General features: G+C 35.4%; 1 protein-coding gene across 1 annotated transcript; it reads left to right on the forward strand.

Annotated features, from left to right (window-relative positions):
* The first annotated feature begins 5148 nt into the window (after positions 1-5148).
* Positions 5149-29751, forward strand: LOC145674639 (uncharacterized). The gene is made up of 2 exons (XM_081744857.1): positions 5149-5657; positions 21452-29751. Exons 1-2 carry the CDS (start codon positions 5296-5298, stop codon positions 22890-22892), a joined length of 1803 nt encoding a protein of 600 aa, XP_081600983.1. The 5' UTR covers positions 5149-5295; the 3' UTR covers positions 22893-29751.
* The last annotated feature ends 35670 nt before the right edge of the window (positions 29752-65421 follow it).

Raw genomic sequence — 65421 nt, forward strand, 5'->3', positions numbered from 1 at the left:
ATTATTGGTGAATTTATTAGGCCAAAGAAGACAAGATATTATTATGATCAAGCTTGAACTGGATTCGAACTCGTAACAGATAGGCATTCTCTGAGTACTTCAACTATGACACGAAACCTACAATTTACTTTAATCGTAACTGCTACTAGCATTTCCCTGAGGAGCAATTCCAGCTAAATTATAATACGAGACTGTTACGTAATAAGCAAAGCAGCTAGGTATTTATTTGGCTGTGTATAAGGGACTAGAGCAGAGATGCAAATAAGAAACAACATTTAACTAGCCCATGCAAAAAGCTTCTAGCACTCATCCCAAAATAGAAATCATTTACTTACCTTCGGTATGATATTAGATGATATCTACTAGATGTTTGTTTTTAAATTCCAGGCTTTCTCTAGGTATATTTGTATTAATTTCCAGTTTTTTTTAAACAAAGAAGTTATATCCCCTCCACAAGGCCAATTGAGAAAAATGTGCTGTAACTGAAAAATAGCAACTAGAGTTCTCACCTTTAACTAACGTGTCATTCATATATCTTAATTATATCCCTCTCGTGTTTCAGTTATCGGGTTTTCTTAACAAATAGGCAAAACCTAAAAGAATGTTTCACTTCCTGAGTAAAACTCCATAATTTTCCTTGATTTCTAGTTTAAGTACCATTTTCCCTGATTTGTCCCTTACTTTTTCATAAAATTTCGTAAAGGAGAAGTTTCCAATATTTCCCTGATTACTAGATTTGTTAATGTAGCAAGGAAGTTTTCGAACTGCCACAAAATATGGTTAAAAATTCCACGTAAATACTTTCAAGAGGTCTATGGAAACTCAGCCACAGGAAGCGTACAAAAAGATCTGTTACAAGCATGGAGAAGCATTGACAGAACTCAGATCAGATATTTCCCTGGTTGCTATTTTTATTAGGACTATTCTATTATATTAGGATTTTTCTATTATATGCTGTGCAAATGTATAATTAAGAAAAATCCAGGTTTGTTGTTAACTTCCAGGCTTTTTCCAGGTACAAAAAGAAATTCCAAGTTTTCCAGGTCAATAGACACCCTGTGTTAAATACTCGCCGGTACATATGAACCACTCGTCCCAGGCGAGTGGTGGACTAGAGTATTAAAGTAGTATAGGACTCACCGAAAGTAGATCTATAAATAAATTGCAAAACCTTTTAGGTTCACTCGAGCAGACGGTTCTACCAAGTAGCATATTTATCGGTAAAATACGATGTGAAACATTTTTCGTGAAGAAATGAGAGTGTGAATATAAGTGTTATACGTGTGCTCCCTACGGACGCAGCCCTCGCCGCCGCTCAGGTCTTCCTGCTGCTCTCCAGATCTGACTCAGTTAGATAGCATTCGTGCTTTTTAGTGGCCACCTAGCATAAGTTGATTTGTATTTCATGCACTGTACGCAGTTTTTATGCCATACGTCCACACTATTTATACTGAGCCGTCAATCTGCAACTAGTAATGGAGTATCTTATTTAGCGCATGATCGGCTAAAAGAAATAAAAAGGTCTAACCTAGCCTGAAAATGTAAAAGTGCCAAAATTTAGTAGAACCGTCTGCTAGAGTAATGCCACGATTTTCGTGTGTTTAGTAAGTTTCTTGTGTTTATAAATGACCTTTTTTGTGTGCGGGGGGTACCTCTCTCGGATGTCTGCAGGGACCAGAATTTTTAGCGAATTTGTAATGTGAGACCCGACCCGAAATATGTTTTAACATTTAGGCCCGTGCTGGTGTGGTAACCAAATGAGCCCGAATTACAGAAACTTAATAATTAACGTAAAATTGTATTTTTATTTAAGATTACAGCAATTGGAGGTTCAATTATGCAGTTGTGCTCTGAAAGTTCTCCAGAAAGAATAGTCCAATAAATATCGTTTGAGAGCATATTTACAACGTTAGGCCAGGAAAATATTGTTGTATATTTAAAAATTTACCACTCAGGCCCGATGTGATTTACGCTTTGTAAGCCCGAATCCGGCCCGCGGACTCCGTCTGAGCTCGTGCAGACCTCTACTTCGTCCATCATTTTATATATTAACCAAGGGCGTATCCAGGACCGACCTCTTGGGAGGGGGGGGCGATGGGTTGTCATACTGCTACTTTTAAGGGCTCCAAACTTTGGGATGGGTTTATTTATATATTGCCAACCTGGGTTGCTCTTGATTTAAATTTAATAGAATTTGACTAGGTAGAGCACTCTGAGCTCCTCAGATTGATCTAATTAGCATTAAGCAACTCTGTGTGTACTCGCATTATGTGAGAGGTAAGTTGGGGATTATCCACCACTGGTTGCATTGCTTGAGGGCCAACCAGAGCCCTATTGAAAATGATAACAAAAATGTCTACTTAGAACATGTGTATTTAACAAACTTAATGAACATTTGTGTGTGAAGTGTTGGTTGTGTAATGAGGACTCGAGAGAGAGTGGTTTAGTGTATAAACCATGAATAACGAATTGGATTAGGACAGATTCTGGTTGTGATGCATACCTGCTGTTGGTGATGATGTTGAAACAAAGCACTGAATGTTCGTATCCCAGAGACAGCAGTCAGTTGTACTTAACGTTTATACTTTTTTTAACGATTCTCAGAATAACAACACTAAAGATACTTAATCTCGACGAATAACTGAATGACTGAATGGATGCTCGTAGACTTAATGAATGAATACATCCATGAAGGTCTGCTCTTCGAGAATGAACTAAGACTGAATATCGAAGAAATGATCTCGACGGAATCCTCGTCCAAACATTGAATGAGAGAATGATCTCATTGAATAAAATAAAGGGTTTTTATACAACTCAGACTCCTGGCGTTCCGGTAATACGATTTCAGCACTCGGGCCGATTTTCATTCACGTGCGTCCCAGATCTGAAAAGATATTATTCAACCATTTTCTCATAACCTCAATTCAATCATGATGACACGAAACAATGTCACTTTTCTTGATGTCCTCATTGTCCGAAGAAAGTGTGAATGTTAACAAATTTATTACATAACAAACTCTTGTTGTTGGACTAGAATGCATACAATCTGGAATATACACGTAGTGTTTTACTTGCACATATCTTTTTACAAACAAACAACATTAAATTAGGTTTTCGAAAACTCAAGACAAAATTACAAATTAAACCAAACAAATTAATAAATTATCTATGGTCTTGACAATATATAACATAAGAAAGTTTCATTTTTGGGGGGGGCAATTGCTCCCTGGATCCGCCCCTGATATTAACAAAGAGGGGTTCTAGTTATTATTACTTTTACTTCAATGTTACTTAATTATACACCAAGGCAGACGGTGATGACAGAAATGTCACTGTGTCTCCAATAAAATAAAATAGTAACACTTTACAGCTCTCCTACAATACATATGGTATACTGATATTAATTTATTTTGCAATTTAGAATTTAAGTAAAATATGATATAATTAAGAACATGCTACTCGAAACTATAGGCATAATAATTTTTTCTCTTTTTTTCCCTCTAACGTCTGCGCTGATGACGGATAATTAATTAAAGTAACTGATTGTAAACTTAATTTTTTAGCACTGTTACGTCGGGAATCGAACTCGGGACCACGTGCACCAATGGCACGCGCAAGCAATTTGAACAACGGCGAAGGCTTTATCCACATGCAGAAACTGTCCTATGACGAGAAAAACAAGACTAGTGATGGGTAAATTCCCGGGAAAATATTTTTCGGGAATATTCCCAAAAGTGGGAATTTATGAACAATCACAAAAATGCATTCTATTACTATATTATCATTTCAAAGTTAAATTAGTTTTTATATCACAGTATATGATTACAGTTGTCCCCAGAGGATTCTTTAAAATCTATATTTTGAACGATGTTATGTTATTTTATTAATATTTTATTATATTTAGAGACTACACATAAATGGATATTTATTTACAAAATGTTCTAGAAAAGAAAATATGTTTCAAAAATGGTATAGTAAGTCCACATACTTTTATACCGCTAAAGAGTTTAAATTTACATGTAAGTGGATTTTCTAAGCTTGACTCAACTACTGATATAAAGATAAAACATTTTTACATCTTATAAAAAAAAATAGGTTGTGTAACTACCAGAAGACACATGTCCACCATTTTGTCAAGATTTGGGCATAAAAAAGTATGTTCACAATATTTAAATTCTTATCTTAAAATAAAGTATTTAGTCATATTGTTCTTATAATTTGGAAAATAAAGTAAAGAAATGGAAATAAATTCCCTTTCTGGATTTTATAGGCCAGGGAGAAAACCCGAGAATATTCACATTTTTAAAAATTCTTTCCCACCGAGAATATTCCCACTGCCCATCACTAGACAAGAATCTTCGCTGGTAGTAGACAACGCTTGAAGCAGACGATACAAGCGAGCCAGTTTTGTAGCATTCTGGAAAAAAAAAATAAATTTCCATTGGTTGTATAAGAAGTGGTGCCTCTTATAATAATCACTCTACGAAAGAAAACGCACAATTACCTGCCGTCCGAAATAATTCGTTCTCCATATTGGACTCGCAACATTTAAATTTCATTCACTTTCGCTTCTACTTTTCACTTTCACTATTTGACCAATACAACACTTGTGGCCTATTTAGGCTTCCGCCTGAGGCAACCCCTTATCACTGATAATAGTGTGCAAGAAAGAAAGAAAGGAGTTCGACAGCGGCTGTGATAGTGCGTACCTCGTAGCTCGTGGTGTTCCAAGAGGAAGGAGTTAAGTGGGCCCAGTGATACATCCACACTACACTTACACTTTCTGTTACATTTACACGTACATATATTCCCTTCTTCTTTATACTCTTTCTCTTTTCTATTTTCATTTCACACTTCCCACTTTCCTCTACTTTTTTGCCCTGTTCTCCTTGGCTTTTCGCCCTCTTTCCCTCTCTGAACTCCTTTCCGACTTTGATTTTGCCTTTTTCCAGATTTTGACTTTTTTCCCGACTTATGTCTATTCTTCCTGATTGTGTCCTGTATATTATTCTATTTTGTTTTTCAATCTTAAATCCTCTGTTTGAGGTACACATTTGACCAATTAGGATTAGTAGCACATATGACTAGAAAGCTGTTGCACCTATCTATTTGACTGTTAATAGTCTTATGAAGAGAAGAGAAGAAAGAAAGAAAACGCAACCGCAGAGGAAGAAGATTGTGAAAATAAAGTTACTTTTCTGGAAGTTCTCGTAAATCATTTCATTACTGCTGGAAAAAAAAAAAATAAGGGAAGTATAAGAACAGTGTTAAATTCTTATAATATTTGAATTCACAATGGCTGGTGAGGCGTCTGTTAAGTTGGAATTGATGTGCAAAGAAGAAATTGTGTTTGACCTACCTCAGGCAGATCCACTCGAAGGGAAAGGGTGCACATTAGAACTGATGACTGAAAATAAAGAGTTAATATTATCTACAACCGAAGAAGAACAAACAATGGACAAGGGTACATCTATGTATTCTTTGGATGTGAAACTGACCGTTGATATGTTGAAATCAGAATTTGCAGAATCAGAACCTGCATTAGACAGTAATATAGAAACGCTAAGAAAAATAGTGGTTCAGGAGACTTGCGCGTCGTACTCTAATGACACCCAACAATTAACCACAAAAAATTTAAATTCAGTTCGGCCAAAAAGGTAATGTTCAATTTTCATATACTAATTGGCTCAGATTGATAATACGGTTACATCGGTTCGGAAAATTGTTGGTTAAAAGAAATGCTTCACAAGAAGTATTTAGTTATGGGAGATATCTTCAACGTAAGTTAGTAATCTACAATTTCGAAATGGCGTGGCACACATACACTAGCTGTATACCAAATAATAACAAGGAATCGATTTTTTTGTCAAGATATAAAGGAATCCTTTTTTTTTTTCAAGATATAAATTACTACTCATACAAATCTTATGTAGTTTATATTTTGATAAAAAAAAATTGATTATTTCATTATTGATTACACATTACTCACTAACTGTTGAACATATTTAAAATATAGGTGCTCGACAGTATTGTTTTATTTATATAGAGACTTTTATAAAATAACAAATCACTAGAATGATATTCATCCTAAAATTTTCCAAATTAAACGTGGAATGTATTATATTGAAGAAAAAAAAAACTATGGACGTTTGTAATTCTACTCAGGATTTTGCTCAAATGGTACTAGCATCATTTCTCCGGAGGGCTTGAAAAGACAGCAAAATAGAAGATAAAGAATATTTTTATCAACAATGGATGTCTCCTTAATTGTAGAGGTCCGTACACAAATCCATTTCATATTTGCACTCATTTCTTTCAATGAAGTCGACCTTTTGTATACCCAGCAATCATTTCTAGGGTATGGAACTCCATTTCTCAATATAGGATCACTTTAAGGGCTTAATAAACGTACATGATACATGAATTATTGTTCAAACAACTCTAACGAGCATGCGCTAGATGGCCAGTAAAAAAAGATTGCTATGCAGATTTGACCATTACGCAGAATGTTGGTAAACGAGGATAGTGCAAAATACTTCATTTAGGATAAACTTACATGTCGTGCGTGTTTAATGTGTACTTGAACGTTCCTAAGTACTTTATAGGTAACATTCTGAAATGCTTATTTTGCTTGCGTATTTGTGTTCCGAAGTACCACAATACATTAGGGACGTAATTTCTTAATTATATGGATTCCTTCATTCCCAAATATTTTTCTAGTTCCGTGTCATGATTTGACACATTCAATTTTGATACTCCATTTCGTTTACAGTGGTTACTAGATATCGTAACACAGGGTTACTTGCAGATCGGTCGTTACTTTGCACCAAAATTGAAAAGAGTTTTATAGTCCTCTGTCGGTACAACCATGAACTGTAAACAGGAAGTTTCAACTAAGCTGTAAGATAGAACATGTAACTGTAATTTGGCTATAATTTTGGGGGTTAGAATCAGTTCTAATTACCGGGAAGATTTGTCGTAGTGGTATGGAATGCAGTTACTGTAAAAGCAGCCTAAATTTAAAAGAATTTCCGTCAAAGTTAAGTCAGTTTCGTAGAATACTAGTGTGTATAATTGGACTTTGATGCAATTGTTGAAATTAAAATGTGAATCGTTTCGTAGGTACTTTGCACAACATACAAAAAGTATGTTGACGTACGTTTTTGTGCAATGTTTTAATTCAGTATTTCAACATTCTACACAAAACTGCATGCATTTTAGTAACATTGATATAATGATGGTACCGGTATCAGTACTTAGTTTGAATTATCGATATTTGTAAAGGAAATTATGTATTTTCTGGTACCGACTCTGGAACCACATTCTAATAGTTTAACATATGTTCCACAAAAGTGCCAACTGACAAAAAGAAAAAAATCCTTTTCGTAAACTGATTTGATTTGGTTATTCCCTTTGTCCAAGAATATGATCCGGACACTAATCAGTTCAAGATTTACGGGGTTTGTGACTTTCAGCCTGAAATCTCCGAAAATTGCATGATTTTATTTTTTAACGGCAAGTCTGTAATTAGACTCAGAAACAGTGACTTTAATCCGTTCTTACAGGTTTAGTCACTTCCTGGAACTGTTTCTGCGTGAGTCACTTGTTTGAACTGTTCGTCCCTTTGGTGTGACGTCTCAGGTCAGAGATTGGTGGTAGTTCATATTTTTCTCACTAAGTGTCTCTCTACAGTCATATGGTAGTTTGTTACTGTGACGTCAAATGTTCTGTCTGCTTGTATGTGTGTGCTGTTGCTGGTGGAATGCGGTGGGCGGGTAATTGAAGTTTCGTTTCATGGCGACAGTCGAGTTAGCATGTGCGATTTAGAAACCATAACATGAATTTAATACAAAGAAATTGAACTTGTCGTTGTTCAGTAAGTTTGTATTAGATTCGGATATTAATTCATATCGCTTTGCAGCACTGTGTGGTTTAATTGAGTTAGAGAAAACCTGTGATGATTGTGGTCGAAGGCTGAAGATATTCCCGACGTATGGTAAAAGTGGGCGTTTATTGGTTAGTCTTGTTTGCAATAAAAACAAGTTTGGTTGTTTCAATAAATCGACGTCTGTGCAGAAAGGAACATTTATCAGTAATGTGTAGTTGAGTATTGCACATGTGCTCCTGCTATCTTACTTTTTCGCGAATCAGCAATTATGAGTTCATTATGAGAACTGAACTTCAAAAAAATTGAAACCAGAATCTTAACGAAACGACATAATGATCTTACCTTCCTCCAGAAGCTATTATGTTTGGTCCTTAAATTTACCATGAAACCATTGCCTTCAGGAATCTTAAAAGCACACAAATCTTGAGAGATAAGGTTGGTAACAGTATGCGGTACAGCTTCTACACAATATTCATCTTACCTTCTTCTTGCCCCCCCCCCCCAAAAAAAAAAAAAGAAAACCGCAGCGAAATGATAGCTTTTTCACAATTAGTTACTAGGTTTGGAAACACACCTGATCGAATCACAGGTACCGTAGTGAGTGATCAAAATTCTCAGAAGGCAGTTTTATAACTTTTACGTTTGCATAGAAAATTTCAATCGAATACTTCTGATTCATGCCTACACTTCCAGGACAACAATGCTACCAACTTGAAATGTGCAAAATATAGCTACAGAATCAAATATTTAAACATGTACAAATTTTAGCATAAATTCCAAATTGAAAAGTTGAATATATTATACTTCAAAGATAGAGTAGTCACGTTGATTGTTTTATATCTGAGGGATGAAAGCAGAAAAACGATAATGTGGCATTTCGCTATATTTGACACAAAAGCCGTTGCTTGTAGGGAGCGTAAACCCATGGCCGATAGGTTAGTCCGACGTTTGGTCTACCATCCAGTAACGTAATTAGTCATATTTGATATTTAATCTTCTAGTATAAACATTATAGAAACCATGACCTGTAACAATTTCCATCTTTTCTTTATGTAATTCTCTTTCCCCTTTCCTAATTTTAATAGTCGGAATGTATTATTGTAATATTTCCTTTTATGGTTAATTTTCACCATGTTATGCATTTTCTTTTGATGATCGCGTTAGCTACATTACTAATCGGAATTTTTACAATTATTTCTTAAATATTCACTTATTTCTTTTTAATCCAATTTTTTGTTACTTGTCCTAGTCAGCTAACCACTAACATTTAAGAAGGCTGGCGTTCTAAGAAATAGTAGCTCCTTCATCCAGGTGAATTGTTTCAGTGTATGTCTTATAGCTGGACACCGAACATGACACGCCAGTATATTTCTCCAATTGGAGCAAGAAAGAATGCATATTTCGGCATTACTTAGAGAAGCACTAGATAGATAGGATAAATTACATTCACGTTGAGTTCTAAGAGATGAAAATTAATGCAAACAAAATGAATATAATAATGTGCATCATGCTGAGACAGAGGAAGATGGACAGAACAACAAAATTTTAACTCTTAAGCATGGACAGTCTGCCCATCTTTCTGTTTGGGTTTTTCTCTTCCCTTATGGAATAAATCGCTTTTAGTATCAATAGCGAACATAATTTACAATGCTTAATTCATTGAAAAACAAACTGTAGGCGAATCGAACGGAGAATATTTAGAATGAGTCTCACATGCTATCCAAGTAGGGGCACAATCTAATGCGTATGTTCAAAACAGCCATATAACTGCACACTGCCATATAGTTGCCGCAGGTTCCATCTATTTTTTAAATTTTATTTACGGTTTTTAGATGTCTATGGCTAAACGTGTGGCTCCAGAAAAAAACCTTGGATCTGTAGATCAAGGTCAGGCAAAAGTTAATCCACAATCTTCAAAACTTACTGTTGCGTCTACATGTATGTAGGATTAAACGAAGATTTGCATTAAGAAAAGCTAAAATATCCAAAATAGAAGCACTTCAAATTTGGTATTGGCTCACAATGTTGCGTAGAACATGGACAGAAAAAAGAAATAAACAAGGACTAAGGGACGGTAGTGAAGAACAACAGATTATGAAAATAATACGAAAAAAAAGAAAAAGCATGCTTGGCCATCTTATTCCGCACTCCGATTGTAACACCATGCTGATAGCGGGAAATGCAATAGGAATACCAGGAAAACGGAGACCTGTGGCCGTGAAATCGTGTTTTTCGTCGTTGTTAGAATCTTGTAAATATAATCGTAACGTTCATATTGATTTTCACCTTTTTCCCAAAAGTTTACACATCCCTCTCTCTTCCTGTCACTATTTTATTCCGTTTATCCGAGCTTTGCTACGGCAAATCAATATTTCTTCTCTACCTACGTTTTGTCATAAACCGAAGCTGGGGAGAACGGTAGACAAAGCGTAGATATCGTAAGAATGGAAAAGTGAGCAAGTGATGAAATTGAGCTTAGATATTAAAAAACTAAAATTATCTTCCAGTACAAATCACAAAACCGTGTTAAACTGTATAGAAAATCTAATAATACTAAATGTAATTCATACAAATTAAAAGAACATCAAAAGGTTAGAAATGAACAAGTAGCTTTTACTGTGTATGTTTACGGCCGTTTCGACATCTTTATTTTCACCTTTATCTTTTTTTTTCTTTTAATACAGGTGGCTGTGTCGCACAATTGATAAATTAAGATTTCACTTACTCACAATATTCTTCTACCGGTCAACTCCTTCAGGGGCGTTGCAGTTATAATGATCTCAGACGTTCCATGTCTGATAATCCCATGGGCCCTCCGGAGTCCTCTGCTGATAGTAATAAACGATCGTCCAAGCCGGCACAATTATTCCGTCCTTTTTAATGATTTGGAGCCAAAGTTTGTTACACAAAACTGAAATTACAAACGAATGTTAAGGTGCTAACACATTTCTACTAGTCACTTCACTGCTGATTTCTGCACAATATTAGAAAAAATATTTTACACGAAGGTGTATGCAAATATCGTACAATCGCTGATGATAAACTAAGAAAAATGGCTCTCGCGTATGCAAACGGCGATTTAGCTTGCGAAGCTGAATCCGTACAAGTGGAGCACTCATAAGAGTATAACGTGTGTTTACTTTAGAACAATGCACCCCCATCTCCTTCGTGGGTACCTTTCCGAGCGATGACTAGGCGCTCATGCAAAGCATTGAATGTTCTTTTAGCAAACCAAAGCTTGTATATGGTCAGCCGGGAAAATCCCGATTTTCACTCCTAGCATCGGGAACGGAATTATCGTCCTATTGTCTTTTAGTTATTACAGTGCGTAGGTGCAGGGTGATTGTCCCGAAATTCAGATACTAGGAAACAGTCACCAGAAATGCAGCACTCACGTGATCAGTGTCCCTGTTTCTTGAGCATATATGACCGTAATACCGGAGCTGGGCTTACTAACACAAGTGTAGAAAATACCAAACTAATGAAAAATGTTTCAAGATTGCTCCTCCAAATACGAGGCTTGGTTAATAAAGTTTAAACTTAACATTATCCTATTTCTTTTAAATTCCAAAGAATGAGCCTCATGTGATAGCCGAAACGTTATCTTTATGGTGTTATGCTATGTATAGTACTAAATTTTTGTACGAAACAATTTACATCTTGATTTAGTTTTGTATTTTTGCACAGTAAATAAAACGGACAAACCAAAACTTCCTAGGTTGATTCAGTGGTCAGATGGTTAACGCGTTGCTGTCTGGAATAAATGGTCGTGAGTTCAAGTCACGGAAGTTGAAACATTTTCATTCTAAATATGTCTATGTTCACATATATTATTAATATTTCTTTTCTTGCACTTCGCATACGTTATCTTAGACCATGTGTTCATGGATTAAGTAGTGTAAACCAGGTTTCGTTATATATACTTATAGTTTCCTATCTTTACTTCAATATGGATTTCTATATGTTCACATATGTTAATATTTATTTAATAAGTTAACAAGTTAATAATTATTTAACAAGTAAGGATATATTAGCAGAAAATATAGAACGATACCAAAGCACATTTTTTTTTTGACAGCAATGCAGTATTTTTTCTTTATTCCGAAAGTTACTGCCAGTGTGATCTATGCAGACAAACCTTCTACTCACTGTTAGTGCGGTGGCATAAGCTTTCTGCACGTACACGCATTGTCAAATCAGTTTTCCTCTTCAAAAATGACCTATGGATTATTATTCTGATAAAATATAGAAAGTATCAGTGTTAAAACTGTAATCGTTTTATTTAGACACGAACACATTTCAACACTATTTTAGAACAAGCATTTCAAAACTGGTGTCGAATCTGGCGTAATATCACTGCTATTTTTTTTAACTGTATACATACCAAATACGGAAGTAGTTCAAATTCACTATTATATCCAATTTCACTACTTATTTTCTTAGAGGAAGAGTGCTAAAAATCTATCACGTTGCAGTTTCTTCTAATCGATTCTGCATTCAAATAGTATGTTCATTTTTTCCGTTGAAATTCAATTCAAACTGGACGTGGTTAAAATTATCCGTCTCCGGTTTCAACATTTATCGCTATAAAACGAAAATGGTAACAGCAGCTGTTGTTTTGTAACTAATTAGTAATCCTGTTATCTGATTTTCATACAGAGAAACTGAATAAGCTGGCGAGCAGCTCTTCTGCGATCGGGTCAGCATCCGAACAATACGTTCTGTCTTTTTCCTTAACTTTCTATTGAAATTAGAAGTGCTTCAAATTAACAAGTTTTTTCAACATTTATCTTTATAGAAGTGAAAGATTAACGGATAACTAGTAATAGATATTTGAGATAGATCCAGCGTCCAAGGAACAGATTGCTTCTTCGATCTTGTTAATATATGGGAAAAAATTGTTACAGATGTACTACCTCATGTTTGAATATTGAATTTGCATATTTTGGAAGTCGACTGTGAAGCGATATTCACTTGTTATTTGGGTATTGTATAAAGTGTTTAATAAACCCCACCAGGTTGATACTTTTAGCCATGCATTAAAAAGTTGTATCTATGTAACAGGTATTTGGCAGAAGTTATGTGAATGGTTAATAAAAAATGTGCCGCCATGACTGCCATGAATTTTTACTTCCATATCTTTTTTACTGCCATCAATTTTAACCTTTATCCTGATTTGAAATATTATTTTAGTACTAGGCAATGCTGTTATTTGTTCGTTTTCTAGCGAATGATGTATGTTTTAACCACTACAAGATTTTACCGTTCCGACATTTACGTTGGCTATTTCACACATTCCGCTAACACCGCATCATTTGTTCATAAACGCAGATATTTTACGAATTATGTAACTTTTTGAACTTATTCATTATACTTACCTTAGTGTAAACACAATGTTCGGCCGGTATTGTGTATGTTGGTGATTCTACCTACCTACCTGCACAATTGTGTAGGTCAGGGCTGAAAGGGTTACAGATTGTTATTAAAAACCAGGAAAAAGACGTTAAATTTTGAATAACTTAATTAGCGTGAGATGAACGAAAAGAAATTTTACGTGCTATATATTTAGTTTACATTTACAATAAGAAGACATCACATTTTTACACAAATAATGAAATCGATATGTCTACGATAGGCGGGTCACGCCACTTGCGTCACTATGCTTGTGAACTGTAAAACTTTTGTGACATTTTGGTGTGTCAAAAACAAAAAGATAATATTATAGGATACGATACTCTAAGAGTGGGCTATAATGATCCAAGTTCGCAAGGTTTATTGTAGGATGATACCCAGTCGAGAAGTTAAATTTATGAGGTGTGGGACTTCGAGTTTGGTTAATCACTGGGCTAACGAGTTTCGTATATTCTTGAATGTATACTAAAATTTAGAGTGAAATATATTGTTTACCTTTTAAGCTGTTGCTGCTAAAATTACACATTGAAAATTATTATGAAAACTTCAAATGAAGGTCACGTTTTTTGCAATTGAGTTACTCTTTCGGCCATCATTGACAATTTCGCGAACGTATGTTCAGTATGTTGTACTTTCTTGTAACCAGCGAAACAAACACCTGATCACGAGGGTGCTACCTCTGTAACAAAGTCTGCAGAAAACCATTGCTTAACTTCAACTTTGAAATTTCACGGATAGTACAGTAAATGCAACCGGGACCAAGCCTTTGCTTATTGTCCCTGGTTCAGGATTTGTGCAGGAACTTGATCTTAACTCGTACTTTAATGAGCTGTGGACTAGTTTCAAGACGCATTTGTGCGAAGAAAACATATTTTGACTGAAATAGTATAAATAAAATGTATACTTTCTTCGAAATGCGATGGTAAAGTCGGAAAAAGATTTTCTTGAAAATTTATTTCAAATGTTAATTATTATTATTATTATTATGTAGTTTCTACGTTGTAAGTGTTTATAAATGTCCAGTGTTCGTTACAACATTAGTCATATAGTATTATGTAATTCTATTCCTCCAAGTGTGTGTTTAAAGAAGGTATATTTATGTATGATGCCGTTAAAGGTACGTAGATATACTTAGTGAAGAATGTCCGTAAGTGTTCTTCCTTGAGTATTGTATTGTAGTAACGCGGGAATGAAACAGGATGTAAATTTGTGTATTATAAAATCTGCGCAAAATTGTCCGTTTTCATCTCCTAAGTCGTAGATAACTTGCTCACTGGTATAGAGTAAAGATTTTTCATGACATGAGTAAAGATTTTTCATCTCCCAAGCATAATCCACTCATCAGATACTCTGCTTTTAGTGTAGCATTTATAGATTTTCTCTTACTCGTAGGATCTTCATTCTGGAGACAGTAACGTTAAAAAGATAACAAGTTTTCCAAATGAGATACATCACACATGTCTGGCTAATTGCAGACATGTAAAATTTAATTTCAATCGATTCAGCCATTTCTGTAGTTAGTATCAGATTAGGTTGATGTCAATTTTTTTTACTAAGGTATAATAACAGATTGTTCGTCTTCTCACTCTTGAATGCTGTAATTCCGAAAACACTTCTGCACGTGACACTTTTCTAAAAGTGAAAAAGCTATTGTGCCAACTGTCCTTTCTCTAACAGGAGAGACCACTTAGATTATGAGTGTTGACATACAAATTTAATCTCCATGTGAATTAACGTAACGTAAATGTAGACGCTCAACATATTCAGTTATTTATTTCAAATAGTTCAGCTGCCTGTATTTTATAATGTGATACATAACATATTACTTCAATATTTTGGTATTCATAGTGTAGCATTTATCTTCGCACGCCCTTTTTATTTTAACGTATAAAACAATAATGATTAAATTGTTTCACAATGCTAATAACACTCGAGGGGTATTATTTGCAAAAGCCGTGTAATAGCAGGATTCCAAACCCAGTATATATTTCGATTTCTGCGAATGACATTACACCGGGTTATGATAAATTTAAATTCTATGTTTAGAGCACAAACATAAAAGCACTAGTAATAATCTAAGAGTAACGAAGGTTTTAATGGTTCTCCACATTACGTTAACGTGGAATTCTGGAATCGTTATAGCATTGTTTCAAGTAAGTAGATTAAAATTACAAGAAATTGAAAAATCTATGCTCAGGGTGTCTAGCAGTCGGGAAAGTCGGGAATTTGTCTTAAATTTAAAAAATGGTCGGGAATTCGGGGATTTGTATTAAATTTGCGAAAAAAAGTCGGGAAAAATGGAATTAAATTCCACATGTTGGAAATGATGCTGACGTTTGTCGGAGCGACTCTGATAAACCTCGCGTAAAGTGTCATATAGCATCGTGTACGGATTGTGTCCATACTTTCAACGTGAACTTAAATCCGTATTACAAGAGTGCGAACATTATGTCATTGGATTTGATAAAAGTTTAAATAGTGTTGCGCAAAGAACTCAAATGGATGTAAGTGTACGCTTCTGGGACGATAACACGAACAGAGTCAGAACACGATATTTGAATTCTGTTTTTATGGATCATAGTACAGATACAGACCTACTACATGGTTTGCAGAATGTATTGCAATCGCTTGATCCATTTAAGGTTTTGCAAGTTTCAATGGATGGGCCAAATGTAAATTGGGCTCCTTTACGGCTAATGAAAGAGGAACGTTGTGCCTGCCTTGGTACAGACGCTCCACAGCTTCTTGAACTTGGCTCGTGTGGTCTTCACGTTGTTCACGGTGGTTTTAAGACTGACATACATAAAACTGGATGGGATTTGATTTCTTTTCTTAGAGCCTTGTATAACTTGTACGAAATGGTACCAGCAAGGCGTGCCCAGCATTCTGAAATTACAGCTTCGTCATTGTTTCCACTTCCATTTTGCCATATTCTTTGGGTAGAAAATGCGAAGGTAGCCAAACGAAGCCAAGAAATATTACCGCGTATGAGAAAGTATGTTGAAACGGTTAAGAGAACAGACAAAGAACCCAACTGTAACAGTTTCAGAATAGTGGCTAGAAATTTGAACGACAAGTTGCTCTATGCAAAATTAGCGTTTTTTCAATCTCTTGGTGTGGACTGTGAGCCTTTCCTGACTGAATATCAGTTAGACACTCCTATGCAGGGACGTAGTGTCCATTAAGGCTATAAGGCTTAGCCTATCCATTTATTTATACATCAGCCTTAAATGTTGCTTTTGGATATTGATACAATTAATTTTATTAAAATGGATTTATTTTATAATACGCTGTTTAAACATGAAGCGAGTTGAAGCTTCTGCAAGAACGCATTGAAGGCTATCGGCGGCTAGCCTTCCGCTTCTCTCATGGAATGAGGAGAATGGGGCGGTGACAATCACTTTCCCGCCATCCTCAGCAGAGAAAACTTCTTGAGCTATACACAAATTCATGATGCAACGAAAGTGGACAAATGTTGACGAAAGGCTAGCCTTTCGGGTGTTCTGCGAAACAAAAGCAACAGGATGCGGTCTTGTAAGAAAGTATAGAACAGACACTATGAAAAATTTAGAAGCTCACATTCAGTAACGAGTTTTGACCAAGATAAAAAAAAAGAAGAGAGAGAGAATAAAAATGTTATGTTATTATGAATAGTATTAATTCATCAGGGACCTTATTGGGTACTGGTTTGCGTTATCACAGCGTAAAGTTTACATTTTAGTTTTCGATAATTGACATAGCGGTTATGTTGTATTTTTTGCGTTGCGTTGCTGTCCGCAAGTTTTTCGAAGATCGATACTGAAGAAGTCCTCAGATGATTTATAGTTTTTTTTTTTTCATACTTCCAATTTAAAAATAGCTTTCTCTGAAAAAAAAATATCAATTGACTGTGAGCTACTGCTCCACTGTTTTCCATTAGTATGCTGATATGTGTTGTTGTGGGTGAAGTGCTTAAGTTTGTCTTTGATTTGGGGAAGTTACACTTAAGATCGTCCTATAGCTATCCGTTTTTATTTGTTTCTTTGAAACAGTAATACAGTGTATGTGTGATATGCGAGTATCGCATATGTAAGGAAACCGTACGTGTAAGGGAAATATGAAGCAGAACCACTTTTATACTTTTTCTTGCATTGTATGAAAAATATATTGGATGAATTAGCATTTTTCTATCAAGTATTACAGCGTAGTCAGAACACTAAGACGTGATCGTTTAAATAAGGTCCGGATAGTTTTCTTTTTTTTGGGGGGGGGGGGGTAACTTAAATTAACTTTACACTCATATATACATACAACAAAAATTGCAAGTTTCGAGGTATTGGGCCCCTCCTAGCCACCCTCTAATTTCAGCCTACCCATTTCAAAACTTCACGCTACGTTACTGCTCCTATGACTCCATTTTTACACGGTAGCCTTACTCAGTTATTGAAGGTATTGATGTCTCGCTTCGTTAAAAAAAAGAAATAATGCACAGGAAGAGTATCAATGCTGTTGATGTTATGGAGAAAAGTGAAAACTTATATATTAATTTAATTCGTATCAAGGAAATTGACCTTGGGTATGCAACTACGTCAGCACTGAGGAGATGTACAGAAGTTAGTGAAAAGGAAATGTGTTTCCGAAAGCAAGTACGTGAATGTTATCAACATTTAGTGTCCAAGCTGCAGGAGAGGTCTCCGCTAACATATTCCCTTACAAAAACGCTGACGTTTCTTAATCCCTTAACCGTTGGTCATTCACAGGAAGAAGCTGTTAAACAAATGAGAGCAACGTTCGAAATTTTATTGCAGAGTAATATTGTCTCAGCGTCTGATGCAGAAAAGGCAGACAGAGAATACAATGCTCTAGTAGATCAGACACATGTGTGGGAGAAAATGGAGTCGTACAGAAGAAATGAACACAGACTTGATGACTTCTGGATGAATGTGTTACCATCTAATGATGTATATCTGTGCAAAATAGTAAAGATATGCCTAATTCTTTCCCACGGTAATGCAGCATTAGAAAGGGGTTTTTCGGTAAACAGGAAAATAGTAGTTGAAAATTTGTCAGAGGATTCTTTAGCGGCGCAGCGTGTAGTGTATGATGCTGTCAATGAGGCTGGTGGCATACAAGCCCTTCCTATCCCAAAGCAGATGATTCTATCAATGAGAAAGGCATGTAATTTTACGAAAACATTTTTTTTAGTATGAGTCGGGAAAAATTTGGAAATGGTCGGGAAAAGTCTGAAAAAAAGTCGGGAAATTGCTGAGAGAAATTTGCTAGACACCATGTATGCTTCTCGAAAGTATTTATTTAATAAGAATGTATCAGATGTAACTACGTAGCTACATATCAATGTACGCAAAATTTTACTATCTCGAGGTATCAGACTATATAAAATCGAAACTTGAAATTGGTATACATAAGGAAATCACTTCTTTTGCAAAATTTTAAAAGTTGTTATATCGTCCCTTTGTTTCTTCGTAATCATAGTGACAGTTTTCTGTAGCTGAATTGCAACAAGTTCTTCGGATTTTTAAATTTTCTGCCACAAAGAGTAATGATATATAATTAATGTTAGTGACAACGGGTCTGTATTTTCACTTATAATGATGAAATAATTATTCCACATAGCACAAAATAAATATTTTTGTATGTACCAGGTTAACTCTCATATCGTATATATCGTGACGGACTTAAGTCTTTGACCAGGTAATGGCCACTGCTTTGAAACACATGCAGCTTACGAGAATTAAATCTTTCATATCTGTAGTTTGCTGTGCAGAAGAATTATACTTCTGGGTCATGATCGCAATGGTTCATGGTGAGTGGTGGATCGTAGTGTGTCACGGTGGTGGTGGTGGGTCACAGTGGGTTATATGCTGTTAACCCACGGCCAACTGACCCACCGGTTCAACAAAAAAACCCGAACTGTGGCACTTTCCGGAATATCCGTACAGATTTTGGAAAAGTTCCAAACGATATGTAATGGTTACATTTTATGTAAAGGTATTACTAATCTGCAGTTTCATTTTTGAATGCAATTACGATTCGCCGTGACTTTTTCTACATAGTTTTTCGTCACAAAACGTTAATGACCAATAGAAAATACTTTTTCGATTGGGATTGGTTTAGGTTAACAGCTTGAAAATGAAATCATTTAATGTCCAACGATTATGCCTGTTAGTTTAAAGAAGAGTATGATTAAAGCAAGTGAATTATGATGGACGAATTGGTGGATAATATAAATATAATAAATTATAATATAGATAAGAATTTTCGTACGAGGACACATTGTATTAAAGCCTGTAAAATCGCCCGTAGCGTTAGCCAGAAGTTACAAAATAGTCGGGATTGGAGAGAAGTGTCAGGACCATCAGGACATACCCTCTCCATACGTCCCTACAATTAGCTAAAGGTTATAACGGGAAGTTTCGAGACAAATTTCGTGTAGAATGTAGGGATTCTGAATTCACAAGAGCCGTAAGAAAATTTATTTTAAGTAATGATTATGCCGGCTAAGCTACAGAAGCCGTCGATGCTGAGTTTGAAGGAAAGTGGAAGAAAGCGGAACACGGAGAAAACCTATACACACGGTGTTTTTTCAGCACAATACTCACAAACGGTAGTTGTGTGAAACAGGTTGAACCATTAAATTTACAACACTTCAGTAATAACAATAATAATAATGGTATTAAAAGTTTTATGTTGCCCTAAAATTTGAAAACTTACTTAAACGTAGTGGTTTCGGAGAAGGGGTTCCGTACCTTCCTGAGACATTTCTGCAGCTACTCAAATTTAATGGAAAGCTTTCTGCTAAAATTTCCTGTAGAAAATATTGTATTGTAAGTTTTCAGGAAAATATCTGTAATAAAAACAACTGAATATCATTGAACATTAAGGGTTATAATAAACTAACATGTGGAGTTTGCAGATGTAATTATATAAGCTTTGCTATATATATATATATATATATATATATATATTCACATACCATAATTCAGTGAGCTCTGAAATACAAAGTAAGAAAGTAATATTTAAAATTCAGTCTACAGGGCAATTGTTACCTAAAGAGTGGCATATACCTTTTCGAGAATCGAGATGAGACGAGCATTGTTTACGATACTTTTCGTCTCGTATCGATTCTCATCTCTAAAGCGTTCGATATTGTGAGTTAGCCTTGTCCCATCTCGAATTAAAATTTTTAGCCTCATCCCGATTTTGTTCGGTTTGTTTTAGAATCGAGATGAGAAAGTCCCCTTTTAATGGGCAATATTACGCAAAACCGATTTTTTTTTTTTTTTGCCTAATATCACGTTTCTGCTTTTAATGGTATGATCTTTGCGATAATAAGTTTTCATTGTTTAAATTTTTCACGAGATAATTATTATCATTACTAGTATTATTCCTGAAAATTTGATAGTTCAAGTATTGAAACAAACGAATATTCAAATATTTGAATGTAATAAAACGTCTGTCATTGCCGATCAATCGCAATCAATGTTCCTAAAGTAGAGAAAAAAAGTTGCTCGACGTGTATTCAGGGGAAGAACCTCGAGATTACTGGTCAAGCGTCTGGACCACTCAACCACGATCACTACGCTGCAAACGGTTCATCTTTAGTCTGGTTACGTTAAGTTTTTCCGCCTCAGCTTGGAAAGTTGTATGTTCCTTTTTTCTACGTTTCAAAACGACTTTTATGTTCCACTATGATGATATAAGTGAATAATCTTCGGTAGAGTTTATATTATTAAGTTGAATTGTTCTTAAACGTTTGGTTCACAAGTTTGTTTTTTCTCCACACGAAACTACTGATATGACAGATTTAATTCTCATACTCTCTATTTGTTTCAAAGGAGTCGCCATTACATGGTCAATGACTTATGACCGCCACGATACAAATGATTGTTCAATTTGATATAGAGAAAAAAAAAAAAAAACTACAGCCTCTTATTTTGAATATAGAAAAATATGGGGACTTCTCAGTGGTACTACATTTCATATTTCTACATATTTCATGTAATAAAACAAATTGAGAGTAATTTTATCATGAAGTATAGCCAATGATCATATATATATATTTTTGATATCATATATATATATATATATATTTTTGTCGCTATTTAATCATTATGTCAAATCACATTTCGTTGTTTGTTGAATATGTTACAGGCCCCATAACGTATCTGATTCCCACGGAGAAAATAATACGTTTATTATATTAAAGGAAGCCATTTCTCATTCAGATGTGGAATCTCATACTTCGTTGCAGTTTGGCAAGAGATTTCATCGATCAAGTTTGTCAAGACATATGCTGACACAGGAAAGTGAAAAGTGTCGTACGTACGAAATCAGAGATAAACGCTTTAATCAAAGTTCAACTTTGTCAAGCGGTAAGTTACTGCATACAGGTGAGAAGTCCCACAGCTGCGGAGTATGTGGAAAGGAATTTAGTGCATGTTCAAGTTTGTCTAAGCACATGTTAATCAACACAGGAGAAAAACATCACACATGCCAAGAATGTGCTAAGCCATTTAAACAACGTTCACATTTGGTTAATCACATGTTAATCCACACAGGAGAAAAAAAGCTCACTTGCCATGAGTGTGACAAGTCATTTAATCGAGTATCAAATTTGGGTAGACACATGTTAATCCACACAGGAGAAAAGAATCACACTTGCCAAGAGTGTGGTAAGTCATTTAAACGACGTTCACATTTGGCTACACACATGTTAATCCACACAGGAGAAAAAAATCACACTTGCCAAGAGAGTAGTAAGTCATTTAAACTACGTTCACATTTGGCCACACACATGTTAATCCACAGAGGAAAAAAACCTCAGATGTGCCAAGAGTGTGGTGCTGCATTTAATCGACGTTCAAGTTTGGTTAATCACATGTTAATACACAAACGAGAAAAAAAGTTCACTTGCCATGAGTGTGGCAAGTCATTTAATCGACTATCAAATTTGGGTAGCCACATGTTAATCCACACAGGAGAAAAGAATCACACTTGCCAAGAATGTGGTAAGTCATTTAAACAACGTTCACATTTGGTTAATCACATGTTAATCCACACAGGAGAAAAAAAGCTCACTTGCCATGAGTGTAGTAAGTCATTTAAACGACGTTCGCATTTGGGTAGACACATGTTAATCCACACAGGAGAAAAGAATCACACTTGCCAAGAGTGTGGTAAGTCATTTAAACGACGTTCACATTTGGCTACACACATGTTAATCCACACAGCAGAAAAGAATCACACTTGCCAAGAGTGTGGTTACTCATTTAAACTACGTTCACATTTGGCTACACACATGTTAATCCACACAGGAGAAAGGAATCACACTTGCCAAGAGTGTGGTAAGTCATTTAAACGACGTTCACATTTGGCTACACACATGATAATCCACACAGGAGAAAAACATCACTCGTGCGAAGAGTGTGGTAAGTCATTCAATCAACGTTCAAATTTGACTAGACACATGTTAATCCACACAGGAGAAAAAAAGCTCACTTGCCATGAGTGTAGTAAGTCATTTAAACGACGTTCGCATTTGGGTAGACACATGTTAATCCACACAGGAGAAAAGAATCACACTTGCCAATAGTGTGGTAAGTCATTTAATGAACGTTCAGATTTGGTTATACACATGTTAACCCACACAGGAGAAAAAAATCTCAATTGCCAGGAGTGTAGTAAGTCATTTAAACGACTTTCGCATTTGGTTAGTCATATGGTAATACACACAGGAGAAAAACATAACACGTGCCAAGAGTGTGGTAGGGATCAATCGACGTTACAGTTTAACTATACACAAGTTAATCCACACAGGGTAAAAAAGTCACACGTGCGAAGAGGCATTTAATCAACGTTCACATTTGGCTACACACAGGAATAAAACATCACTCGTGCGAAGAGTGTGGTAAGTCATTCAATCTACGTTCAAATTTGACTAGACACATGTTAATCCACACAGGGGAAGCATCACATATGCCAAGGGTGTGGTGAGTCATTTAATCTACGTTCGGATTTGGTTGCACACATGTCAATCCACGCAGGAGCAAAATCTCACACGTGCCAAGATACTGGAGTGGTATTTGTTCAATGTTCATACGTTTTGACCAACAGGAAGAAAACGTCATACTTGAAAAAATGTGGAAAAGACAAAAGTCTACGCTCAAACTTTGAAGACATTTGAATAACAAAGTGAAAAACCACAGAAATGCAAAGAGCGTAGATGGCATTTACTCAAAGTTCACATGCAGCAAATCATTTTAATTCAACAGGACAATAACCACACGTACGGAGTGTGTAGAAAAAACATTTACAGGCAGTTCACATTTGGCAAATGGCAATATTAAAACATTTCAATAACCAAACGGTGTTGAATAGGATTTAGTTAGGAATCAGCTTTGGCAAGTCATGTAACTATACATAGGATATAGAAAAAGATTTGAAGTACTCACTCAGAAGATTGTAAGTTAAGTTCTGGAAAAAATGTTAAGTTCACGATAAATTGCCTACAAAAGAGGTTTACAGTAATATTAAAGGAAATATTAAGTTCTTCGAATGGCATACCTCCCCTTCGTAACGGAATGTGTTTTGGAAGACCTTTTAAGTTCGTAATTTAGGGCATATATTACGCCAAATTGGTGCCGCATCTCCTCTACGAGCTGCGCTTCTGCCTTGCCGTGACAGGGATTGTAGCATAGTGAAAATGTGGCTGACGGAGAGAAAGATTCGAATGACGATTCTTCAAGTAAATTTTTATCTGTAAATAATGAATCTAAATATACCCATTATTGAGTCTTCATATATTTAATGGCGTTAGAGGTAACAAGTTTAAGCGACGTCGATAATGAGGGGCAACTTCCTCATCAGCTACATGCGTAGATCCAGCGGAACAAACATGTTCCATGTCTATTCCAACACTAGGGCCTTCTGGACCATCTGCGATTTGCCTGCATCTTGCTGGCCGATACATGGTAGCGCAGGTCCGTTTTGACCGCATATATTTATATTTCCCAAGACATTTTTTCATGCTCGTTGAACATGATTTCACTCCAGTTGTAGCGTCTTCGATTTTAAAGCGACTTTAATGGCATTCTTATCTAAAGTGTTAATGACTTTAAGGGAATTCGTGGTGTATGTTCGAAAAGAGTTTGTGTACCAAAACTTCGTTACACAGTATCTTCTACTATTTTTCGCTCACTGTCGTTCCTGAAGCGCGGGATGATGATGTAAAGTGAATGTGCATAGCTATGTTTCGTATTCCTTAACTATTCTTGTTGTTAAATCAGGTTTCAAAATTTTATTCAAAAACCTTCTGCTTACCTTGTACGTATCTGGTATTGTAAGAAAACATCACACCTGTTGAAACGAAACAGCATACAAAATTTTAGTCCATTTATTAATATAACTGTATATTAACACATTTCTATAAGGTTTAAAGCGCGATCCTGTAAAATCTAGCAATAACGAGCTAGCAGCTTCTGATTCTAGTGTCTCATTTTATTCGCGTTCAAGCTTGACAAGACAAATTTTAATATATATAAATGGAAAACTTCACACATACGACGAGTTTAGAAAAGTATTTGGTGTATGTTCAAGTTTGGCAGGACGTTTTAATACACAGATGAAAATCTCACACACAATTATACACACAGTTGAAAAGAAGATTTATATGAAGCTCACATTTTGCAATTCATATGTTAAAACACGCAGGAAAAAACATATTAAAAACTAAAGCGTTCTAAATGTGTAGAAACGACTTAATTACAGTTTATATTTCGCAAAATATACATTAATACACATGGGGAGGAACTGCTCGTCTCAAGACTATGAAAATTGGTATAGTCGAAGTTCAATTTTGGGGAAACATGCTATCTCATACAGGTAAAAGATGGGTATGCATAATTGTGAAAACCATTTATATGAAGTCCATATTATGTTAGTGAAAAGATATTGCAAGATATGTTAAACGATTTACTGAAAAATAAAGTTTCTACATAAAATAGTATAGTCAAGTTACACACGTGATAAAATATACAAGTGCGAAACATCTTAGTTGTGAAATGTTTGCGGTAAAATTCGTTAAATATCACGTTCCTTAACCTTCATCCGCTCACGTACTGCCAATTCGCGTTTCCGCTGGCGACGACGTCAATTCGGCCTCATCGATTAATCACATATTTCAGCATTGTACATGATGCAAAGTGTATATTTTGGAGCATTAAGGTTTAGTAAATTAAGACAAGTCATTGTTGACCAAAAGTATACTTTTAATTTAATTTAAATTAGAACACAGCTAAATATGAGTGAACACACTGAACAAAACACAAAAGAACAGAATCTAACATAATCAACATTCATGTCACTGTGATATTGTTGATATTTATTGCAGTGGGCAGTAATCATTGAGTGCTTTTTGCACATTCTTTTCCACAATATGTAGATGCCAGGCGGGTTCAAAGTTAATCAACCTCCACGTACTGCCCTCTTTCTGAGATTGCTGGCATGTATTAGTAGTTGTTGACTGCCTTCTGAACAGGTTTTTTCAACAATCATTATATTCAAGGCGAGTTCTCTTTTGTTTTGACCAGGAGATGTAGCAGATATATCTTCCGATATGTTAGACTGGTTCATCATCGGTATTTTGCTTTCTGTATTGTGCCAAGAACAGCAGCAATTGCTTTTTCAAAGTTGAAATTTCAAAACGAGCTTTCAGGTTTTCATTTATTAGTTCTAATGCTAACTCATACAGATGTGGTCTTCTGTATTATTATTTATGTTAGGGAGGTTAAAAATGAAACAGCGACTGAAAAATAATGAAAGTTTTACTTACATTTTATGTAAGTGCGAACCAAAAATATCACGTTTTACCTCCATTTGACGGCAGATGGGGCATCCACCCTCCAATACCAACTTTGGGATTGTACTGAACCGGAAGTAATGTCTTTGATAATTTTCTCGTAGAGGATTAATATGTTTCAGGGTAGCGAGATATTGCTTTAGGATGACACATAACTTGTTAATCCAGTTTTATAAATGGAAGAGAAACGGGCTGTTTTCCAAGAACAGGGAAAATGTGTTTCCCTGAAGCATCTATGAAAAATGAGCGAAAGCGGAAAAGAAATAATAGATGACGTCGAACGCAGAAAGATTTTGCTTATATTGTCCTGGACAGAGGCTCTCAGGCCGGAGAAAAAATAAAAGTAACTCATCCTCTGGAGAAGTGATAGATAAATGAGATATAGTGGACGAGCAAGCGGATTGAGCAGGGAAGTACGTTGATTATGCAGTTTTGAATTTATTACCAAATAACTCATTAAAATTTACTGTTCTTCCCTCAACTTCTGCACTTGATGCATCATTGTACATTACAAGAGGTATGCTAGAAGTTTTAGACCTAAGACCAAAATTGTTTAGTGCTGTTGATGCTGGTGTCTGATTTTTTTTTTAAATATAGTTTAGGTATTTGCTGCATCTCAATAGCTTTTTTCCTATACCAGAAATTATTTTAAGGATATGTGTTCATTTGGAAATGTACGCCACAATTCCCAAAGCTTTTTCTTATTTCTTAATATGTGGCGACTCTGTTCGCCGTGCCTTGTTGGAAATTTCATTGTTTTTACTTTTTGAACAGTACAAAATATTTATTGTTGCATTAAAAACATCGGAGAAGTAGCCCACTGTCTCGTTTATTGTTCCATCTAGTAAAAGTGTCCACTGTAACACATGTAGTGTTTTACAAATTTCACCCAAAGGGGCCTTCCTTCAGTCAGGCACAAACTTTCTTTTTTAGTTGGAGTGCTGGCTTCTGTGGTTGGGAGTAACATATGGAACGGGGAACTCGCGGTCTAGGAGAATCAACTCTTTATATGAGATGACACATCCTGTCGGAAAAATAGAGATGACATAACCTAAGCTGTTATTTTTACGCGCGTTATGAATATTGTACTATCCCTAATCGAGTCCTTGAATAGAATTGTCGACAAAGGGTCTGATGTTATCCCATGATTACTGTCGATCCGTATCTAAGCCCAAGTTATAGTCACCAAAATGAGCAACTTTGTCACCTTGTAATGGCAACTGGAAGTGATTCGTGGCATGTTTCAAGTAAATTTTGAGGACTGTTTCTATATGGTCTGCAGAAACACCCGATGAACTTTTTTGTTTTTGTACGGACTTAGCTCAAATAATTTCACACTCATGTACGAGATGATTCTGTGCTCTGCTGCCACATTTATTTTAATACTACGAACACTCCACCCTATTGTCTTGCAGTCGTTTATCTATGTAGACAATTGGTTGAAAAACGGCTTTCCACTGTTCATTACCGATTCTTTCCATCGTGTTTCACTCACCACTAAACAGCCATATTCCGGCAACAAACTAATATTCATAGCACAGTCCGTAAAATTGTTTTTAGTTCTTTGTGTATTTTCGTAGTATACTTTAAAAGTGGTTTTCTGTTCCCCGTACCTTTGATCAGCATTCTTCTGTACATCACCATATTAAACAGAGAATATGGAGTACCTAATTTGGCACACTTCTCTAGCGTAGGATCACGTTGTCCAAGTCACTCTCACCCTTTTCTTGCCATATATGTTGAACATTGTAAATTATATTAATTGAGTTATGTAGCAATAAGAGATAACGGTATTTCACTGCATTTCCAGTTGGAGATACTGTCAAACGCAGACCCTAGCCGTAAGCTTACTACAGGGTTCACAATGTAAATGATAAAGCACAGAGAAACCACAAATATTTTTCCCGAAACAGGAGCACGAACTTTAACTTTTCTACAGTTTGAAGCCATCTTTTTGAACTTTATTCATAGACGATCCTAGGTACATTCAAAGTTTTCTTAGTGCCAAACTTAACATACAGATTTACGGTGAGGAGCCGCATCATCCAAAATCTATCAAAAACTTTTGATTCTCTAACCATAAGTTCTCCACATAGGTTCCTTGTCCGATTACCTAGTCCCACTCTGGAGCTATACCAACTGTCCCCATATTACAGTACTATATCGAAAAACTAAATCCCACCTATATCAACAAACGCTTCAAAACTCAGCATCCTTTATTCATGCAGTATCTAGTATCTCACTTTAGACCCCACACCAAATCGCTATCAGCATACCCCTTGTCCCTAATGTTTACGCTCTGTCAGTACAATTTACCCTCGTGAGATTCACCGTTCTTAACCCTACAGTGGTAATGTGAAGGAAAATTTCATGAATGGTAACATTTTGCCTCCTGGACCCAGAAATAGTTTTGACTGATAAGATGTGAACTAGGATTTAAATTTTTATTTTTACAATATTAAATACAAACACCAGACAGTGGACACAATTTCAGCGAAACAGTACATTTATAACCGCCACCAGGTTATAGAAGTATTTTTTGTGGACGCCCTGTATATTTCGTGAAGACAGTGATTATTACTTTCGATTTATACTTTATTCTGCAACGCACATAAGTTCTTTCTTTGGTGGGAATTGTTTCTTTCCCACACAATTGGACAAAGAAGTCTTTCATCGTTTTTCATATATATATTTAAAACATTGATTTTGCTGAGAACATTTCAGTTAGTGACTAACCATTTCAGTGTTTCTCCCTGACTTATTATATGCACAGTATATATTCTGCAGTTATTGGGAACTGAATTAAGTGTTTTTTTTAATCGCTTATGGAAACATTATAATAGATTAGAGAAATACGGGCTGACCAGATGTCCCAGTAGCCGAAGTGGCACCAACTGCGTTGTATTCCAGCCCGTTATCTGTACTTTCTCACGCGAAAGTTATCGCAGTGTCTATTGCATTATGGGCAGTTGACTCAAATTAACAGAAATTGTTTTCTATATTCTGTTTGTATGTGTATACAGGTGAGTTAACTGAGTGATTTTTGAAATGAACTGCCAACCTTTTTTAGTTGATCATCGCAACCCGTAGCTTGAGCTGGGATGCTCGAGGAGTTTGACTCCAGGTCTGGAAGATGCAACCACGCATCTCGCGTTGAACTTCAAACATAAGTTGTGTTAAGGGGCACAAGCTATTTAGCCGGTGAAGGACGATTTCTTACGGCTAGCCCCAATCAGTGAAATCCCAGGTCCTCAGACCTTGTGCGTTTAAAAAGTTCTATACGCGCCCTCCAATATCTGTATTCCATTGTGGAGATCTTCTTTCGTTATTTTACTGAAGATTCACCTTTACGCTGCAGGACTGTTCAGCGTAACAACTGGATTCATCGTGGGACGATCCAGACAACTTTTCCCCAGTGCGAATCCCCCAAGTGTGTTAATGGTGTGAGCGAAGTATTTATAGTGATATCTGAATTATAATCATATATATATATAAAGGGCTATATTTCCCGAAAGGGCAAAGCGTAATTTCAGCGGCAAAATTTTATTAGTGTCCAGTGTTGTATTCATTTCTCTTCGTTATTTTTTTTCAAAATAGTGTTCTAATAAATAAGTATAGTGTCATTTAACCCAGTGTGTTTTCGTTGTTTGTATGAGTGATGTTTGTGTGCGTTATGGTCTGGATGACCGTCTGATCGTCCGTGAGGTTTTCGAGACGAGACACCCGAACCTTTCGGCGCCTAATGCTCATCTCATTACTGAGATCGACGAGCTTTTTGGGAAACAGTTTGTAACCTTTCTTGGAGAGGTCTTCGTCGTCCTGTCCAGGTAAGTTAAAGTATCAGGAGTATACTTATTGGCAATACCACGAGCCGAGGACAGCGAACAGAGATTTGAACTCCACCCGGTTACACATTCATTTCATTGAAGCAATATCTTCCTTGTTATAATAAGCTCGATAACGATGTGACTATTTTATTGCTTAAATACCGGCACTCAAAATAAAATATTTATTAACTAGAAAGAAGTAAACCAGTATTTCTCCTAATAGCGGTGTATTACACATAGGGAAATTCACGTTTTAATTCTGCAGCAGTCTCCACACATGATTTTTGTGTGACTTAGGTAAATCTAATCCACTTACAGCACTTCTGGCAAAAGTATCTGCTTTTACTGTGTTTACACATGTAACATCGTCCTCGTTTTCATAGTTAAGGAGGTACAGTAGCATTTTCTTCTAGAATCAATCCAGAAAACCTTCCCTCCGATTTTCGAAGCTCTGCGGGATTTTGTTTATTCAGTGCTCTCTCTTTCAATCACACTTTTCTCAGTTCTTTTAGGTATTTTCGCTCTTAGAATTTATTCGCTCTTTTCGCTGAATGTGTAACATTACCATTGATCGCTTCTACATTTAAGAAGTGATAAAATTACGCCATTGGGCATCGTCTACTATTTCTGCCTTCGTCCTATTCAGTACGTATCGCGTCTAATGTGTCCACCCCAACTTTAGTTTCATTGTAAAGTGTGACGATCTCTGACTTCCTCTTATCTCCGGTACTCCCATCTAATTTGTTGTGATTATACATACTTGAGATCAGCACTACACACTGATTTTTCTTAGGTACGTAGGAGACAATGGTGCAGTTCTAATGAAAACCAAACACACTCCTGTATTCTTTTCTCTTTTTGGCATTCACGAACGCGGGGGCAACTCTTCCTTTATTTTGCAATTTGTCCCTGTAATTGTTAACTTATTGTCCCATTCCATTGATTTAACTAAATTGTAGCTTGTAAACCAATTATTGTCAAAGGTCACGTTGCGAGATGAACCATAAATCGGTTGTCACAATCTCTTCACTACTTCCTCAGGTTTGTTATCTATATGGAACGGACCTTCTGGTTGTGTCCCCACATACACTTCCATATTTGTTGTGTAGTATAATGTTTCCCCAAATAGATTAAAATTTTATTTCCATATTTTGCAGGTCTCTTGAGCATATACATACGAATTCCACATTTTCACCGGAAACAGACAAGTGCCACATCCAAAATTGCTAACATACCAATTAGGAAAACTGTAATTGCAGTTAGGCGGCGGTGGTTCAGTGGTAGAGCGTTCACCTCTGGTGCTAGGGGTCCCGGGTTCGATCCCAGACCCTGCCAAGTGAACTTTGTGGTTGACAAACACCGTGTGCGTGGGTTTTCTCGGGGTTCTCGCACTTTCTTCATTCCACCATTTCATTCATTACTCATCATCAGCGTCTCCTTTAGCCTAACCGGAATAACGTGGGACGTAAAACTCAAAGATTTCAATTCATTTTTTTGCAATTGCAGTTCTTCACAAATAAATAAAAAGTCACGAATTGGGGCTAATCTGGGGCTGAAGGTTATATCTGATTATTTTATTCATTAGCATCTTCCACTCTTTCATCCATCATATCCTGCACAGTAATCACTTTCTATTCAGTTTGGCTTTCCCAGTCCCTCATTCTCCATCCTCGCTATCACTTTACAAATTTTTCATTTTCTCTAGTTGTATTTATATTGGATCTATCTGTTTATATTAAGTTGTGTGCTATATATGTGTACTTCCTTCATAATGCTAAGGATCGAAGTTCCTTACGCCCAATTTTTTTATTTTCTTTTTGATTTTTTGTTAGATGTTATACCGTATAATTGTAAAATTTTGATAGAACACAGACCACGACTTACACTTTGCACGTAAATTCCTTTTCAGCACTCAGGTTACAGAGGGCGTAACCTTCTCCTAGGTTACTAGCCATTTTGACTAGCCGGTAAAAAGTAGTGCATTCGCAAACTTTCCCAGCTGGATTACATGTAGTGAGGCCTATTTGTCAAGACTAGGCTGTGTTTATTGCACTTGTGTTGGCGCACGGTGATGCTGACACATTAACAGGCGACAGTTTGCAAGAAATTGAGAGCTTTCACGAGCGAAAGCTAGCTTGAGTATACAAGTAGAATGATTTTTGATCATCATTATGACCATTTTCTTTCTTATACTGATCTCATTTCATAGTTTTGGATACTGCTTCAGTTCGGCTATTTTATCCCATATGATAATTGACGATGGACAGTCTTTTAGGCATCCTTTGAAGATAAACAAGAAGCAGAGAAATCGACGAGACAAAGCATACAGTGAACCAATTTCTTAGAGTTTTCACTCTCCAATCAGTGGCAACCACCAAGCATCATCAACGAGTTCACCACCCTTCAAGAAGCGTACAAATGCACATAACATCTTGAGCTCCGACTCTCACTCCTACCGGCTTATCGTTCTCTGCGCCATGTCTACAGCTTCCTACTGCAAAACTACAATCCAAAGTACTTGAGTTCGAAGCGTTTACTTCCGTAACAACTTTAGTATCGGCAACGCAAAGATATTTCGCAAATGGTACAGACAAAAAATGATTTCATCATTAAATCACAGTCGGCTAACTTCGCAAAATAATTCGTGACAATCCAGTTTTGAAATTTTCAGGAAAACTGCAACTTTAACTTCTCTGAACAACATCCGACACTAGCAACCTCAGCCACATACCATGTCAATAGTATTACGAGGGGTTCCTCCATCTATAACACATGACGATATATAAGCTGGACTACCTGAAGTGTGATGCAGCTTTAAAAATGCATCCCTATTTGGAACGATCAGGGACCAACGAACATAGTTCGAATTCTAATAACATCACAGGATACTATCAACGATGTTTTGCATAAACAAATCTTCGTTTCTAAGAAGAGACGCCAATTTGAACCATCCTGCTCATTACGACCACTTCCTCTCCGAGGTAAACGCTGTCAAGAATACAAAGAACATTCTACTAACATGTGCATTCTACGAACATTCTATGAACCTGCAGGCCCGTAGCCAGCCCCAAAATATAGAGGGGGCCCGGTAGGAGTTAGGGGGGCCGAACCAACCATATTATAGTTCATCAAATAGTAACATCAGCACTTCATCATCTTTGCTCTTGAATGTTTAAGTATTTTGCTTCTACTTAATTGTATTATCCCCTCTACACACACACATTAACATTATGTAATCTACAGGAAAAAAACGTGAATTTTATTAAATCGGTATTACTAACTACACGAATTAGAATTAAAATATAAATGTTTTTATAGTCCCACATGTAATACTAAGATCAAGATCGAGAGATAAATAAGGAAATTCAACTTTACTTAGGCTCTTGTTTAGGGCTAACTTGCGAAGTTGCCCTTCCGTTTTTATCAAAATCTTGAAAATTTACCTAGAATTTCATAATCTGATTGCTTGTGTGTTTGATTACATGTAAGTGAAGCGTAATTTATGTGCAATACCTTTTGATAAGCTGTTATAAAGACGGGACTAATTCGCAAGTAGAGGGAGCTACTTGTCTCTAGGTTCAGGGCGGTTGGATTGCGGATAATTTTCAAGCAAATATGACTGCAAGTGTAGGGTCTTTGTGCTGGATGTGAATTGACAGTACTAACATTTGTAAAACATGATGTTATCCGGGCAAGCGGGGCCTCCCAGGCCCAGTAGCTTCATATATTTCTTTGAATTTCTCAATATTCCTAAATATTTCGATGATATAAAATTCTGAATTCTTCTGTCTTTAGTCGAAGTTAAAGTCATGATCATATCGAGTTGGTAAGGCTAATAGAATTGGTAAGATCCAGTTGCCTGTCTACGTTACAAAAATATCTTGCCCGGTCAAGGGTTAATCTTTTGAATATTCATGGCTTAATGAATGAAAGAACAAAGACCACCAACAATCGTTCATGACTTTCTGCTTGAGATAGGAAAGCTCTGCAAACCTAAGTACGTACTAAGGTAGGTGCGAAGAAGACATAACCTAACCTAAGTAACCTAGTAGTGCGTTAACCCGCCTTGCTTCCGCTTCTCGCTTCGCTCCTTCTTCCCTCTCAACTCCACACTGCCCATTAACTACACACAACCGTGCTCCGCGCGTTTTATATAAATGAAGCACCTGTACATTATAGGCATACCAAGAAGACACACACCAAAACAGCTTTACAAAATACTATAATTTTATTCAAAGCTACACTGAGCAAAAGTGTATGCGGCAGACGTAATATCGTAGATTACATTTGCAAATCCTGTAGTTTTGTAACCAACTAGAGTTCATGTCACTGTTCGGGCTTCCATTTATCTGTAACCGCCTAGAGGTCGTGGTCCATGTTCGGGCGAACATTTATTTGTAACCGCCTGTAGTTCTGATCTGATCGCTGTCCTTGGCTCGTGGTATTACCAATAAGTATACTCCTGATACTTTAACTTACCTGGACAGGACGACGAAGACCTCTCCAAAGAAGATTACAAACTGTTTCCCAAAAAGCTCGTCGGTCTCAATAATGAGATGAGCATTAGGCGCCGAGAGGTTCGGGTGTCTCGTCTCGAAAACCTCACGGACGATCAGACGGTCATCCAGACCATAACACACACAAACATCACTCATACACACAACGAAAACACACTGGATTAATTGACACTATACTTATTTATTGGAACACTATTTTGAAAAAAATAACGAAGAGAAATGAATACAACACTGGACACTAATAAATTTTGCCGCTGAAATTACGTTTTGCCCTTTACGGGAAATATAGCCCTTTCTATGTATATATGATTATAATTCGGGTATCACTATAAATACTTTGCTCACACCATGAACACACTTGGGGGATTCGCACTGGGGAAAAGTTGTCTGGATCGTCCCAAGATGAACCCAATTGTTACGCTGAACAGTCCTGCAGCGTAAAAGTAAATCTTGAGTAAATAAACGAAAAGAAGGTCTTCACAGTTGAATTCTGATATTGGAGGGCGCGAATATAACCTTTGAAACGCACAAGGTCTGAGGACCTGGGATTTCACTGATTGGGGCTAGCCGTAAGAAATCGTCCTTCACCGGCTAAATAGCTTGTGCCCCTTAACACAACTTATGTTTGAAGTTCAACGCGAGATGCGTGGTTGCATCTTCCAGACCTGGAGTCAAACTCCTTGAGCGTCCAAGCTCAAGCTACGGGTTGCAATGGTCAACGGAATAGTGTTGGCAGTTCATTTCAAAAATTACTCAGTTACTCACCTGTATGCACATACAAACAGAATACGGAAAACAATTTATGTTAATTTTAGTCAACTGCCCATAATGCACTAGACACTGCGATAACACTGGCGTGAGAAAGTACAGATAACGGGCTGGAATACAACGCAGTTGGTGCCACTTCGGCTACTGGGACATCTGGTCAGCCCGTATTTCTCTAATCTATTGTAATGTTTCCATAAACGATTAAAGAAAGCACTTAATTCAGTTCCAAATAACTGCAGAATATATACTGTGCATATAATAAGTCAGGGAGAAACACTGAAATGGTTAGTCACTAACCGAAATGTTCTCAGCAAAAGCAACGTTTTAAATATATATATGAAAAAACGATGAAAGACTTCTTTGTCCAATTGTGTGGGAAAGAAGCAATTCCCACCAAAGAAAGAACTTATGTGCGTTGCAGAATAAAGTATAAATTGAAAATAATAATCACCGTCTTTACGAAATATACAGAGTGTCCACAAAAAATCCTTCTATAACCTGGTAGCGGTTATATATGGTGTCTGAACGTGGAACGACCTGTCAAGTGCACACGTAGACAGGTTGAGAACCCTTGGCCGTATGACGAAATATGAATAAAATTAGGTTTTTCACCTGAAAATTTAAAATAAGTTAGTTGGCAACACTGTCATATGGTGTGAGACTTACGTGCATAAACGATGAATGGTTTTTCACCTGAAAAAGGGCTATTTAAAATAGTTAAATAACTTGTTCACTCACTACAACATGATGAGGTTCCTGCATGAGCAATGTCCAATCCAAATGTTCCATAAGGTAATAAGATCCTCTTGAACAATTGGTGCAGTTGGGTTTCCTTATCTTCCGTTTCTTCACATGTTGAAACCATGCTGTCTTCCTGTGTGAGTATCCTCCATGATTCTCCAACGATGAGTTGATAAGGGGAGAAGGGGATTTTTTTTTTTTAACACTGGTGTGAGAAACGAAGTACGGTTACAACACCTGTATGATAACTTTTTTTTTTTTTAATTTCGCAGAAAGCGTTTATAGGGCTATTAAAATTCTTACTTTTTTTTTTTTTTTTTTACAAAAAAAAAGAACACAAATACTTTTCATAAAATGTTTAAGTGTTCCGTTTCGATCACTTTATTTGATATAATACGAAGTAAATACGTTATAGGGCTATTTAAATGCTTTTTTTTTTAAAACACTAATAAATTCTTTTCATAAAATGTTTAAGTGTTCCGTTTCGATCACTTTATTTTGTGCAATTTGAAATAAATATACACACACGATAACTATTCATGAAAACATCGACTTAAAGAATTATCAAATATCTCAATAAAAATTAGTAAATATACTGATATCTATATTTAAAATATCAAAATGTGAATGAATAAGCAAATAGCAAAACATGTTAAAGGTACTAAAATATTAAAATTATTGTTAAACTTTCGATATCACTCTAATATATTTGAAAAATATGAAAATCATTGAAAAAGTAAAATGAATGGAAATGTAAACACATGATAAACTGACAATATATAAACAAAATAAGATTTTCACCTGTATGTCCCTTTTTTTTTTTTTTTTTACTGTGCCTCGTGTTGTTTGGCAGAAAAGAACGAAAAATCGTTTTTCAAAAATAAGAAAAAAAATAAACTTAAGTGTCAAAATTGACGTTCATAGTAATTCCAAGAAATAAGCATGATTCTGCATATCAAAGAAAAAGATTGTGATTTCGTTGACATGTATGAAGAAAATTCGGCACGCCATAAGATCAAATGCCATCTGCTCGTCGTGAAAATCGAGACTTTAATTCAATAATGCTCATTACAACAAATGGTTTCGTTCTGAAACAAAGTTATTATTAGCTTAGGCCTAGAATAATGGTCGTTGTTCACTTCCATAAACGTAAACATTGTAGGGTTACCAGAACATATGGGTATTATCTGCAAGAGAACTTATTAATAAAGCGTTGAAAACTATAAAGTGTTGATCCAAGTTTTTCAAAGGTCTGAATCAAGGAAGTTGACTCACTAGTCCAAACATTCCTGAAAATAAATGGTCATTACGCCATAAATTGACCAAAACTATTGGTGGGAAAAATGTGTAATACTACACGTACTTACACACACAATATGCCATCGACACCTGCGAGGCAAAAAAAACTAGAAACGAGGAAGGCCTGCAACCCTAGGCACTTACAAAATTGTTTCTGCACAAAACTGAAATATAAACATTAATATTCAGTAAACTACGCGTATGTTCCCTGGAACATAACATACGTCTTCCACCTAGAAAAAATGTGTAAACACACAAAATACAAATGCTCTCGTAGCATCGTAAAGATATGTCTCTATAAGACAAAATACATGAGACCTACTAAGAGAAAAACATGGGATACAAACACAAAATGTAGTCAACGACATTACAACTTTCTGGTCAGTCCGAAACATCAAGATTAAATTCCCTACAAAACGGTTATGTAATTTCACGACAGTTAAACTTTCTTAGGCATCCTCGCTACAAAATATTCAAAATGTTCTTATTGACACATTAAAATTCAGTCATCGAGCATACGAAATAATTGACAGAAAATAATTTTAATAAATCATTATGGCTTCATGCTGTTGGAAAGAAAATAAGTTTATTATTCGGGATCTATATCGAATTCGAATAGTTTCTAGGACATACTGGAACTAAAATACAATTTTCTCAAAATTAACATGAAAAATAAACATTACAACTCATTAGCATACAAGTACACAATATAGTTACGATTCATAAACGTTAAAATATTCACTAGAATATTACTAGGCAATAACATACACTAAAAAAAAAATCTAACCTAAGAATACACATGGTTAGTTACGGGTTACTATAAAAGAAGAAGAGAAATGAAAACTATATTTTGCGATTGATGGCGAAAATACAGTTAGCTATGGAATATCCAATGGATTAGCCACATCCATTTTTGCAAGAGATCTGCAATTCCAGGAAAAATCGCCTCCCTGAAAAAAAAATATTTATATTTATCCCCATAAAATATCCTACCCGAAGAAGTTTCCCTACGGTCGTTCAGTGGTCTAGAGAAGACAAAAAAAATGTTAATTAGAAATTACAAGAAAATATAGAAATTAAACATATTTCCGCATACATATTAATATGAGGGGAAAAACGACCGTTCATATCGAATATCTGTTCATATAGTTCCTTCTAAAATAAAAAGATTACTGCTTTCGTTCGAAGAATATACTATTCACACGACATTCCTACACATTCTATTACCAACAAGGAAATGTCTGTTATCACTTGTTTAAGGCTTAGCCTACTTTCCGTTCTAAACTTTTCTCTTCGAACAAACTATATCATGTCACATCCTGGAAACTCAAATAAGTCAAAATCGGGTAAATGACGTAAATGAGGTTCAATAAAATTACAGTAAACACTTCAAAATGAAAACGAAAATCTAAGATTAACACTGAAAAGAAATTTAACATTGATTATAAGTGTAAAGTTTCATATTCTACGCATGAGATTACATACTAAGTTTTATTTACAAATACAGAAATATATACGTAACTAACAACTAAAAATTTTCTTATCCTGGGCATCTCGATACATTTTTTTTTCTAAAAGAAAATCAAACATTAATTCTAAATAACATGTAATAACATATTTAAGAATTTCGAAAGTGGGAAGGGATCCTAGAAAGGGATTTAAAATTTAAAATACAATAAAAATATATATTATAACGCCAAAACATCTTCCCACTAGCTAGGAATACGGAACTGCGCCACTAGTTCAAGATTGCTTTTGGATAAATGCAATCTCCCTACGTATGTGATACTTTAATTATTTACTAAAAAATCTAAATTCAAACATCTGAAATAAAACAAGAAAAAAATTAATGACATTAAACTAATAGTAAGTCAGTGATAAGGTTTGCAACACAAATGCACAGCTGACTGAGGTATGAAGTGCTACACGGAGCAAAGACAAAAAGAGGAAAAGAATTAATCAGCTGTATATCACCCGTTATTCGTAACCATAAGCACAGGTGGTCGAGAATGCAGCGACTATCTTATCAAAATAAAGAAAGAAAAACGTGTTATCTGCTCATTGCCGAACAGTTAAAAGCTGGAAGCAAAAAGGAGTATTGAAAGAAATGCGTAATTCTTCTTTTCGTATCCAGGTGTTCTATCAAAAACTAAAAGCAAAAAGAAAGAAAATGAATACATGTTTATCGCTTAGAAAACTTTTCTGAAAGAAAAATTTGTATCAACACACAAAGTCTTGGTTGCCCCTCTTTTTTTTTTTTCTTCTTTTCCTATGATTACTGTTTCTGCCTTGGTAACTGCAGTCTGTTCGTTTATTTCTACGATGGTTACCTCTCCGTACAAAAATACTCTTAATGTTCTCACACAAGTTGCGTTTCCTATCTCGTTTGTGATAACTCAAATTACGTGGCCGTGATTTACGACTCCTTCTGTTTCTGTTACTACCTTTTCGAGTGCGGTCTTGGTTCTGATTCCCTTTAAATTTCGTATTGTTTACGCTCCGGTTTGTGTATCTTAGCTTATTACAATAACTGTAACTTCGTTTACGCTTTTTTACTCTGTGGTTAGTGGTAGTTATTTTTGTGCGTTTACGACCTCTGTCGTGCATAATCATATGTTCGTAATTTTCACTAGATTCTGAATAGATAAAATCGTTGCCAGATTTGTTACGAGGTTGGTTTAGACTACCTGTCTCTGGTTGGAGTTCAGATTCCTGAGTTTCCTTTTCATTAGTAATGTTAGTCTCTAGCTCAGGTTCCAATTCCAATGTTTTGTTTACGCTAGGAATATCAGTCATTAACTGAGGTTCACATTCCGGTGTTTTGTATCCAGTAGGAACATCTGACTGTAACTCGGGTTCGCATTCCGGTGTTTTGTTTTCAGCATTTTCCGTTTGCTGACTATTTTCCCGAAACACATCCCGTAAAGCGTCTATCTTTTGACCTAATCCACTCTTTGACTCAACGAGATTCTCTTTCAAGCGAGCACAATTCTCTTTAAACTCAACTTTACTTTCCTTTATGTATCTCTCAATTTTTTCATTATTTTTATCTAGTTTTCGTTCTAACCTAGCAAAATTCTCTTTCATTTCTTTCCTATATTCCTCGAAAAGTGAATTCATCCTAGTTATAATATCTACTTCCTGATGTTCCATTATGGACAAAAGTAAAATTTAAAACGTATGATTAGAATAAAATATATTATCACCAAAACATATGATTAAAATCACCTGAAAGAGATTTTTTTTTTTTTTTTTTTTTTTACTGGTACTGAGCTGAAAGAGAAATGATATATTAAAATATTGATCTTATAATTATATTCGAGCACCAACGGTCTCGATTCGGGTCGGTAGTTCGGGCGTCATTTATTTGTAATCGCCAGGTGTTCGTGTCGCTGTTCGGGCGTCCATTTATATGTAACCAACTAGAGTTCATGTCACTGTTCGGGCTTCCATTTATCTGTAACCGCCTAGAGGTCGTGGTCCATGTTCGGGCGAACATTTATTTGTAACCGCCTGTAGTTCTGATCTGATCGCTGTCCTTGGCTCGTGGTATTACCAATAAGTATACTCCTGATACTTTAACTTACCTGGACAGGACGACGAAGACCTCTCCAAAGAAGATTACAAACTGTTTCCCAAAAAGCTCGTCGGTCTCAATAATGAGATGAGCATTAGGCGCCGAGAGGTTCGGGTGTCTCGTCTCGAAAACCTCACGGACGATCAGACGGTCATCCAGACCATAACACACACAAACATCACTCATACACACAACGAAAACACACTGGATTAATTGACACTATACTTATTTATTGGAACACTATTTTGAAAAAAATAACGAAGAGAAATGAATACAACACTGGACACTAATAAATTTTGCCGCTGAAATTACGTTTTGCCCTTTACGGGAAATATAGCCCTTTCTATGTATATATGATTATAATTCGGGTATCACTATAAATACTTTGCTCACACCATGAACACACTTGGGGGATTCGCACTGGGGAAAAGTTGTCTGGATCGTCCCAAGATGAACCCAATTGTTACGCTGAACAGTCCTGCAGCGTAAAAGTAAATCTTGAGTAAATAAACGAAAAGAAGGTCTTCACAGTTGAATTCTGATATTGGAGGGCGCGAATATAACCTTTGAAACGCACAAGGTCTGAGGACCTGGGATTTCACTGATTGGGGCTAGCCGTAAGAAATCGTCCTTCACCGGCTAAATAGCTTGTGCCCCTTAACACAACTTATGTTTGAAGTTCAACGCGAGATGCGTGGTTGCATCTTCCAGACCTGGAGTCAAACTCCTCGAGCGTCCAAGCTCAAGCTACGGGTTGCAATGGTCAACGGAATAGTGTTGGCAGTTCATTTCAAAAATTACTCAGTTACTCACCTGTATGCACATACAAACAGAATACGGAAAACAATTTATGTTAATTTTAGTCAACTGCCCATAATGCACTAGACACTGCGATAACACTGGCGTGAGAAAGTACAGATAACGGGCTGGAATACAACGCAGTTGGTGCCACTTCGGCTACTGGGACATCTGGTCAGCCCGTATTTCTCTAATCTATTGTAATGTTTCCATAAACGATTAAAGAAAGCACTTAATTCAGTTCCAAATAACTGCAGAATATATACTGTGCATATAATAAGTCAGGGAGAAACACTGAAATGGTTAGTCACTAACCGAAATGTTCTCAGCAAAAGCAACGTTTTAAATATATATATGAAAAAACGATGAAAGACTTCTTTGTCCAATTGTGTGGGAAAGAAGCAATTCCCACCAAAGAAAGAACTTATGTGCGTTGCAGAATAAAGTATAAATTGAAAATAATAATCACCGTCTTTACGAAATATACAGAGTGTCCACAAAAAATCCTTCTATAACCTGGTAGCGGTTATAGTTTTTGGACTTTACATACAGCAAGCGTATAACTGAAAACGCTGGATTTATAGTACTTTCTGTATAAGTGCTCCATCCATACATACTTTCCGTATGAAACAATATAGGTGGTCAGGATCTCACATACAAATGGACGTATCTAATATATAGTTGACGAAGATAACATACATATATGTATGTACTCTTAGATATCAAACATCCTGCAACGGCATGATATAACACGTAAGGGCAGTGTCTATGTAGCATACGGATAACGTAAGCTACGTTCTGATGTTTGTAGTAAGCAAGAGGGTTCTGTATATTTGTACACTGTCCGGAGAACGGATTTTTCTCAGTGTAAGTAAAACGCTGCACCCATCTAGTATCAAGTAAAAGCATCACTGCTTCTTTCATGTTGAGTTACATTATTACGCGTAGGTGACTAAGAAATAGTTCCAATTTACAACGTTTTTATATGAAAACTAGCTACTTCCACGCGATCCCCCTCCCCAAGTACAATACAAAACTTTTTGCTACTTAATTTCTCCTCTAAATCTTGCAAATTTTTACTAGTTCTGGCTCCACAACCCGGAATTTAATCCTTAAACTTAACCGTTAAATAGGTTGTCTTGCTCAGTTAGTCATCTAATTAAGATAATTTAGCTTAACTTTATTCTTCTACGAGAACAAACATATGAAATTTTTTGCAACCATTACTTTTCGGTGAATGTTCCACCACAGTTCTTGTTTTACATATCACACAACAATAATTTGGATCCTACAAGAATCAATCTCCTTTAACGGAACTCGGAACTCTTAATTCAATTCACAACTAATTGTTCCACATTTAATCTAAGGTCTGCTGTTGACGAGGATTTTGCTATGCATGTATGTACTACAACTACACAATAGAATAACAATAACCTACCGCCGTTACTGCATTCGACAAAAGATAAATGCTTTGTTCCTGATCCTGTTTTTATAATTTGGCTTGCAGCAAGACCATAAAAACCTACTTTACAGATGGCCATTACAACTGTGGCATGAAGTATTATGAACGTATTCCTCCTTTTCGTAAAAACTTGCTTCAATATGTATTGTGTTATTTCATACCGAGATTCGAAAAGGCTGATAAACTTTACTTGAACTCCTTTAAAACATGTTTAGAAGTGTTCATCAAATAGTTAAAATGGAAAAATTCTTGGAATAATCTCTTTTATATTGCATTTTATTCTTAGTGTTTACACATAGAATTAATGTTTTTTTTTGCAAGCCTTCCATGAAAATTTAGGGGGCGGCCCCCTTTTGCTCCCCCCCGTGGATACGAGCTTGTGAACCTGTTATCCTAGTAAGAACTGCACACTTTTTCTCTTCCTATGAAAAGCTGTCCGAATCTGCAACAAGCTCCTACCTACAACACTTGGCATCAATTCCCGTCTCCGACATACAGCTAGAAGTGTAAGTCTTGGCTTGCTCCAGAATAGTTCAAATTAGAATAGATTAGATATTCTGTCCAGGTTTACAAATCTTTATGTGTCACAATGACAGTCATCTATGTTCGACCAGGCCGTCCTATTCCTCTCCCATTCCAATATATTTCTAATGATTTCCGACATTACCTGACATCTTCCAATATTAACATCCATAGCCGCTCAGACCGAGAGAAACAGCTTTTAACAATTTTATTACTGCCTCCACTACAGGCTTCATTCAGCCACTACCAAAACCAATCCGTTCCTGATCTAACACTACTCCTGACATAGTGAAGACTTCATTTCTCGCCCACTATTTTTATCTAGATCCTAGATCTCCTGGATAGTGAACATGTGCCCATTACACTCATTAGAAGTTTCCACTACTTCCTCCTCTGTCTCACAACCCCCTCTTCTCATACTTCGCAACTAAACTTACTAAGCCTATCCCTTTTTTACTGAAAATGAATTTAGCCCTTCGAATACCAAGACTGGGCCAATTTGGCCCAGATATTCTTTTATAAAGAAATGCTTAATATCAAAGAAAGGTAGTGGGATAATATTTTAGGTATTCCTCCATTAACAACCATTTTTACTTTTGGAAATTGAAATTCATATAAAAATAAACATAAAATACCCAAAAATGACAGAAAAGGTAGCTGGGTCATTTTGACCTAGCCTTGGTACCCCGTGGCCCGGCACCCAAAATAACATATTATTATTATTATTATTATTATTATTATTATTATTATTATTATTATTAATATTATTATTATTATTATGCTTATTGAAACGCTATTTTTCTTTTACTTGCAAGGATCACTTCCTCGTTCTACCGAGCTTTGATTGGGGTGAGAGTAGTAGAAAGTTTTGTTTTATCGAACACTTTGTCCCAGTTTTTCCCCCATCCGCACTCACCCCTACACATTTCTTTCTCAGCAATTGCTATATTTTTGTTCAGTGCCCTAAAATGTCTGGTTTTATTTTTAGCAAGACACGTAATTCTTCACTCTTCAAAAGCATGTAATCTGTCACAAGCTTGTTTGCAAAGCGCATTGCACCAGCAAACCTCTCTGCACGGACTGTCAGGTGTAATCAAAATACAATGTACGACAGAATTTATTTTTAACAAAGACAGTATATTTTTATGTATAAATTTCTAATGTTACAGTACTATAATTCAGGTATTGTTTGAAAGAATCACGAGTCGCCACTGACAGTGTATACAGCGTATAAAATTTACTGTAATATAAAGAACTATCAGCTACATTGCCCTTTTTATTTTACGTTAGAAATTTTAACTTTCTGAATGAAACTTGATATATTTTTAACAAGAAGCGCGAATGTGTCAAAATAACCCAGGCTTAATACTTTACCTAACATTCTAGGTTTGGTACTCTAAGGGTTAATCCACTCTAATCTCTACCAGAGCTCCTCTGTGGCTAAGCGGTTAGCATACACGCCTTTGGCGCGGAAGACCCGGGTTCGATTCCCGGCGGGAGCTCATGTGGTTCGGATTCCACGTTAATCAGTAGGTCCACGTCTCATATAGCCTCGCTGCTGAAAAGGTACGTTAAACTCAAAATTAACTCAATCTAATCTCTACCACCAATCATTCAACTCGCAACCGAGCAGATCATCCCTCAAACCGCATATATATCACATCATCCTAAAATCCCTCCGCGCTACTTTCGTCTAGTTAAACACTCACCTCAAATCTATACAGAATATGTTTTCCCTGGCAACCGCGAAGCTCTTCAGCATCGTAGAGCCCTCCACCGAATAGTGTGTAATTATCTTAAAGTATACAAATTACGACAGTGGATTACAACCTGAAACACAATTTCTGCCATATCACACCCTTCGCAATATTAGATGCATTTCAACACATTAGCTGGTAGAATTACCCAAACATTTTATCCTCTCTTACACCATGATCACGCATTCCACAGAGACCAAGAAAAAGTTAAAACCTTTGCTTCCTAATTATAGATTTTCACACCTCTATCTTTCACTTAGCATTTTATTTTTCTTCCTGTAGACCATTTCAACTTCAATTCACCACATATTGATCTTCAACTCAACATGGCTCACAACATATCTACTCACAAAGCACTCTCTGCCTCCATTTCTACTCCGCAAATCACTAATGTCATCTATCTATCATAAACGTTATAATGCCCCTGGAATCAATAACATCTATCGACATGCAAGAAAATCCACCAATACTGCTCAATCTTCTTGGTCATATTTATTCCACGGAACAATTATGTACCAGCTCATTAGAAATCATCCAAATTTCTCTTGTTCCTTAAAATCAAGAACACCGTCCGATACAGCTCAACAGAATCTTCACCAAAATCCTAGGAAAAATATCGTGAAATTACTTCATGTTCATCTTTCTCATTACCATCTTTACCACACCATCAAGCAGGCTCCCGCCCACAAATTAGCATCAACGATCAGTTTGTGCGTCTCCTCAACTGCATTCATGAGCAGTATAATACCACCAAGCTATCCTGTCTGGTGCTCTTTGATTTAGAGAAGGCATTTAATGAGGTGTAGCGTTAGGGTTTGCTTTCAAAACTGCTACAGTTTCGCCTTCTTCTCACATATATCCGTTTTATTTACAATTTTTTGTTTGGCCACCGTACTTACGATTACATTAATCAACAGTTATATCAAACTATATTAATGCACTGTAAAGTGCCTCGAAGGACGCCGTTCTTGGCCGCTGGATATAACATCCAGGACAACTATAAAGATTTTTTTGAGGGGTTAGAGTTGGTAGACCTATATTTTCTTTCTGAAGAATTATATTGGTTTATCAACCCAGATCTAGAGCTATAGCTTATAGAACTGAAAAAAAATAGCATTAAATTCAAATATACTAATAATGCTTTTAAGAACTGCACTAGTCTTATACACTTTTATCGGTTAATCAATTGCAGGTTCTATTTAACGGAAAATCAGCAATTATCTTTTCTAATTTTATTATAAAAAAAAACAAATATCAATTATCAAAAACTGTGTCAAAAATACAGAACAAATATTGAAACAATTTTATAAATATTAACAGTTATGAAATATCTTGGAGTATATTCTCCTTTTATACAAGACAACACGTGTTCAAGTAGGTCAAAACGGTACATTAAATGATACTACTTAATTACTTCAATATTATTATAAATCGTTGATAACTTACTACTTTTTGAATTCCTCCTTTAATGCATATAGATTTTACATTAATTTAATATATCTCAATATGTGATATAATTTGAAAGTATTACTAGTTATTTAAAAGAAAAAGTATAACACTCACCATTAGAAAATGACACAATTATGCCCGTTTAATATCTGCCAGGAGACTATTTCACGATATTGCCTCTAAATTTCCAGAAAACTATTACACACCAAAAATTTATTTATATGATAATATTATATAACACTGAATTAACTTCATGAGAACTTTTACACTTTCAAGTAATTCACCAATTAGATCACTCGAACTATTAGAACAATAACTGGTTTCCGATTCCTTAAAATATAAGATATAAAACCAATATAATTTCGATGTGCCCAGTTCTACATTTCGTTCCGAATGGCCGCTCAGGTAACTCGCTGCTCATTCGAAACTCAGTAGTTCTAACGTTTTCCTCTAGAGGTGCTGCATATGCCGAGTGTTCGGATGTTTAACATAACCCTTAGGATAACATGACTTCTCTTTCTCTTATTTTTTTTATATAACCAAAATTAAGTGTGATAAACTATCACACGCAACAAATATCCCGGCATTAAAAGGTTGAGGCAATAGTTTATTTAATTAATTTTTACCACATCTAGATGTTCCACTTCGACCTTAATTATGAATAGATAGCACTAGTTATTTTTTAGTAGGTTAAACTAATAACTACTTTTACACTACACTACTAACCACTAATTCTAACTAACCTTCACACAAACTATAGTCACTACATACAAAAATAAAAAATTAAACGAAACTAAAGAAAAAAATCCCCCCAAAAATTCTAACACACAACTAACAATCTATCAACCACTCCTATTAGTTAAAATTAAATGGCTATTACTAATTTTGTCTGTCTATTCATAAATTTACAATATTATACATAAGATGTTTCAATAATACCCATTTATACCTTATATTTTAATATGTACCTCAGGAGGTGACAATATTCTAAGATATTTTACATAAATTTATTTACAATAAATTTTTTTATCCATTGTTCTCATCTGATATAGCACCATTATTTTGATCAATCATTGGAACAATCTTCGTAATAATGTTTGGAAGAATCTTTGGTACCATCTTTGGAATTATGTTTGGAATAATCTTTGGTACCATCTTTGGAATTAATGTTTTGGAATTGTTTGGAACAATGTTTTGGAAGCTTCCATTCATCTGTTTTTCCTTGATTTCTTTCCAATAAAATCTCCATATAGGACATTGGACAATGACAATTTTTACAAACAATTCTCAATACACAGACATAAGGACATCCAGATCTGGAATACTGATAAAAACATGCATTAGAAAACACATTAAAAACCTTTTTTAAATATAATTTTATATAGCATTACATTTGACTAAATAGCTGACTAGATGGAATTATTTTTCGAAAGAGTTCTTATAAACTGACTAGATTTTGTTTGTATTCGGCTGACTAGAAAAATACATATGTTCTTTTCCATTTACCAATATTTCCAATTTAACAATATTTACGATGCATTATTTCTAGGCTCTCTGTACTTTTTAGTTAAACTCACCTGGCTTTTTCGTATGTCTCTAGGATTATTAACGTTTTCAACTCTAATAGTATTTCTACCTAAGAAACTCACGATCTGATAGGGCCCAAGCCATTTTGCACATAATGATTTAGTTCTCTTTTCTTTCAATGAAGACAAAACCTGTGACTTAATTAATACTTTGTCTCCAACCCTATAATCTGTTTCTACTCGTCTTCGATCGTACAATTTCTTTTTACGTTTCCAAGCTTTATCTAGATTTCCCAAAGCTCTATTCCACAAATTTGGATCTTTTGATTTAAATTCATAGTACTTATTTTCCATTTAACATCTAGAGGATTGCGAACGTTATAATTAAAAATTAAGTCCATTGGACTACATTTAGTTTCTTCGTGGACCGCATTATTAACTGAAAATTCTATTTCCCATAGTCCTTTTTCCCACGAACTCTGTTTATTACCAAAATGTATTCTTAAGGAATTTTTCATTGTAGCCACGTATCTTTCACTGGGATTAGATGCCGCGTGATATGGCGATATACTAATATCTTTAATCCCGTTAGAATATACAAAATCTTTAAACTTCGCTGAGGTGAAGATTGAGTGATTGTCATGACATATACTGAATATAAAACCATTTCTACACATCAATTTATACAGTTTGTTAATCACACTTTGTGTAGATAAGACCTTTATCGGTTCTAAGAATACTCTTTTTGAAAAAGAATCTACTACAATTAGACAGTATCGTCCCGACTTACTCTCTATCGCAAGTCTACAGCCCAGAGTTTGTTTACAATCTTCTCATACTGAGAGATGAATGTACCAGATTGTTTTCTGTTGTCACTTTTATTTAACTGACAATCTACACAAGTAGATACATATTCTCTTATGTCTTCTAGGATACTCTCCAAGTAAATCTAGCACAGATCTTAGCTATTGTTTTATTAATGCTGGCATGAGTACCTGGTAAAATTTGTGTATGAAAGAATTCAATAATGCTGGGAACTAACTCCTTCGATAAACGAACCTTATAGGGATTCCTAATTGCCTTGGTCTTTTTACAAAGTATTCCTTGGATTATTTTATATCCTTCAACCTCTTTCCTAGCTCTTATATCTTTAATAATATTTGCTAACTCTGGATCTTTGAGTTGATGTTCTTTTATGGAAATATTAGCATAAGGCATATTCCAGATGTTTATTAAACAATAATTATTAACCTGTTCCGCATGGGATGGCTCGGTTTCCATTTCTTCAAAATTGTTTTGATCGTATAATCTAGATACGAAATTTGCTGAAATATTCATATTCGAGGCTATAGATTTTACTTCAAAATTAAAAGCAAACAGTCTATACAATAGCGAACCATAGCGCTTAAACTTCCTCAGATTTCTCAAAGCATATAATAAACCAGAATGATCCATCCTAAGTTCGAAAGGATTATGTAAGTACGTACTGAAACGTTCCATGGTTACGATTGCAGCTAACATTTCCAATAAATAAATAGGTTTATTAAAGTCGTGTTTCTTTAAACGCCGACTGTAAAATGCAACGGGAACTAAGTTATTATCCTCATCGTATTGTTGGAGGACCCCGCTTAAACTCTTGAGAGAGCTGTCTGTATTAACTATAAATTTCTTACTTAAATCTGGAAGTTTCAACATAACATAGCAAATAACTCTTTTACATCATCGACAGCTTTCTGCTGTTCCGCTCCCCAGACAAATTCTGCTGAAGCCCCACGTAAACGTTCAAGTGGTACCATGACCTCATGGAATTGTGGTACAAACTTCGGATAATATTGTAAGAAACAACACAAATATATTAAACCCTTTTTAGTTTTTGGTGCAGGTAGTTTTCTTATGACCTCTAACCTTAAAGGATCCATATACATTTTATCATTTTCTATAATATAACCTAAGTAAGAAATTTTATTGGAAAAGAAAGTACATTTCTTAGTTGACAAAGTTAAACCTTTTTCTTCAAGTAATCTTAACACTAATTCCTTATGTGATTCAACATCTGGACTTTTACATATGAGGTCATCCATGTACCATTTACCCCTTCGTCCTTTAATGGATATAACAACCCAATCTGCAGCCAAACCAAAAGGTAAGACCTTAAATTCATACAATCCCCTATGCGTAAGAAAGGCAGTAAGGTGTCTACTTTCTTTAGTTAAAGGAATTGTTAAATAAGCCTTCAAAATATCTAAATGGCTAAATACTTTTCCATCTGATAACTCAGCCAATATATCTTCAATCCTAGGAGTGAACTGTGTGTTTAAATACAAATGACGATTCAGATCCGAATAATTAACAATTAACCTCTTGGATCCGTCATTATTGTTCACTAGGAAAGATGGAAAAGCATAGTCGCTATTACAAGGCTGAATTAAATCTGCCTCTAACATTTCATCCAAAATTTTATCCTTTTCTCGTTGCGAACTCCGAGATAATGGATAAGCTTTCTTACGTATAGGAGTGTAGTAGTTAAGCTGTATTTTATACACAAAATCTTTTATTTTTCCAACCTGCGATGCAAAAACTTTAGGATATTTATTATAAATCTCATCAACGTACCCTTGTAAGTCTGGGTTTGCCTCAAGTACATCTGGATCCACACTCAACGGATAAGACAATTGCTCCTTATGGGTATTAGAACTTCTTTCAATAGAATGATCAACTGCACTGGCAACACTGCAAATCCCATGAACTGGACCTTTGAGATGCCCCTCTCTCTCCGACACCATTGTCTGACTGGTTGACTGTCCATAAGTGTCCGACTCACGCAAGAATAGCTTGGAAGCGTTTCGGGCCGCTTCACTGCAAAATAAATCACACGCACGAGTTCTTGTTTTCAAATCAGGGGAGGGGGTGTTTAAAGTAAAGTTTAATGGTACATGAGCACCTTCCAGCCGGAGAAACAACTTATTGTCCACTAAGTCGATGTTCGCTTTTAGAGTTTTAAGTTCATTTATCCCAACTATGATCACTGGTTCTAAGTCATTCACTAAGTAAAACTTCATTCTGTAAACACGGTATTTGATCTTAATTGGAATGATCACACTCTGATCTAACATTAACTTTTGTTTTTCAACCCCAATTCCTAATAATTTTTCATTAATTATCTTAATTGGGTATTTTAACTGTTTATTCCAATTAATAAACCTCTGTTTGTTTATTAGTGACACCATAGAACATGTGTCCAAACAACCTCTTATATTTTGTCCCAACACAAAAGCATCCAGCAATGCTGCAGTCAAAGTTCCACAAGAAGTGGCATTTTCATTTTCTATTTTATTTTTATTATCACTAATTTCAGTTTTAAAATACGGAAACCTTCTGTCTTTTATCTCTCCTTGTTGAGAATCACGACAAAATCTATTTTCATTTCTTTTAAATAGCTGTTTTTTTACTTTTATAGCTGTTCCCTCCAGAACCGCCACTGAAACCAAAGTCTCCGCGATGTTGGTCACGCGTATTACTATCTTTCCCTTTCACATTAACTGGTATTGCTTTTGGTACCACTTCGTGTTGTTCTAATTGTACTTCCTTACGTCCCTGACTTCTACCTCCCCCATGGGATTGAATCCCGGACCCCTTCATATGAGTCAACACTTCTTCCGTATTGTTCTTTTTTGTGATCAATCCCTCACTATCATTATTTTCACTTTTTTGTTTTTCGGATCACCTCACCCTTGACCGATTACCTGCAAAGCGTCTTTCACTATTATATAAACAACAGGGTAATCGTTTATTGGAGGCACTAACACCATTAGAAAAGCTCCGGGTTTGATCGTCCGACCCCCTCATCTGAGTAGTACCCTCTAACCGGTCACTAACTTCTGCAAAGCGTCCGTCCGAGTTTAAGTTCATATTCACTTTCACTAACTGCTTATTCACAAGATATTGTTTGTGAGCTTTACAGTTAGCAACTTTTGCTGTCCGCCACAAAAATAGCACTCAAGATTCTTTTTCCGAGTTTCACTAGTATCGGAGTTTCTCACCAGTGCATTATACGGTCCTAAGTTTCGCTGATGTTTCTCATACCCAAAAATATCTCCCATAAGATGCTCCATTGATTCTGGGTATCGGTACTTATAAATATCATACCTAATTTGCGGCTGCATCCCATCCATTATTAAACTAATTAATTCACTAGATTTTACCCCATCTACAGTACCATAACATACTTCATATGCATCGCAAATATTGTTTACAAAATCTAGTATATTTTCTCTAGGCTTCTGTCCTACTCTTACATAGCGATTTAAGAGCTCTCGCTTTCCTAAAGGTGTAACTAATTTAGTAAACAAATAATTAGAAATGTACCTCCAGTCATTTGACATTTCATACAGAGAAAGCAACTCCTGATTCAACCTCCCTTGCGCTTTATTTAACGCAGCAACCAAAAGAGATTAGACTGGAAAAATTTTCAATTTCATAAGTTTATGTACTGCTAATATAAATTTAAACAACATACTATCAATTGTTACGTCCGTATTGGGTATTGATTGGATTTTCTCATTGAATAAATTACCTGTAATGCTACCATTTAATTTATCTGCCCCAATATTAAATGGCATAAAACTATTTATTAAAGGATTATTACAAATATTTAAATTGGTAGCTTCATATGAATTGTCAATTACAAAAGTATTCTTACTTTCATTTTCTTCGTATTCATTGCTATCAGCTGTGACCACCAGGTCAATAAACGGATTGGTAACAAGACTTCCTCCACTCTCACTTCCTACAGACAAAAGCTGTTATGAGCTATCACGTGACATACCTAATGCAGCTACTGTTTTCATTGATTGACGAGGAATGCCTTGACCTTGACTCACTTTCAGTTTCTAAATAAGAAAGAACCCATCGCAGCTTAGCATTGGGAGGATTGACTACCCCTGCATTTCCATTTACAAATCCATTCAATTCTAACTGAGGCTGATTTCTTTCAACCATATTTTCCATATAAATTACAAGGCTAAAGAAAATTATTATTCTTAAACCAAAGTAATGTCTGTATGAACTACCTTTCTTTAGGATAAGCGATAGACTCTTTACATGCATTGACCTTAAATTTTAGAGTTGCTATTTCCTTAATAGATATATACAGGGCGATCACAAAAGTTTCACCTACATAACACAGCTTACTATTATTCTTTCCAACTAATACAGCATTTGAACATACTAACCCCTGTATATTAACTCCTAATTTTCTTCCTAATGAAGTATTAGGATTCGGAACAAAATGTTTGTAACGTGCCTCGATGGACGCCATTCTGGGCCGCTGGATATAAGATCAGGACAACTATAAAGAATTTTTTTTTGAGGGGTTAGAGTTGGTAGACCTATATTTTCTTTCTAAAGAATTATATTGGTTTATCAACCCAGATCTAGAGCTATAGCTTATAGAACTGAAAAAAATTAGCATTAAATTCAAATATATTAATAATGCTTTTAAGAACTGCACTAGTTTTATACATTTTTAACGGTTAATCAATTGCAGGATCTATTTATCAGAAAATCAGCAATTATCTTTTCTAATTCTATTATTAAAAAAACAAATATCAATTATCAAAAAGTGTGTCAAAAATACAAAACAAATATTGAAAGAATTTTATAAATATTAACAGTTATGAAATATCTTGGAGTTTTTTTTTAACTAGGATAACATGATTTCTCTTTCTCTTATTCTTTTATATAACCAAAATTAAGTGTGATAAACTATCACACGCAACAGCACTCAGGCATATCTATGGCTCTTTACTATCACCCTTATTATATCTACTTTATGTTGTTGACTTGCCTCTTCCCCCACAAAATATTCCGTTATTTCCGTACGCTTATGATACAGACTTTCTTGCAATTTGCCGTATTATACACTAAGTAAACAATGCCTTCCAACCAAAAATACACACTTTTGTTCTGTGGTGCAATAAACGGCGACTGAAATCCAATGCTGCTAAAACACAAACTACAGTATTTCTGCCTCCTATGAAACGCTCCACATTTCACAGGAGTTCCAGTTACTTCCATCACTGTTAACGATAACCATCTTAGAATCTCCAAAACCGTTAATACTTAAGACTCACCATAGATAGATACCTCAGATGGAAGATTTATGTCCAGGACATCAACAAAAAGCATACAATCGACTCAATCTATTAAAACGAATTAGTGGCATAACCTGGAGTATTTTTGCAAAGCTACTCTTAAACACTTATATAGTCTTCCTTCGACCTGTGCTTAGTTACGCCAATACCATTAGGACTCGGCAGCTACCCCCTTTGATCAAAAACTTAAGGTTCTCGAACATCACACACTCAGAATTCCATACCACATCAAACTCCCGAGCTCTGCTCCAAACCTCTATGCTCGCGTTACTTTTCCGTACATTTGGTTCCATGTAGTAGAATTTTGCCGGAAAAACTTCCGGAACGCTCAATCCTCATCATCTACTCCTCTTCGATTCCATCAACGCCCATATCTATTTTTATATTGCTCACAGCATCAGTAATTCTACCTCTTCCTCCTCTTTTCAATGTATCATTATTCCTTACCACCGAATCTTCAAGATCTTCCGCTTATCTGAAAGTTTCTTCTCTATCACCCTCCACACCATATCATACACATTCTACACAATAATTCCTTTGTCACTAACAGAGCTTCCCATCCCTTTGAATAATGCTTGAAGCAGTTCCAAAAGGAGAAGAATAGGCTATATCCGTCACAATAAAATATCCCATTTGTCTCGCCCAAATGCACCTCATCTCTTAGATATCTCACTCATCAACGCAATAAAATGAAATGTAAATCCAAATACTTTAATCATGATGTGTGGATTCACTGTGAGTTCGCAATCCATAGCTGCTTTCTTTAATGGTAACGCAGAAGGCAATGAAAACGTTTCGGAACAAAACAAAAACGCAAAAGGCAATGAAATCGTTTTGGAACACAACAAAAGAAACGCGGAAGTTATCCTCCCAATTTCTCAATGCATGACACCACAAAAGAAACATACACATTCAACAGTAGGCGTCCCGAGTAGTAGTATGCGTGTGACCAATCGACAAAGGCGATTACCCGAAAAACTCAGGAATAATGATTTTTTATGCGACGAGACTATAATATCACTTCTAAAGTAGTTAATGGGGAACACGTATCTAAGTTAGATGAAAATCTAACCATCAAAGAGGTAACAAATGCTCCACTCATCGACATAGATACCTCTTCTAGGTCAGTATGCTATCAATCAAACCAATGTAATACAGTTGAACTAAAGGTACTACATCAGAATATACAATCCATTAGAAATAAAATAGATGAACTAGACATACTAATTAGAAACGACAGTGAACTGACGAACCCAGATGTAATTTGTATTACCGAACACTGGTTGAGGGAAGGTGAAATAGAGTATACAGTCCTACCAAATTATATGTGTGTTGGTGGATTTTGCCGGACCTTCAGTAGGTGCGGTGGTGTTTTAATGTTTGTGAGAAAAATATTAAAGTATAAGGTAAAAAACAACAGCATGTATCTAAATGAGGAACAGACATTTGAGCATGCAGTGATAGAAATCGAAAAATTAGGATATAGGTTCATTATAATTGTCATGTATAGAACACCTGACAGCTCCTTTCCCCGTTTTATTGAAAAATTAGAACAACTGTTAACTCTAGTTAAGAAAGAAATTAAACCAATCGTATTATGTGGTGACCTAAACATTGATTTCCTTACACCATCAAATCACCTAACATTATTATCAAACACTTTGCAATCCTTCGGCCTACAACACACTATAAACACTCCAACCCGCATTACAGAAAACTCAGAATCTTGTATAGATCAAATTATAATAGATAATGAAACTACTTCCTTTAAAGCAAATAATCTTAACACATCACTCTCTGACCATAATGCAGTTCAAATAAACATAACACTTCAACCCCAAGATCGGAAAATTGATAGAAAAGAATGTAAGTGGGCAAGAAACTTTCATGAAACGAACGTTAAGTATTCCAATATCTTCTTAGCAAGGAAGACTGGACGGACACGTTACTAGAAAATGACGTAAACAATAAATACAGACAGTTCGTTAATACCGTTAGGCACTATTTCGAAATAGCCTTTCCACTTAAGAAGATAAATGTATATTCTCACAAAACTAGATGCAACTGGATAACACGAGGCATAGTTAATTCCTGCATGAGAAAGAAACAACTACATACAATTTTGAAAAGGACGAATAATAGGAAACTAAAAGAAAATTTTAATAAATATAGAAATATTCTTAAAGGAGTAATAAAAGAAGCAAAGAAAATGCACACATTAAATAGGATATCTAAATCTGATAACAAGAACAAAACACTATGGCAAGTAGTAAACGAAGAATCAACCGCATCAAAACCGCAAAATATAGGAATTAAAAAAAATAATACACCATGGCCAAGAAATAACAAATAAACACCATATTGCAAACCTACTTAATGATTTTTTTTTTGCCAACGTTGCGAAAACATACTCAAGTTCTGAGTCTGAAAAGACGAACAACATAAAACTATCTAGTAATTCTGTATCTATATACTTAATACCTACCACAGAGTTAGAAATAAGATCGATTATTAAAAAAATGAAGATGAAAAGATCTTCTGGGCCCGACGATATTCCTTATTATTTGCTTAAAATGTGTGCCGAAAATTTTCTTATACCGTTGACTGATATATGCAATTTCTCTCTTGAAACGGGAACATTTCCAGAAGATCTTAAACTTGCTAAAATAAGATCTATACACAAAAAAGGATCAACTGCTGACCCAGGAAATTATCGTCCTATCTCTGTTCTATCTGTTTTCTCCAAAATTTTAGAAAAAGTTATGTATAACAGATTGGTGCCCTTTTTGGAAAAGAATAATATCTTCACGAAGAGCCAATTCGGGTTTAGGAAGTACAAATCAATTAACAATGCTGTAGTTGCTTTTCTAAGTGATATATATAAAGCGAGAGAAAGAAGAAATAAAATATATGGAATTTTTCTGGATCTCATAAAAGCCTTTGACCTTGTTAATCACAAAATTTTATTGAATAAATTGCGTAGTTATGGTATTAGAGGTCATGCTAATTTATGGTTCTAGTCCTATTTGACTAACCGCATGCAATATGTAGAAATAGGTGCAACCAAGTCAGAGGTAAGACATATTAGGCACGGAGTTCCACAAGGATCAATATTAGGTCCTATACTTTTCCTTATATACATTAACGATCTTCCCGATTATATAGTTCCAAACAAAAGCGTACTTTTTGCGGATGATACAAACATTTTAGTTGAAATTCCAAATAACATTTGCACCGAGGATTTCATATTTAAGAACACGACAGATAGAATTACAGAATGGATAAAAGCAAACCAACTTAACTTAAATACAGCGAAAACAACTATAATGAGTTTCAATGAAGGAAAACTGAACTCTCTAAATAGACATCAAATACGTATAGACGGGGAACTCATACAGGTATCTGACACTTGTAAATTTTTAGGGTTAAAATTAGACTCTAAGTTAACATGGGATGATCACGTGAATGATTTGTTGAGGAAACTAAGCGCGAAAATATATCTTATACGTAAAGTTAGTAAGATTCTAACTACAGAAACCTTGAAAACAATTTATTTCGGATTGATCCAGTCAGTTCTATCGTATGGAATCATTTTCTGGGGTAATACCTGTTATGCGAAGAAAGTATTTACAATGCAGAAGAAAATGTTACGAATAATGTTATCAGTTCCGTTTCATACACCAAGTAGACCACTGTTTCAGAAACTTAAAATATTACCATTGCCGTGTATATACATTCTCGAAACAACATCATTCATACATATGAATAAAAGTAACTTTAACTCAATTCGGACCTACACCAATACAACACAAGAACAACCAATCATATTCATATACCAAATTTCCGCCTAACAAGAACTCAAAATTCGTTACACCACATAGGAATAAAACTTTATAATAAATTACCACATCGTGTCAAACGAATGCCAAACTTGCAGTTTAAAAGACACCTCAAGTTACTGTTACTTAAACATCTTTTCTATGGTTTAGATGAATATCTTCAGTGTGATCTTTCTTTGTAATGTAAATATTAAGATTTATTTGAATTTTGAAATATATAAAACAACATACAATTTATATTTTCTCTAAAAATACACTTTTAGTTTTATTGTTACGTATATATTTTGTATTATTATTATTATATATATTTTTTAAATAATCGTATTATTAATTGTAGCGTTTTCTCTTGTAATTATGATTATTATTAATTGTAATAGTAACTGTATCTGTTGACGAAGCCATGAACGCTAAGTTCTTACGGCGGAAATTGAAATAAATAAATAAATAAATAAATGTCTATAATTCACTGTACAATTTCCTTTCTCCACTGTCATTATGATTGCAATTGTAAAGACAGTAATGTCCTATTTGCTTACGTCATTTATGACATAAAGTTATTATAAAATGTTGAAAATCCCTTATACCATGTCTAACTCCTTTCTCGCAGTACCCTTGACTTCTCTTTCTCCCATGGAGGGCATAAACCTCGAGCGGGTGGTTAGCTAAAACAAACATGCGCCGTACCTTTACGTTATAATTTCACTTATAATGTTACTTCTAAAGGGTGTTTTGTAGGTAATTTATGTCTTGAAGCAACGTAGAGTTCTTTGTTTTATACCTTTATCAAAAGACTGAAGTCGGTGTGAGACCTTAAGTAAACTTTTACCGAAATATGTACTCCATTGGCACTTTCAGATAATGATATTTTTAATAAAATTCCGTATCAGGGAGCAAACACAAAATAGGGGAAAAGTGTGAGGTTTGGGACAGTTGGAGATGTGGGACAGTGATATATCTCTCTGGTGATTTGTGTTAAGCCATATCGGTTGCTAGCAGATGTGGTGGCAACATTTAAAGAGCATTGCTACCAGGTTCTGAACGTGCACGAGGTTTTAGAAGCAAAGACAAATTTTCCTTCACCGCTGATAACTATCATGTGTGATTTATATTATAAACATATTTGACAATATGAAGAGGTAGTAGAGAATTTAATATAAGATTAGAGAGTTAGGTGTTGAAAGTATATTTAGAACATTTTTGTATGATTCTAATACCAGAGTTCGTGGCTTTATAGTGACAGTAGTAAAAGTGGGTATACAGGGAGTATTACGACATGATGAATTGTGGAGGATTGGGACACTGTCCCACTCCTTCCACTCACAACTGTGAAAACATTAGATAGCTTTATTATAATTCCTGTTGTTTTGCTTGGCGAACGCTGTGTTATTTAGTACCTTTTTCACATTTGTGTTTCAGAAAAATGTCACGCAAGTGGAAGAAGATAAATTTAGATCACATACAAACATCAAACAGTGATATTCTGCAAGCCGTAGAGATAGTAAGAGAGAAAAAGGAGAGTATACGAGAGGTAGCAAGAGAACACAACATATCGAAATCAGCTATTGCTAGGCGTATTAAAAAGTACAAGGAGGACTCAAATAGAGATGCTGTAATATTTCAAGGAAATGTTTTTTTTTTCTTTTTTGAGAAACTCTCCTTAGCACAAGTAAGATGAACTATGAGCTTTGAACGAGGCAGGTACGAACTTTGGATAACGCGTATGCAAATGCCTTGAAGAAGAATATGCCGGAATATTAAACTGTGCACAAAAGTGCGGGATACGACTGGCTTAATGGTTTTAAGGAGCATCCCCCTCAGTTATCAATGCGATCTCTGAAATCAAAAGTTTATCAAGAAGTGCCAGCTTCAATAAACAGAACGTGGACGAATTTTTGAACAATTTGAAGTTAGCATATGAGAAATGTAAGTTCACTCTGAAGTGTAATTTTAACTGTGATCGAACTGGATTTAGTACTGTACACAGGATACCACGAGTGATAGCTTGAGGAGGACAGAAACAAGTCGGACAGGTAACTTGAACGGAACGTGCTGAACAAGTGACAGTGCTATGTACCTTCAATGTAGTTAGGAATAGCATTCTTCTAGTTTTTCTATATTCGAGAATAGGGTACAAGAATTTCTTCCTGAAGAAAATACCACCTCATAGCTTGACATTAGAAAGGATCACTGGATGGATGATTGCTGCGATATTTGGTGTTTTTTTAGAACACATTAACCAAATTTCAAAATATTCGAAAGAAAATCAAATCATATTACTCCTCGATTACCACGAAAACCATGTAAACGTCATTGTGATAGAGAAGACTTACCAAAATGGCGTGTTATGAACATTTTCTCCCCGCATTGCAGTCACAAACTGCAACTGGTGGAAGTTTCGCTTATGGACCTCTAAAGATCAATTACAATCAGATGTGCAATGACTGGCTGGCTAATAATCGAGGAAAAACTATTTATTTAATTGATGAGTTTATAGGACGGGTATACCCTTGTGCTATGACACAATAGAATATCATATCTCGATTTAAAAAGACTGTAATATACCCTTTCAACACTGCTTCTTTTACAGAAAACTAATTTCTGATATCTTCAGTAAATGACCGTCCAAATCCCTCGTTGAACAGAAACGTACCGTTTCACCAGCAAAAAATTATAGAAATTTAGCATGCAGAATATTGCTGGCATATCTGAGGGTATGAACCATGGTTCATGAGAGCTTCTGCCTCAACGTTCCCTTACTTCAGCTATCCAAGAAACTACATCTGTTATATTTTGCAGCAATATCTTCAACTGCGTTAGTAACCACTCAGAATATCCGTCCTTATCCGAAGGCTGCCTACCCCTCTTAATAAACCAACCGTGGAAAAAAAAGTAGTGGTCGCACAAGAATGCTAATAGCAACTGCAGAAAAGATGAAACCAAAGAAGAAGGCTTTGCAAAGCAAAGGCGAAAGAGATGTCGGTATTAGAATTCATTTACAACAAGTAATAGGAAGATTGATAGAGTCCTCAATCGAAGACAGTATTTTCTTCCGAAAACAGTGTGTTGATATATCCTTTAGTAGTTGGTCTATCAATGAACGAAATAGGATGGGAAATCACTAATGTCAATGTTGAAACTGTAATATTATACTTCTTAAATTTTACATCAAAAAGTATGTAGTGTATAATGTAGGAATTGTCTAAAATGTTTAGATTAGTGGATGCGAAGTAAAAGTTATGCGTTACAAAGTCCGATGTTCTAAATTTGTTTCTTGTAAACAGCAAGATACTAGTTCGGTTGAGCTTCCAAATATAGTCCTGAAATTAACTTCTTCTGTCATGGGTAAGGTAACAGCACGTATGCAGTCTTCGTATTCGTTTTGCCTTAACTTCTCTGCATATAACATCCATTAAACTCTAACCTCTAAAATAGAGATTGTTCTTGTTGTCTTGTAATTCAATTTAATTTCATATTCGCTGTAAACTGTCCCAGAAGAGTCGAACTCGACTACGATAACGTGTGCATTGCTTTGTTGGCGTATTTCCTTTTCTTTTTAATTCTAATTTCCGGCTTAAACCTTAGGTTTGGATTTAATAAAAAAAGCAAAACTATTGTCACACAGGAAAGTGGTAAGATGCCTGCTTATCTTTATTGGCAGAACTATTATTCTTATTCTCAAACTGAAATATCTAGTAGCATGATAGCGTAGTACACGATGTTGTTTAATCACTTTCAGTATAGCAATATAATGTACTGTATTTCTCGCCACTTTGTTTTGTTTCTGAATATCATTTTATTCTGTCCCACTCCTCTCTAGGGTCGACAAGAATTTGACAATTCGGGTATTGTCTGAAATAATTCATTATTTTCAGAGTACTTCAACTTAAAACGCAGTTAGTTTATATATAAAATAACTATAGTTTATTTATGTACTTAAATAAGTGTTACAAGCCAATATCTCGCGAACTATACATCACGAAAAATATTAAGAGTCAATGTACTACCATGAGCAAAATAAATGACGCGTCTCTTTATTTTGAAGTTTTTTGAAAATATCTCCGTTTTCTTTACATGTTCGAAATTTCGGAAGGTTTCCCCAGCAGGAAACGTTAATAACAAGCCCGTTTTAAATATTTGTGTTAGATATTAGCTTAAAATAAATAAATTAGAAGCAAAAAACATTAAATCGACCGAAATTACGAGAATTACCAACTCTGCTAAAGTGGGAAATTTTCAAGAACTCGAGGGAATTCTACAGTTCAACACGAAGCAACGACATCTATGTCATTGAGAGAAATGCGGATTAAATCTACAAACGAAACTTTCAACGAAACAGTTCTAATATGTCTTATTACATGCATTATCTGCAAACTTCAAATATATGAATCTATGCCAAGTATTAGCGTTTAGATAGAGCAAATAGTTGAAATTACCTATGGAAAAGGACGAATTGGTAGCACGATCGTAATGAAAAATCATCTTTACCGTATAACATGTTCAGTTTGCGTAAGAAAACAAATAACTCAGTTAATTAATGCAACGAGTCTGTATGCCGAAGGTAGCTGGTTCGAACCCCCACAGAGATTGAACTGTCATTTCTTTTACTGTGGTTATTTTATTTATTTTTTATGTGGGAAAGAATCAAATTGTAACATATGTGTAAAACTCATGACAATACCAAAAAAGAAAAAAATGTTGTCGCACTTGCATTAGTGTCCCTAATTTTTGTTTGCAAACAGTTTCGTAATTATTTTCCCTGTGCTCACTGCTCAGAATATGCTCGCTGGTGTATAACGAATGCTTTCCAGTAAACGTTAATTCTAATTTGGAGATTTTTATAAAGTTTCACACTGTTTATCATTAAATAATCTTCTATCTACTTGTTTGGACATTTTGATAACAGATTTCCCTATTAAATGTTTAATTTTCAGTAGATGTTTCATTACGGAAAAGTTTTACAATGTATTTGTTTTAAATTGAAATTGTTTTGAATTTACCCCATGAGGTAAGTAGCCCGAAGGAGGAGAACTGAAGTAGCTGATATTCTACGTAAAAGCAACCTATTGTAGAATGATGATGCTTCTTACCTTCAGCACATAATCTTTACATTAGAGAGTCAGAGAGAAAAAATCCTGTTTTTTCCTCTCCTATGACCACCCATCTTAAACCACCTCTACATACCATGGTTCGTCTTACACAATTTCGGTGCTCCAAAGACATTCATATAATAATAATAATAATAATAATAATAATCCTGAATATGCCATACAGTGGCGGCGATTGGACGTTAAAAGTGGGGGGGCAAGACATGATATGAATATTTGTATATCACTGTTAGTTTCCCTGGTTGTTTCCAACACTTTGTTTGACGAAAGGTTGTATAACTAATAGGATACTATCTTTTTCAGTTAAAATACCGTATATCGTATTTTTATATTTTATTAAATAAATTGACAAGAGCAACAGAAGTAGGCACTAGCCCTTTGTACTCTTAAACAACAAAGGTGTAAGAAGAGATTTGATTACTTGCTCATGAACATCTTAAAATTCTGGGGGTCGCGGTGGCTCAGTGGTAGATCGTTCACCTCTGGTGCATGGGGTTCCTGGTCCAAACCCTGCTCCCGCCAAGTGGATCTTGTGGCGGACAAACACCTTGTGCGTAGGTTTTCTCGGGTTCTCCCGTTTCCTCCCACTTTCTTCATTCCACCATTTCATTTACAGTATTTCTCATCTTCACCGTCTCCTTTAGCCTAGCCGGCATAAGCGTGGGACATAAAACTCAAAACTTTCATTTCATTTCTTTCTCTTAACATTCTGTCTAGAAAATTGTGTAATCAGATTATTTAATAACAAATTTACAAAACAAATGAATAGAAAGGATAATATTAATCATAGTAATGAATAATGAGGTATGCTATGTAGAAGTAATATTGAAACTGGGGATTAATGAACAACTTAATTTTTTAATTCCACATATGCTTTTAAATGAATGTTATTACTCTTGGAAAATCAAAGCCAGTAAATACAACAAACATTTGCTAACAGATTTAAAGCAATACATGTTTTTGTTTGTGCAGCTTCTCGAAACATGTTCGTTGCCATTAGGTGCAGTTTTAACTCACTTGGAATACATCAAAACACAACCACACTTAGAATCATTTCACACTCCAGTTATACAAAATAATTCTAAAACCTAGAATTATGTTGAATTTACTAAATCTAATTGTGTATAAACTCGTACACCCCTAAACACACCACTTCACTCGTATATTACACTACAAAACAATGGAAAAGGTAGAGGTTGTTTCTTATTACGCTCTTTTTAATCAATATTCCTTACTTTAGAAAGAAGAAAAGATATTTTAGGAGCTGTCAATTTTTGTGCAATTGAAGAATTGCTTGTGATTTTTTTTTTTTTTTTTTTTTGCAAATGTTCTCTCAATTAGTTTCAAAGCGGCTGACTAACATATCGAGCCGTTGTAAGAAGGTTGTATAGAAGCAAAACCTTCTAAATTCGTTTTTGAATTTTGGCTGGGAACGAAGAAAAAGTTACGCCCTCATGTTTTCAGAATTTCTTAACAACTTTTTTGTTTAGTTGTTGATTTCACTCATTTGTATTATTGATCACTAAACAAAAAAATGTTCAACAATTCTGGAGCATAAGGGCGTCACTTCTTCGTTTCCTGACAAAATTGAATAATGGATTTATCAGGTTTTGCTTCTATACCACTGAATTGAAAGTATGCTGGAATTATTGTGCTTCAATAGGTTAATTTTGGGGATGTTTTCCGTGGCAATTAAAACGCAATTCCTGTTGCTTTCTTAACTTCACGGGAAAACAACCAATATATACTCACGCAATGACAAATATTATATGGCACCATTTTTTCTATGAGACAGTAATACATACAAAAACTTTACATTTCCAAATGAAACTATATACATTAATGGGTTACTTCAAAAAAGTGGGGGGGGCAAATGCCCCCTTTGCCCCCTCTAATGCCGCCCATGATACCATACTTACCTAATGT

Source organism: Thermobia domestica, chromosome 17 (assembly GCF_964235325.1).
Source record: "Thermobia domestica chromosome 17, izTheDome1.hap1.1, whole genome shotgun sequence".
In the NCBI taxonomy this organism is placed as follows: domain Eukaryota; kingdom Metazoa; phylum Arthropoda; class Insecta; order Zygentoma; family Lepismatidae; genus Thermobia; species Thermobia domestica.

What these genes read in the sequence shown, in the direction of transcription:
- LOC145674639 (XM_081744857.1), top strand. Translation starts at nt 5,296, where the DNA reads ATGGCTGGTGAGGCGTCTGTTAAGTTGGAATTGATGTGCAAAGAAGAA. An exon ending in AATTCAGTTCGGCCAAAAAG is followed by an intron (nt 5,658 to 21,451) that starts GTAATGTTCAAT and finishes AATATGTTACAG; the next exon opens with GCCCCATAACGTATCTGATT.